Source organism: Panthera onca, chromosome D3, assembly GCF_046562875.1.
Source record: "Panthera onca isolate mPanOnc1 chromosome D3, mPanOnc1 haplotype 2, whole genome shotgun sequence".
NCBI classification, from domain to species: Eukaryota; Metazoa; Chordata; class Mammalia; order Carnivora; family Felidae; genus Panthera; species Panthera onca.
Window position 1 is genome coordinate 63,984,773 of NC_138350.1, and position 72,089 is coordinate 64,056,861.

Genomic DNA, 72,089 nt, shown 5'->3' on the forward strand with positions numbered 1-72,089 from the left:
TCCCTTCTCCCAGACCTCTGGCAACAACTGATCTTTTTACTATAGTTAACAGTTTTGCCTTTTCCGGAGTGTTATATAGTTGGAATTACACAGTTTGTAGCCCTTAGAGATTGGCTTCTTTCACTTCGTAATATGCATTTAAAGTTCCTCTGAATTTTCATGGCTTATCATCTAGGTTTATAGTCCACTTTGAGGTGTATGTATGGGTGTATATGTATGAAGGATGTAAGGTCTGTTTCTATGTATCTATATGCACTTTTTTTGCATGTGGACATTAATATTAAGGTGCTCTAGCATCATTTGCTGAAAAGACTATCCTTGTTTTTACTTTTTTCAATGATCAGTTAACTATAGTTACATAGCCTATTTCTGAGCTTTCTATTCTCTTCCATTGATCTGTTTGTCTAATCTTTTTACCAACAGCATACTGTCTTGATTATTGTAGTTTTATAATAAGTCTTAGAGTTGAAAAGTATGACTTTATTCTCCTTAACTACTACATTGGTTATTCTGGGTCTTTTGCTTCTGTGAACTTTAAAATCAGTTTATCGATAACCACAAAATAGCACACTCAGATTTTTATTGGAATTTCACTGAATCTACCAATCAAGTTGGGGCCAACTAATATCTTAACAATATTGAGTCTTTCTATCCATGAACATGGTATATTTATCCATTTATTTATTCTTCCATTTCTTTCACCAGAGTTTTATCGTTTTTCTCATATATATCTTGCACATATTTTGTTAGATTTATACCTAACAATTTAACTTTTTGAGTACTAATGTAAATGGTACTATGTTTTAATTTCAAATTCCATTTCTTTATTTTTGGTATATAGGAAAGTGACTTACTTTCCTGTATTAACCTTGTATGCTGCAACCTTGCTATAATTACTAATAAGTTACAAGAGTTTTTGGTTGATTCTTTCAGGTTTTCCAAATAGACAATCATGTACTCTACAAAGACAGTTTTTATTTCTTCCTTCCAACTCAGTATAACTTTTATTTCCCTTTCTTGTCTTATTATAGCATTAGCTAGGACTTCCAGTATCATGTTGAAAAACAGTGGTGAGAGGGAACATCTTTGCCCTATTCCTGATATCAGTGGGGAAAGTTACAGTTTGTCACCATTGACTATGATATTAGCTACAGATTTTTGTAGAGGTTCCTTGTCAAATTGAGGAAGTTCCCTCTATTCCTAGTTTGCTGAAAGTTTTTACTATGAATAGATGTTTATGTTGTCATCTGTTTTGTCTGCATCCATTGATATGATTATGTGATTTTTCTTTAGCTGTTGATATGACAGATTACATTGAACCTGCCTTGTATACCTGGAATAGATCCTACTTGGTCAAGTGTATAATTATCTTTATACACTGTTATATTGATTTGCTAATACATTCTTGAGGATTTTTTGTATCTATGTTCATGAGAGATATTGATTGGTCTGTAATTTTCTTGTAATGTCATTGTCTGGTTTTGTTATTAAGATAATACCGGCTTCATGGAATGATTTAGGAAATTTTTCTCTGGTTCTATATTATCTTTGATTTTCTGTAGTTTGAAAATTATGTGTGTCATTTGTTTGTTTGTTTTTTGAATTTATCCTGTTTGGTGTTCTCTGACCTTCCTGGATCTGTGTTTGGTGTCTGACATTAATTTGGGTGTCTGACATTAATTTGGAGAAATCCTCAGTCATTATTGCTTCAAATACTTCTACTCTTCCTTCCATTCTTTCTTCTCCTGGTTTTCCATTACACACGTTATTTATTTTGTTGTTGGTTCACAGTTCTTAGATATCCTCCTTCTCCTTCCTTCCTTCCTTCCCTGTATTTTTTCCTCTTTGTTTATCTGTTTGGGAAGTTTCTATTGACATATTCTCAAGTTCAGAGATTATTTCCTCAACCATTTCCAGTCTGTTAATGAGCCCATCAAAGTCATTCTTATTTATGCTGTAGTGTTTTTATTTCTAACATTTTTAAAATTCTTTCTTGAAATTTCCATCTCTCTGCTTATATTGTCCATCTGTTCTTGTATATGGTCTATCTATTAGAGCCCTTAGCATATTAACCATAGTTGTTTTAAATCCCAGTCTAGTGATTCCAATCTGATTCCAGATTTCATCTCTGGCATGATTGCTGATTTTTTTCAAATATCTTTGTTGCACCTGTTTAGATGATCATGTGATTACGCCCCTACACACACATTTTAATCTATAAAGGTATAGTATGCTGATTGTTTTTTCTTACATTGAACAAACTCTGAATTTCTAGAATTAAACACAACCTGCTTATGATGTATTTTTGTATATAAATTCAACTTTATCATTAATGTTTTATTTAGGATTTTAAATCTATATTCATGAGGGTACTGTTATTTTAAATTTCTTTTGGTAGAACATCCTGGTCTTATGAAAAGAATAAAAGAAGGAGAGAGAAAGAGAAAAAGAGACATTTCCTTGTTTTATATGAAAATTTTTATGTAACATAGGAATTATTTATTTCTTAAATAATCCAATAATCCACTCTGATATTAGAGATTTCTTTATGCTAAATTTTCTTTAAAATTCTGTTTCGATTTTATTCTTATGTAATATTTATTCTTTTATCTTTTTCCTCTTTAGAAATATTTTTATCTCATTTAAATTTTGGATTCATTGCCACAAAGTTGTTTATAGTATTTTTATATCAAAATCCTAAAATATGTAGGATTTAAATATTTTTAACATTTACATTAATATTGTTTGTACTCCCTCTTTCTTATTAGTCTCCCCCAAATTTATCAATTTAACCTTTTAAATGAACCAATTTTTCAGTTTTAAAAAAATCTCTAATATATTTTCTATATTAATTTTTTCATGAATTTTTATCATTTCTCTCATTCTTCATTTAGATTTAATTGTTCTTCATATGAATTCTTAGCTCATTGACTTTTATTTATTCTTTTTTTTTTTTGAAGACACATTTATTCAGCATCATGATCAGACTATTACATTTAGCAATCAACAGCATGGGTGCAAAAATCATCTACATTAAAACCCTTTGTGGAATGCTTTACAATTTCCACAGAACAGAAACTAACCTGTTATACAATTAATCACAAATACAGTCCTCAAGTTTTTGCCCATACACATGAGTATTGTTTAAAACATGTCTTCTTTGTAGCATCTAGGCTCTGCCACCACTGTGCTTGGCTGAGTTCACAAATCCGTTGTAACCTGTAGCTTCTCTGTCACTTCTCTGGCTCTCCTCTCCTGCTAAGCTTTGTTTCCTGGCAGTAATCAAAACCTTCTACCACTGCCACAGCTACTGCTGCTGCTGCTGGAACCACCATAGCCACCTTGGTTTTGTGGTTTGTCAAAGTACTGGTCTCCACCACCACAGGGGCCACAGTTTCTGTCTCCAAAATTTCCTCGTTTCATGGGTCCAAAATTCGAAGACTCATTGTTGTAATTGCCAAAATCATTATAGCTTTCCACCTCCAAAGTTGCTTCCATCATTACCAAATCCGTTATAGCCGTCCCCACTGTCACCATATCCACCACCATCTTGACTGCCACCAAAGCCACCTCACCCACTGAAGTTTCCTCCAGAACCAAAGCTGTCATTCCTACCAAAACCACTTCCACAACCACCATCAAAGTTTTCAGAACCACTTCAACTTCTTTTGCTGGATGAAGCACTAGCCATCTCCTGCTTAAATAGAGCTTTCCTTACTTCACAGTTGTGGCCATTCACAGTATGGTATTTTTGAACAACAATCTTGTCTACAAAGTCATGGTCATCAAATGTTACAAAAGCAAAGCCTCTCTTTTTGCCACTGCTTCAGTCAGTCATGATTTCAATCAGTTCAATTTTCATATACTGTTCAAAACAATCTCTTAGATGTTCTTCATGTATCTTCTTTAATGCCACCAACAAAAATCTTTTTCACAGTTAAGTAGGCACCAAGTCTTTGAGAATCTTCTCTTGAGACAGCCCTCTTTGGTCCTACAACTCTTAATCCACCTTGTGTGGCCTTGCATTCATGGCTGCATCCACCTCTTCCACACTGGCATACATGACAAACCCAAAGCCTCTGGATTGCTTGGTGTTTGGATCTCTCATTACCACATAGTCTGTAAGCATTCCCCAATGTTCAAAATGGCTCCTCAGACTCTCATCAAACCACTGATGAAAACCTCTTGCAGCTGTTCAGGCTCTTTGGAAAACTCAGACTTAGACATGATGGCAGTGGGAGGGGAGATATTTGCAATGCTTACTCGGCAGGGTCCACAGGCAGAAAGCTTTTTTTTCTTAATACATGTAAGGCTATGAATTTTCCTCCAGTCACAGCATTAGTGATAACCCATAGGATCATGTAGGTCATATTTAAAAGTATTTTCTACTTTCAAACATGATTTATTAATCGTATTGTTATTTATAAGTGTAGGTTATTTGTAAGTGTGTTGCTTGGAATAGAAGCTGTTGAGAATTTTATAAAGTGTTTTTTCCCCTGTAGCTTCAATCCACTGTCATCAAATAACATATTCTTTGTGATTTTAACCCATTATCTTTTGTTGAGATTTGCTTTGTGGACTATTTATATTGTCATGTTTTCAATTAAAATAATTGACATGTATTCTCAATTATTAAGTACAGCATTCTGTATATTTCAAACAGATCAGAGAGTGATTTACTGGGCTGAGCAAATTGAAGCCAGAATTTTCAGGAGTTTTATTAAACAATGTAAAACCAGGAGTAAGAGAAAAAGCCTGCAGCTCAGGGGAATTTGAATCATAAATCTCTGAATAAAGCTAGGACACCTGAAGAGTGATACATTCACTGGTGAGTTAGGAAAACAAAATGCTTCCCCCCCGCCAAAAAAAACACAAAAAACAAAAAACAAAAAAACAAACTGCCTCTTTTGCTTTAGTAAGGAGCAGGAAAAAAAATAAAGGGAGGAAAATGTTCCTTTCACATGAGTTTAGGAATGAACATCACAATCATAATTCACTAAGTACATGGGAAATCATTCCACTATGCTTAAGGGTCAGAAGTAACAAGAGCATTTTACCAAGATTTGCAAACATTGAAGATACCTAAACTATAATATTAATAATATAAATATGTTTAAAAATTAAATAGAGGGAACTTCATAAAAAAATAAAAAAGAGAGTGTAAAATTAACAAGCCATATTGGTAAAGAATCAAATGAATTTTGTAGAAATTTAAAACATGATAATTGAAATCCAAAATTCAGTGGAAGGTTAATATAGCAGTTTACACATAGATGAAGAGAGAATTGATAAATTGAAAGAGGTCTGAAGAAATCACCCAACTAGAGAAAAGAAAAACATAAAACAGACATTAAGAGAGGATGAATGAAATTATGGGGTCCAACATGCATCTTACTGGATTTCCAGATAAGGACAGAAATGAAGAAGTAATGATTATAGAATACTAGCTGAGAACTTTTCATAGCTATTGAAAAGCACTTAATATTTAGAAGACTCAGTGAATATCTGGCAAGAAAAATGGAAATATATTTATGTCACAGGAAAACTACAGAACGTCAAATTTATCATAATTTTATAATTATGATATTGTGGTATTGTCACAAGGATAAACATAAAAAGAATAAATATTTCAGAAATATAGCCACACATATAGGAAAATTTTATGATTAATGGGACTCCTATAAAATAAGAAAAAGGCAAACTTTCTAATAGAAAAGTGGGGAAAAATATAAATAACTATTATATAAATATTTAAGAGGAAAAATAAGTGACTAGTGCATGTAAAAACAAAAACAAAAATTCAATCTTAATAAATAGCAGAGAAATAGACTGTTTAACATCCTTGATAAAAATGGAGAGCAAAAGAACGCTTAGACATGACTGATGGGAGTTTAAATTGGTAAAACTTAGGAAAACCATTTGAAATTAGCCACCAAATTGAACCTACTATAACATGGGAAGCCATACATATGGGAGTATCCAGTTTACCCTTATTCTCTTAGAGTAATCTTTAATACTACTCCCTTTAATTTTTCAAAATGTTTCAGGTTGAACAATACACTAACTTATCATCCTACTTATGACCCAATAAATCTACTTCTAGATATATTTAACTAAGAAAAATTATTCTTCACATATGCCAGGATAATTCTATGAGGATGCTTCTAGGAGCATTATTTGTAATAACAAAACTTGATATCAAACCAAATGTCTACCAACAGCAGAATGAATAAATAAAGTTAGATAGGTTTTTAATGCTGGAGTACTATGTAGAAATAGAAATAAATAGATCTTTACATACAATATGGAGTAAAAACATTGTTTGGGTGAAAGAAGGAAGTGACTAAAGAATACATGTTTCTATTACCATGACATTTAAACATAGGCAACCTATATAGTAAGTCATATACACACATGTAGCAAAATAATTAGCAATTCAAGAAAATAATTCATATAAAATTGAAAATAGTAGTTATTTCTCACAAGAAATAGGAGATTTAAGGGAAAGTATATGCTGAGGATTTCAAATACACTGGTTTCTTCTTTAAGCTGGGGTGAGACTACTGAATAATAATAATAATAATAATAATAAGATATACCCTTTAAAAAGTATGATGTATTTCACATTTAAAATCATTATTAAACTGAAAATTTGATAAGATATTATTGATTTTTATCTTTTTCACCCAATACCTATACTTACATGTCTTTCTCAGTTGAGTGGGTAATGTTCATATTGATTTTAATGGCTCTTTTGTGTACCTTGGATAATAACTTTTAACCCATAAATGTGTAGGAAATAACTTCCTCCTGCTTGCTGTTAGCAAAAAGTAAGTTCATAAATATAATTTTGTTTCCTTTAAAACAATACAATACCCCCCCATTATTGTGTCCAATTTAGAAGTTTGAATTTTTGGTTGTTTCATCATTTAGAAAAGTGCCAGTTTTGCTTCTATACTAATGATATTACCTGAAACTAAATGGCATTCTTTCATTATATCTTCACATATTGGACTCAAGAATCATCAGTTGCTCATTTAGAAAAGCCTTTTGGGATTAGTCAGAGAAATATCTCTTCTTAGAAACAGCAAACTCAGTCCTGGGTGGGAGTTAATGTGACTACTTCCACATGCCAAGCCAATGGACCATACAGCTGAAAATAGATGCAAGACTCCTTGACTCCAAGTCAAGGCAGAGAACCATTCACATGAAGAGCTTTCAATGGGCGTGCTCATGTGCTTGTTCAGGATAAAAATAAATACATATGTAGCTTTAAACTGCCAAATAAAATAACCCTATGCACTATGCTCTTGAGATGTGAATGACTGGATGGCATATCAACGTTAGGAAATAGGGGAGCCAGGCATAACTGCTAGTTACGCATCAGTGATAAACAAAGTTGGATAAATGTATTAGGACTCAGATTACAGCTCAAAGTTAAGAATGGCCACCAAGGAGAGGAAAATAGCAGGGACTAATATGTTGTAATGAAACAAACCACATGGCCCCACCACACACATGCCACCCTGTGCTGCATTAATTGTTCCTGTAGCTTTCATTTTGAGTGGCTACCTTGGCCATCAGTGTAATGGGTAGTGGAAGAAATTACATATTACATTTAATTGTCACATTGAGCAGCACAGTGATGCAGGCTTTCTTGGAATTTTAATAGAGTGACCTGGCTGGCTTGCCAGCTAATATAAAATCAGCCTCCTAACTACTTTCTTTACTGCTGTCTTGATGACTTCAACTGATAAACTCTTATGACCTTTCTCAATTTAATTCAATTTGTTAGGCATTTCAAATGGAATTTTTCTACACAAATTAATGGTAAATGAGGGATCCCCCCCTCACCAACTACCCCTCCCTCTTTCCTCCAGGAAAGATTACAGTAGATGAATTGGAATATAACTGGCTAAAATTGCATAAATGTTCAGCATTAACTCATGCAAGGCAGCCTGCAATTTTATAGTGCAAAATACTTCCCAAAGTGTTGGTCTGGGGTGAATAACTAAAACAAAATTTGAGGTTACTCTTGTGTTTGATGGAAAATTAAATTCTGTGGTTAATAATATGGCATTTCAGTTCAGACAGACATAGGTTTGAGTCCTGGTATGACTATTTAGCAACTGTGTTCTAAGTAGACAAGTTGTTCAGCGTCTCTGAATGCCAGTTTACTTAACATGAAAATGGGAGCCATAATGCCTATATCATATAATGATTATAAGAATGTAATGAGAAAATGTACATAAAGCACCTAGCATGGTGTCTGGCACATAAAAGTGCTCAATAACTGGCTCATATTTCTGCTTTCCACTGTTACGCCCCATCAAAATCTATCTCCCATAATCTGCATCTCCTGCTGTCCCTTGGTTCTTCATTTCAGCCAGATGTTCTTAGGTAATACTACGTTTAATTAGTCAGGCTGGGATATGTTCCTGTGCAAATAAATCCTATAGCAGCCCCGAGTCTCATAGACATAAGGATTAGTATAGTTTTGTAGGTCTCTAACTCTGGATCCTGTGGACCCCTGGAAGCGGCATTAAGGCAAAGCCACCCAGTTCCAGAGCCTTCAAATGTCTTTTCTTTCTCCAGAGTTAAACTGGTGGATCAGATCTATTTTTAGCTGAGGATACCAGGGTGAACATGGACTTGTCTTACAACAACTCTAAATACTGAAGGGATGCTTCCTAATTGTCCTAAGCCTGGAGAACATGGCTGATCTCACCCAATTCCAGATTTTGAACAATCCTAAATATGAAAAAGACTACCTAGTACAGTTAGACAAGCTATTACCCATCCCATGCCAGGTGAAAGAAAGCTGGTCATGCTCAACAGTTGAAAAGGAACAATTAGCACAGTAACCATGTTTGTATACTGCCTCCTCTTGCTAGCCTTACTCTACCCTGGTCAAAAATTTGAATTATGGACTTTCCTCCTTGATATGAAATATGACTCAAAAAATCACAAAACTGTTTTTATCCATGATCATGAAAACAAAATTTTGAAGGAGGAGACTGGATAGAATTGTGAGTCTTAGTTTAATTAAGGACACTTTCATTCTTCATATCTGCCTGTTTGTCTTTAACCACAGTCCAGTGGGGAAATGGCTACGAGGTGAGATGTTCCCACATTCTTCCTAAGTATTCTCATCATCACTTTCCTCCACTGATCTCAACTACCCCCACAATGCATATCACACATTTTGCCCTCCTTTTCCAATTCCATTCTTCACTTAAACACTTCTTTCTACTAAGCCCAATGAATGCCTCAAACATGTAGTAAGCCAGTGCTATTACAATCCCTTAGTTTTCTTCACTAAAAATAGCAGACACATAAACTCCCTAATATCCCCATCGCCACTAATGGAATTCCAGCCTCAAAGATTTTAACAGTTATCTCCTTTGCAGTCCATGCTACTGAAACGCCTCCTGCTCTGCCAGCTCAGGTGTCATTATTTGGGAAATATTACTTCTCAACAATTTCGTTTTCTAGTTGTTTGCTTTTTTCATTATTTGCAGTTCAGCAGCTATTAAGATCCAGTGCTGTGGAAAACAACAATAACAACAAAAGAGCAGCTTAATAACTAAACTTAAAAACCAAACTAGTCAGCAGCGAACAATGCCTTGTCAACATTTCTAAATGGAGCAGAAAGAAGGCGAGCCAAAAGGACAGAGAGAGGGCAAAAGAGAGAAAGGGACGCTTCCTGATGGATGAGTATGCATAAGTGCTTCAGATAATAGCTAAGAGGTACAGTCTGTAGCACATTAAAGAGGAGGAGGAGACAAAGTGAACAATGGCCTTGGAAGGGGACCCCAGCAGTGTGATATGGACAGATGCAAAACTTGGTGAATTGCTGAAGTCAATACAGGTTTCCCCTACTATCCGAAAGTAGAGCGTTCTTACGAAAACTTTCATAGGCTGAAATGGTGTAAAGTGAAAAGGCAATTGCCATCAATTTATATGGAAAAAATTCTGAGCATTCTCAGGACCAAAAATACCCTCTCTTAGACTTCTCTAATATGTTAGGACACATCTTGCTAATGGATACACAAAATAAATTGAGATAAAGCACAGATACTCACACAGTTCAAAGCTTTGGCAGTTGATGCTGAGATGCTGAATATACTTACCATGGAAGAAATTTGACAGGCCACCTTTGCTGCCCAGGGTGTGCGCTGTCTCTATATACTGGCTTGCTGTAATACAAATGCTCAACACTATTTTTGCTCTTCCTCTTTTTCATAAAAGCAAAAATTTTCTTCCAATTAGCAAAAACAGGCACTAATGGAGGTCTTTCACAAAAATGGAGTGGCATAATACAAACTTTTAAAGAGTGGGGGTATCTGTAGTATCTCTCTGGGGATTCCCTATGCAAACAACCTTCATTTTAGGACTCTTTCCCCCTCTGAGCATCCCACCTCCCTTCTGTGTCCTGTTCCCACAGGACTTTGCCCTCAGATAGATAAAATAGATCTCCCAGCTGATGAGAACTTAATACCTTCTCCTTCCCAAGGGTACTTACTGGGGCAGCAGATAGTCTGGGAAATCCAAAACCTTCATGTTCCAAAGTAAAACACAACAGATTTCAAGGAGGAGGAGATATTTTGGGCCTGTAGAGTTTTTAAGTCCCTATCAAACCACTCCCCAAAGGCATCTGTCTAATAAGTAATACATTTATTCTTAAATAGACTTCTTTCGTGTTTTATATTTTAAGAGTAAAGGACACAGTAGTGACTCAGTGTGGTGTCAGGTTCAGGATTAGCACCCACCTTCCAATTTCCTCTGAATGGCAGGGTGGGAGGAATCCTTCTTCTGGCTTACTGTTAGAGTTGAGGTCAGTTTGAGTGGGCCAAATAGACCACCCACAAACTGCAACAAATAACAATCATCTATTCTTCTTAGGCCGTTATTCACTGTCTCACCCAAAGTAAGTGATTAAAAATTGTGATTTCTTTCACATTACAAGGAAGCTGTCAAACTTCAGCCTCTCATCATGGTTTTGCAAGGTTGTGTTGAAAGGACAAAATCCCACATATTGAATTTGGCTCTCCACCATTAGCCTGAAATCATCAAATCAATGCTGGAGTCAAAACCTGCAAGAACACGTTCCCTAAACGGCATTTTGTGTTTCTACTGACATTGTCTAATAGCCTTAATTCAGTCTCCTCAGCCCTTTTTTTCAGTACCCACCACCATGACTTACCCAACATTTTGCTCCCCCCAAAATTAAACTGTCTTGCCACCCTAGTGTCATTTCCCAAAAATCTAATTGAAAAGCACCACCTTTCTGAAAACTATGCTCAAAACTCACCTCCAGTTAGACTCCTCCTCTGCATTTCCCCCATATGCTTTATCTGCCACCTTTGTCAACAGAGTAACTTATTGGCCATCTTTAGTTGATCCTGACTATGTGGCATCTGCACATGGATATTTAATAAAGATAATAAACATGTCATTTCAAAACCAACTCACTTTCTCCTAAGTCAATGGAATCATATGAGTCCAGTAATACGAAGTTCTGAAACAGGTAAAAAGAGCTTAGAGTAGGGAAAAAAATTATAAGATTGGTTGTTTCTGGAGACGGGATGGGCTGGGCTGGGAGGAAGTATAAAGAAATTTTCTAGGGCAATGGTCATGGTCAATGTTTTGATAGGAATTTGGATTACACAGATGTATACAATTATCAGTTCTAATAAATGTACACTTAAGATTGCCGCATTTCACTGTAGGTAAACAAAGAAAAAAATCAACTGATTTCCAATCCTTCAGACCAGTTTTTACTTTAGTAATTCTCAGTCTTGTAAAAGTTTATCATTAATTCTTTCACTCAGAGTGAAACACTGGAGTCAACTGTGGTTTATGTTCTATCAACAATCCTGTTGGCTCAAACTTCAAAATGTTATTGAATAATATTTTAAGTTTTGTATTACTGGTATCCTTGTACAAAGCACCATCAACTCTTCCATGGACCACTATAGACCCTCTAACTGGTCTATTTATTCCCACTCTTGTTCCTGATTTCTCCCCCAGCTCCCTTGCCAAGTCTCTAGTTGTGTAACACTTACACTGTAAAGCATAAATCACATCATAGTTCTCCAATTTTCCAATTGTTTCTCATCACAATTAGAATGAAATAAAAATTAGAATATATTTCCTCCATGGATTACAAGGTAGTAAGTTATCTGACTCCTGACAAACTCTAAACTCATTTCCAACCTCTTACTCTCAACTCCACTCTTGACATACTTGCTATCCTATTATTATTCTATGAAGCACACTGCCACCTCTCTGCCTAGAGAACACTTTCCCAGGTAATAGCACACCTTACTCCCTCACTTCAATCAAGTCTTCATCATCTAGTTTTACCTCTCAAGAGAGGTCCTGTTTATGACTTCCCCTAAATTAGTACCCCCATTACTCTACCTTTACCCTATATCCTATTTTGTTCATAGCACTCATCACACACACACACACACACACACACACACACACACACGAGATAGAGATGGAGATAGATGATAGATAAAAGGTAGATAATTATAAGGAACTGGCTAATGCACTTATGGAGGCTGAGAGGTCCCCTGATCTGCTTTCTGCAAGCTGGAGATCCAGGAAAGCCTATGGTGTAATTCAGTTTGTCTGAAGGCCTGAGAACCAGAGAAGCTCATGGTATAGATTCCAGTCTTGGTCTGAAAGCCTGAGAACCAGGAGCTCCAAAGGCAGGATAAGATCAATATCCCAGCTTCAGTAATTAGGCAAGAAGAAAAATAAATTCTTTTTTTTCCTCTGCTTTTTGTTCTACTCAGGTCTGCAACAGATTGGATGATTCCCACCCACATTGATAAGCACAATCTGCTTTACTGAATCCACTGATACAAAAATGCTAATCTCATCCAGAAACAAACACAGCCAGAAATGTTTAATCTGAACACCCTGTGATAGGTCAAATTGACACGTAAAATTAACCATCAAATCTATTGAAGTAAAAACCTTATTTCATTTGCTGAAATACTGCTATTAAAATTCCTGGAGCATAATAAGTGATCAATAAATACCCCCATTTTAAGCGTTTATTTTGAGAGAGAGGCTGAGGGAAGAGAGGGAGAGAGAAAATCCCAAGTGGGCTCCACGCTTTCAGCCCACGTCTCAAGAACTGTGAGATCATGACCTGAGCCAGAATCAAGAGTCAGATGCTTAATTGACTGAGACACCCAGGCACCCAAAGAAATACATTTTAATAAATAATACATTTTTAGTAATGAATGGTTTTTAAAATTCTCTGTGACAGTCTAAGATGGCCACCATCAATTCCTTTCCTCTCTGTAAATTCATATTCCTCCTTATATAGAAAGAAGCTGAATCTCTGTTTAAATATATACAGCCTTTAGTGACTTGCCTTCACCAATAGAATGCAGAAGAAGTGATGTTTTGAGAATTCCAGTGGTAGGTCAGAAGACATATGAATATCTTAGAACACTCACTTTCTGACTCTCCTTTTAGAATCCTAGTTATTATACTGAGGGCCAAGTTGCTAAAAGAGACCACACGTAAACTACCCAGTTGACAGTCCAGTTAAGATACGGGATGACAGCTAGCATCAGCCAAATGTCTTATGAATGAGCCATTTTAGATGCTCAGCTGAGTCAAACTTTCAGATAACTTGAGACCCAGCCACCTTTTGATGACAACTGCATAAAAGATCCTACACAATAGCTTCATAGCTGAGTCCAGTCAACCCATAAAATCATGAGAGCTGTTGTTTTAAGCTACTGAGTTTTGGGAATACTTTGCTGTGCAGAAATAGAAACCAGAACACTCTTTAAAGTATACTGTTCCTTCAACTGTTTAACCTCAGTATGTTTTGTAATTGTGTACCTCGATACATAAATATACTGATTCAGTGACATTCTTTACATCTTCAAATGATGCCTATGAGTGTTAACTTCTAGATAGACCACATCATCCTCCATGCACCCTCCACAAATACCAATATTATAATAGGATGTACAATATCTGAATAAATATACTGACTGAGGGAAAAAAAGACTAGAGGGAAAAAAAAATGACAAATAGGCAAAAAGCCAAAGAGGAAACAAGCTAACTTTGGTCAAAGTCTTTTGGATAACCAGAAAACAGAATCTGAGTTAGAAGGACCAAAAACCTAAGTCCAGTCAGGGACTTATATTGGTGCTTGGAATTCCATAACAATGACTTATGAGGTCATAGCAAGAAATGAACATATTATGAACCTAGGGATAATCCACAGTGGTTTTTTTTTTTTTTTCACTTTTTGGTCTAAGAACTCTTTACTCTGGAAAGAAAGAAAGAAAGAAAGAAAGAAAGAAAGAAAGAAAGGAAGAAAAGAAGGAAGGAGCGAGCTGCGGCAAAGAGTTTTTTGTTTATAGGGGTTACAATGATTGATATTTACCTAGTTAGAAAGGAAAACCTACAGAATGCTTAAAGAAGAAAAAAGAAGATGATCAGTGCAAACCAAAATGTAGCAGTTCAGTGGGAAGGGAGACCTGTTTTGGCACAACAGTTTGAAGGGGTTTTTTGAAAGACTTGGACCTCATGACAGGTATTAGACAATAGGTGAAATTCGATGAGACAGAGCAAGTCCAAGGGGTACTTGAGGCAATGTCTTGGGAAGACATATATTGAGAATGATACATGCAAAGTTGATAAAGGAGGTTTAATTTCTTGGAGCACTAAATAGTGCTAGAGAATAATAGAAGATGGGCCGGAAAGAGGACTTGAAGTTTGACCAATTACCGAGTAGTAATGTGTTCCTCTCCCTAGAGTGTGCTTATAAATTCCATTTGGCCAACTTTAGAGTTAGTATAGGATATTGGTTGAATATACTTATCCTGCAATCAGACTGCCAAAGTTTAAATCCAGACTTCCACATTTGCTAGTTGTGTTGCTTTGGGCAGATTACTTAACCTCTCTGTGTCTCAAATCACTGTCTCTAAGAACAGGATAACAGTAAGAGTGATCTCTTAAGGTTGTTGTGAGAATTACATATCTGTAATAATGCCTGGCTACATTGTGAGTCCTTGATGAATTTTATTTAATACCATGCCAATACTATGCCAGCCAGGGAGGGAAAAATTTGCAGTGAAGTGACCATTTTGCCCTCTATATCACACTCTAAAATCTTGCTGAGTTTATTGTCACTTAAAACATTCTGTATTTTTCAAGTAACTTGCAGAAGCATCTTTGTTTATTGAGCCAATAATTTTTACTGCCCATCTTCATTATGAAAGAATGGCCTAGACAGTAACCACTTATATTTTGTCTTACAAAGGATATTTACAAATTTAAAGCTAAAATTTATAAATGTTTTCCCATGTGTCAGGTATTGTTCCATACGTGTTTCATGTGATCTTCATGACAACTTCACAAACTGCAAGAATGGATAATCAGGTCTGATCTAGTAACCAAAAGCTATGCAAGTACTGAGAAAATTCTGTGTTATCTGAAAACACCAGCAACAAAGAGAGAATTGGTGTCTGATCTCACAGATTTTATTTTCTACTATCTGGTTCTTCGACTGGAGAGTCATAAGAACTCTTTAGTCATCCAACACCTTCATTTTATGGATGAGTAACCACAAGTTCATGAACTTAATGCCATGCAATGCAAATGCTCTTTCCACTCCGTGGCTTTGCTGTGGAATGTATTTGAGGACTCATTCATAAAGATGGTTTTATCTGGCATTTGGAGATAGTAATGATTTAATGAAGTTAATGAAGTCTCCAAAAAAAGAAAAAGAAAAAAAAATTGTCTTGAAGGATTTCAGAACACTGAACAGCACCACATCTTTTCTATCTTCTTCCCACCTTCTCTGTAGCCACCCCCATTCCATTTCCCTCCATATGTTCTGCAAATTAACTTCATCACCACCTCACCAAACCTGTCACCAGATTTTCAATATTTCCTCCTGAAATCAATACTATGTACATTTGCTGGGAAATAATCCTTTTTTACTGGGAAATAATCTTTAAGAAAAATAATATAAATGTATGTATAATTTATTAAATATTTTGAAAAATTATGCTAAAGGTTGCAAACTGTTGGAAATAGGGTAATTCAGTTTAGAATCTATTCCCAACTGATTTTACAAAGTGACATTGTAGTTGTTGATGATTATTAGAAAAATCCTTTAACTATTTTGGATTCTGCCTGATTTTCCAAAAAGGTAAATCTTACTTGAAAAGTACCCAATAATCATTTTAGCAACTTTCAAAAAGTTTGATGGAAAATCTGGAAAGGCTCCCAGGAATTCAACAAGCCTGATTGTGGAAGGGGCCTCTCTTAGCCTGTGTGATCTCCAAACCAGAGCCAAGATAATGGCTTGCCTGAGGATAGTGTGTAGGGAATAAAGCAGATAAAAATGAACCTCAAACGGAGGAAAGTCAATAAAGGATGTGTTGAGTTGGCCATCACAGGGATACTCACTCACTCTCAAATGTATAGGAGATTTGAGGGAGCCTCATAAATTGCATTCAGAATCACCTTCTAAAGGACAAAAGGGGACTTCACGTTGTGTATTCTAAGTGCCAGGCAGAGCTCTGTAAACATATTCTAATGTAGGAGAAGTCCCAGGGCAGGAAGGAAGAGATACTTAGCACAGCCCCGAAGGAACTACACCTGCATGACGCTGAGCAAAGCCTTATGCCCCTGCAACAGAGGCTAGCATCAGAATTAGGACCAAGAAGATTTGTAGTAAGGAGTGTATCACACATAAGGAGTGTGATACAGGATCTTAGAAATACTCTAGTTCAACTTGATATTTTTATGGGTAAAGAAACTGCAGGGCAAAGAGCAGTGATTTACCCAACATCTCATACATAATTAATAATGACAACAGAGCTAAGACAAGCTTGGATAACTCGTAAGCCAGTGATGTCTGCTGTCCCTTTACTCCTTGCTGGCAAAACCAAAAAAAATTCACTTTGTATTAACTATGTTCTTTTTGGATGTAAATTTATTAAACTGAATTTACATTTCCTCTGGAGATGAAGCAGAATTCTGTCATGTGTCTGTGACCAGGTCCAGGTAGTGTACAGAGGCCATAATCTGCTCTAAAGTGTAAGGTGAAGTGATAAGACCTCAGGTCCTCCTGTGGAAATGATTTCTACTAGCTCCATATTCAAACTAAGGGCATGGGTTCTGGTGGAAGACTGTATGCGCTCAATTTCTAGCTCTATCCTTTACTACAGGGACCTTGGTGAAGCTAGTTCACTTTCTTTAAATTTCAGATTTCTCATTTGTAAGACCCAAAGGCCTGATGTGAAGGCTAAATAAGATATTGCATATCAGCTGTGTGAGACTGTGGATAAAGATTTCACAAATACAGTTATGAAGAACTCCAAATATCTGGAGTAGGCTAAAAGCAAAGTTTCAACAGTGTTAGCTGCCTACAAAGTTAGGCAGATTTGTCTAGAATATTACCCACAATATGATTCTTACATACATTTCATACATATGTTGTTACATACATCTTATATCACTTTCCTTGAACTGTTATGTCAAAGTGATTAAAGCATTATCACTTGACTATATTTTCTCATCTTCTGCTTTCTGATGTGTTCTTCCGCTTCTTCTAGAATGTCCTCTGACTTTTCTGTTGATTTAAATCTTACTGATCTCAATGTCAACACAATCATCTATCTCTCTCTGAATGACTATATCCTGTAGCCTGATCTAGAACAGGGACATAATAGATGCATGTGCACTAAATGAGCTGGATGGCAAATATCACCTTAAGCATTACACCATTTTGAAACTCTAGATAACCTAGTTGAACCAGAAGACAGTGAGAGCAAGTCATCTTTTCCACACTCACTGATCTCCTATAATGTACTAAGCACCAAATGAGGCTCTGGGAATATAGCAATGAATAAAAGCAAACGTACTCTATGACCTTATGGCAGATTTAGTAGACAACAGGGCAGGCAGTCAATGGTTGTAGCAAAACTAATCTGTTTACAATTGTGGTAAGTGCAAGACAGAAAAATGATAGTGTTGTAATAACAGAAAACTGGAGGGGGTAGTAGATTTGAGTTGCCAAGGAGGTTAATGGGTATGAGATCTGAAACATAACTGCAAGGTGATCAGATGTGTGTGCATTGGAAGAGATTGGAAAGAGAGTACAAGAAGGAAAGCAACAGGTGAAGGAAACAACATATTTTAAGTCCCTATGAGTGGAAAGACCTTGTTCTGAGGAATAGTTAAATACAGTGGGACCCGGTGATATCAGGGCACAGAAAGCAAAGGAAAATAAGGCATGCCTGATAAGGCCTTAAAATGATTTGAATAGCAATTCCAAAGCACATTTTAATACAACATATCCACCAATCTCACTATTACATGCAAGATATCAATATTTATTTCAGTGCACTATGATTATCCATGGAGAGACCATGAATATGCAGTGGCATCTTTTGGGTGGAACACCTCTCCAAAAGTCAGTAATCATTAACAGGTATAGTTTAAAGTATTGATCATTCCTTCTTATTAGAATTTATTATAGTATATAATCTTAAAGTTTGTAATTTCTACCTCTGGTATGAAGGTACACACACACACACACACACACACACACACACACACACACACAGGATATTCTATTCTTTATGTATATCTGTATATAGATAAAGATATCTACTCTCTCTCTTATCTCTCTCTCTCTCTCCACACACACACACACACACACACACACACACATATATATATACACACACACAGCTGATGCAGGGGTAAGGGGTGCTGATCCCCCACACAAAAATCTGCATATGATTTTGGCTCCCCAGGAGCTTAACTACTAATAGCCTACTGTTGACTTTAAACTTACTGATAACATAAACATTCAACAGATATTTTGTATATGTATCATATCCTGAATTCTAACAACAAAGTAATCTAGAGAAAAGAAAATATTAAGAAAAATATAAGGAAGATAAAATGCATTTACAGTATTGTATTTATCAAAATAAATCTGCATATAAGTGGACCCATGCGGTTAAAACTCATGTTGTTCAAGGGCCAACTATATATATATACATATATACACATATATATGTATATATATATAGTATATACATATTTAATATATATAAAGCTCTACTTTTTTTTTAAGTTTTTTTTTTTTAATGTTTGTTTTTGAGACGGAGAGAGACAGAGCATGAACGGGGGAGGGTCAGAGAGAGAGGGAGACACAGAATCCGAAGCAGGCTCCAGGCTCTGAGCTGTCAGCACAGAGCCCGACGCAGGGCTTGAACTCACAGACCGTGAGATCATGACCTGAGCCGAAGTCGGACGCTTAACTGACTGAGCCACCCAGGCGCCCCTATAAAGCTCTACTTCTTACCACTATACACACACACACACACACACACACACACACACACACACTAGAAACTTTACACTAAAAACTAAGATTTGAGGAGCATTTATGTTTTAAGACAATTTCTGATTTAAAAACTCATTTAATAAAATTTTATCAGAAATTTGGCCTCCCCATGTAATTAAGAAAACAAGGCTTGCAGATGGGTACACAGCTAGTAAATAACAAAAGTGGAGGAATAAACTAGATCTCATGGTTCCTCAGCTACTACTGTTTGTTCCATTGCCCAAGAAAGCTGTAGAAGCTCGGCTGACCCAGGACCAAGAAATGCTGCAGCCGCTTCACCGGAACCACAAGAACGAGAAACACAAGCAAAGTTTACAGCACCTAATGTCCTCTTTGTAAGTCTCCTAAGGCAACAATTATCTGTGTGTGCACACATACACACACTCAACATACCAAGGGCTAAAGTGTAGATAAACAGAGTTTCATGAAAATCCCTCCAGTAATGTGATCAAAACCATTCTTTTTCCCAAAAAAGCAAGACGGAATTCATATGAGTGAATGATGTTATAGTAAGAATAATCTTGAATCTACTCTAACATATTTTAAGCAAGTTACCTGTGACACACCTCACAAGATGTAACAGCACATCAAGCGTTCTGAGAGCTCAATTGTGAATTTCTACTTTAAAGACCACTTATCACTTTTCCTTCCCCATTAACTCTTCAATTTCCTTGTTTTCTTCACACCCATGTCCTACCTCTGCAGATGATTCTCTGTGTCCTAATTATCATGGGATAAAGAATAGCCAGGTATTCACAAAAATGCTTACTTTTCTCCTCACAATGGGCATACAAGTAACAGCTGGACACACTGAAAGAAGCAAGCCACCTGCAGGCTTGGAAAAATGTGAACCTTCACTGGTCCAACAGTGTGTGCACGTTTGTGTGCATGCATGCACACACACTTGTGCAAACACACAGAAACTACACCAGCTAAATAAACTCCCCACCTACCTACATTTCCTGTGAGGGAGCCCATTTCAGAAGCCCTTTCAAGTATGGAAAAGGTAAGGCAGGGCAGACAGGCAAGAGAAGGTTATTTTGAGCGTTGGTTTAATTTATGGGGTTTATTTGTATCCTCTATCGTTCAGCGGGAAACCTTGTAAATGATGTTTGCATGCACTAAACTGTGATAACTGAACTGATGAGTTAAAGACTTGACTGAACGTTTAATGTTGCTTATTAAATAATTATGACGAGGTTTGATGAATGGTCCTGATTCCCTGAACTTCCAACTGAGATTTTCAGCGTGAGTTTCATTAGATAGACATGGATGGAGCCTGCTGCAACCCAGCTGCAAATGAGCTTGCAAAACATTTGAACTGGAAGCCTTCAAAAGTGGATAATTCAACTGTCTTGGTCTATCTTCCTTGGTCCCCACACTAGCATTTCATTTTCATTTGATGATGGAGTGGAAGCAAATTATGCTATGTCTATGGGGCTTTCTAAAGTATCATTGCAAGATATCTCCATATGTACTTAATGAAAAATTAATCTGTACTCTTTGTGAAAGAAAAAAAACTATTCAACTTAAAAATAAATCTTATTCTGCGATGTCAATCACCTCCACGTGAATATTGCAGTCATGTGTGGCCAACACAGGTGAGAGATGAGAAACATTAGGATTTATTGAAGCCGGTGAACTTGTTCAGTGTCTGAGCCAGAGTCATTTGTTGTAATGACACATGTCATGCACTTTTGAAACCCTTCCATGCACTGATATAAGAGCTCATTAGACCATCCAAAAATTTAATTTCAAATAAAAGAGCATTGCAAATCTGGGATTTTTGTCCCATATCCTAAACCTTCCAAGTAGCTGTCTCTAATTTTGATGGCAGATTCAATTTATGTATCTACAGAGAATTCACATTTGTGCTTTATGTGATGATTTTTTTATAAAGACAAGCTGAAAGTCTACTCCACAATTGAAAAGGAAATAGTCTGCAGTGAGGTAAAAGAAGCTTGGGACTGGAGAGAGGTGGGCTGGATTCAAAGGGACAGGAGAGGTGGTAGATAAAGGCATGGGATCTGGAACCTCAATATCTGTGTCTAAATCCCAACTCTACCACCAATAGCTGCAGAATAAAGCACAGGCCTGGAAATAAAAAATCCCTGAGTTCCAGTTCTGCTTATGCAATGGGCCAAAACTGCATCTGGGAAGTCATTTAAAGTTTTTGGCCTCAGCTGCCTCATCTGAAAATAAAGATCTTAGATCCTATACATGTTCATATTTAAAATCATCTAATTAGTTATCAAATAGTTCTCTAGGATTAATTTCATGTGTAATAAGTTAAGAATATTTAATTGCTCCATAAAAGTGCAATATTTTGAAAAAATAATTTAAAATTATTTTAATGTAGTATCTCAAGTTGCAGTTTTGCTTATAATTTTCTGGGCTTCTAGTGGCTTAGAAAAGTTAGTCTGCCTTATCCTGAATTTGACTCTTAAAAAAACGAATAAGTTATCTAAATTAAATTTTTTATTTTAATCCAAAACTAAACTTGAAATAATTTAATAAATGACAGAGAAACACAAGAGGCTATAACTTATAACTGATGTCTCCCGAAATGACCATGGTTTCTTCCTGATGTTGTTCAACCATTTTTCCTTAGACCCATCTCTGAGGGGAAGATATTTTCCTTTATTAATTAATTATCTTACAGAAAAAAAGAGGACAAAATAGAGGCAAGGTTGATATTAAGGCATCAGTGAATAAGGATGCAGCATGCCCTTTGTTCACATATTTGATACAGCAAACCTAAAGACATGAAGACCAGGTGCAAGTTGTATCTTCACATTTGCTCCTTGCAATTATTATTCTGAATTTCCATTGGAATAGTCTCTCGTCTTTATTTTACCTTTTGGTGTGTATCCTAGGTAGGTCTACCTAGATAATGGACTTATATAGAGAGGAGATTCTATGAATGAGAAAATAAACTAAAAACATGAGACACATAGAGATTCCTTAGCCAGGAGGTGTAGAACCTTCAGCCCTCACTGATAGAGGGCGCTAATCCACCCCTTCCTGCACATAACTGCCAGTAGGTGCACACTTGTTTATTCGCCTGTCATCTGGTCGCCTCTAACATTTTCTTCACCCTCTTTTAGTCCCTAAAAGAGAAAATCCAGGAGCCTTAAACTAAGGATTCAAATTTAACTGTTGCCCCTATCCCATGATCAAAGCTATATTCTAGCAAGTCTGTCTAATCTTCTGCATTTGCTCTTAGCTGAAAAATTAATCTCCCTGACACTCTGCCTCTAATATTTTATTTTTCTAGACTTCTGAGTTCTCTGGCATCCAACTCTAAGATTAAATAATGGCTTCCTAGAATAACTCCTGTGTTCTTTACATTTCTGCTTCCCAGAAACTGTCTCCCCCGTTCCAAATATATGGCCATTGTGACCTGTCTTGGATTCTGTAATTGCCCTGACCACTTCACCTTGTTGGGGATGATTGATAAATAGCTGAAGCAAGTAGATACCTAAAAAGAGGGGTGGGGGAGGACTGTGGAATGTTCAATTAAAGAATATCTAAAACAGTGGATTTTACAAACCACCTAAAAACTGGCCCTTTGTGGTATTCAGAAAGCAATCAACAGATCATTTATTAGAATTATTTGAGGATAAAAGGAAGTTTGTTAGGTTTCAGGACAGGATAATCTCAGCGACAATGAAATGGTACCAGGTGAGCTGCCACAAATGATTGGGGGTCCCTGCACGCACTGGAAAGACAGACTTTTCTGCAGATATTTCAGCTCAAGTGTTTCTTGATAAGAAAGATTACCCAGACAGTCAACAGGGACTTCCAAATTTTAGAAGAAGATAGGAAAACTATATGAAGATAAAGTTGAAGGTTGGTCAACATACCAAAACTCTGGGCCACAGTTGTCTGGGGTGTGGACCAGTCTACCTTCAGGCAACAGTTTATTCTCACTACCTTCCCTGTCACATTCCAATTCCCAGGAATTTCATTTTCTCCCTGGCCATCCAGGTTCCTCCTTCCCAAAGCTACCTATTCCTAAGCTGTTCCCCAAGTGTCACAGATTTGTGTTTTCCAACAATTTTAACAAATATTGTTTTACCCTCATAAGAGAAACAAAAATCTTTGTTGAAAACTAGCATTTAAAGGTGAGATTATAGGGGTAACTTGGTGGCTCAGTTGGTTGGGCGTCCGGCTTTGGCTCAGGTCATGATCTCGTGGTTTGTGAGTTAGAGCCCCATGTCAGGCTCTGTGCTGGCAGCTCGTAGCCTGGAGCCTGCTTCTGATTCTGTCTGTCTGTCTGTCTGTCTGTCTGTCTCTCTCTCTCTCCCCCCCTCCCCCACTCATGCTCTGTCTCTGTCTCTCAAAAATGAATAAACTATAAAAAAATATTTAAAGGTGAGTTTATATTTAGGTATAGACACAGATTTAGATTTGGACAAAGAACATAAACAAATCATGAATTAGACAAGTGATCTTCTATAACAGGCATATTAAGTCCTGTGGGTTCAGTCTGGCTTGCTGCCTGTTTTGGCAAGTACTGTTAATTTTTTTTTTTTTTACAGATAAACATTTGTGAATAATTTTCATGATAGGGAACAGTAATTTTAAAATCCAACTCTTAATTGTTATCCGGCCATACTCAGTAGTATGTATCAGCTTTAGGGGCTGCTATAACAAAATATTGGAAATGGGGTGGCTGAAAATAATAGAAACTTATATTCTTAGGAACACCAGAAACAAGGTGTTTGCAGGGACACACTCTCTCCAAAATTTCTTTTCTTTTTCTTTCCTTCTTTTTTTATTCCCAAGTTAGTTAACATACAGTATAGTCTTAGCTTCAGGAGTAGAAGCCAGTGATTCATTCATCTCTTACATAGAGCACCCAGTGCTCATCCCAACAAGTACCCTCCTTAATGCCCATCACTCATTTATCCCATCCTCCATCAGCCCTCAGTTTGTTCTCTGTATTTAAGAGTCTCTTATAGTTTGCCTCCTTCTCTGTTTTCATCATATTTCTCTTTCCCTCCCCCTATGTCCATCTGTTGTGTTTCTTAAATTCCACATATGAGTTAAATAATATATTTGTCTTCCTCTGACTTATTTCACTTAACATAATACACTCCAGTTCTAGCCACGTTGTTGCAAATGGCAAGATTTCATTCTTTTTCATTTCCAAGTAGTATTCCACTGTATATGTATGTATGTAGATGTAGTTATACATATATCTACATATACATTATACATACACACATCTTCTTAATCCATTCATCAGTTTATGGACATTTGGGCTCTTTCCATAATTTTGCTATTATTGATAGTGCTGCTATAAATATTGAGAAGAATCCTTCCTTGCCTCTAGCTTCTGGTAGCTTTTGGCATTCCTTGGCTTATGGCTGCATCATACCAATCTGCGTCCATCTTCTCTGGGTCTGAATCTCTGTGTTCTTTTTCTTATAAGGAAAGTTGCATGCATCCCCACCCCTAAATCCAGATGGTGTTATCTTGAGATTCTTAATTTAATTAGATCTGTAAAAACCCCATTTCAAAAAAAGGGCACATTTACAGGTACCTGGGGTTAGAACTTGGGCATATTATTTTTGGTGAACACAGCACTATACCTATTTTACATTAAACAGTTATTACAATTTACATTGAATTACATCATAAAAGTATGTAGAAAGTTGTTTTCTCTCTCATTATATAAATATATGATAACCTTGATTTTACTTCTTGACCTATGCAGTAGACATTATTCATATCTAAATATTAGACCCGGATTTTCTATTTTGTCTTTATCATCCATCTATTATAAGTGTCACATATGAATAGTTTGCTTTTTGAAAATGGTTCTTATAAGAACTTACCCATCATACTCCTCAGGTTGTAGGTTGTTTTCATAAAAAAGACACATGACAGAACTACCACCAAAACTACAGTAGTGTCCATGTATGCAAATTGGCTTGGAAATTGGTTAACTGTAAACAAACTACCTAATTGAATGCTATCATAAATGTCATAATAAGTTATACTCAAACCCATAATAGTTTAAATTTAACAGGTTCCTCCCACCTCTTCACCCACTCTCAAAAATAGCAGTGACAACAACAAAATATAAATCAAGAATATGTTTTAGTATCATAATAAAATGTATATTTTCTGGTCCAGAAGTTTACTTTGAAAAATGTTTTAAACTTTTTAATCTAATACCAAATTAAAGTGAAAATGGAGAATGAAAATATCCAAAGAGGGGTAATATTTCACCATGAGGGAATAAATTATGGAGTTAAGCATGGGTTAAATTTACAACAGTCACAAAATTCCTGTCCCATGTTAGTGTGTGATACCCACATAAACATAATAGCAAAAAGATCAAGAAGGAGGTGGAATGAGTCATGAGGTCACTGAGATTTCTTTAAGCCTTGAGTCAGACTTCAACTGCCTTTGTGGAAAGTGGGCCAGCAATGTCTTTGAAGAACGAAAGCCATCAATCTTGCAAAAATACCAAGAGAGTGATTAGTGAAAACAAGCCAAGCTTCCATCCTCTTCTCCCACATTCCACTACTACTAAATAAACTAAACATATTATATAAGAGAAAGTCCTGTAAACCAAATAATTTCCCACAAAGTTCTTATCTGATGGATTAAGAAACTTTGTCAAGAGTAGTTGGATACAAAATGAGAAATGAAAATCATCAGTGAAAATAAAGAGACCAACTGATGCAAGAATACTGTTTCAACAAAAATGGTGACATTTCAGTTGCTACAAAAATTCTGACACACAATAGATAACAACAAAGAGGTTCCAAGTTTCATTTCTATCCAAGATTCTGGGGCAAGTGCTTAAGTCTTTTAAGCAATCAATAAGCAGATGGTTTCACTAGCATTCAAATCCCATTTTCCCCCATTTGCTATCTAAAACAAGGCAGTCAGACTAAGGGTATAGTCATTACAGTTTTGCATAGTTGTTGTGTGCATAATAATCTGACATATATTGTTCTTGAAGATTGTGGTATTTGAAAAAGGTGTGGCATGTTTCTTATTCTGAACAAAAACATCATGTTTAAAATTACATTGTCTAAATGCCTCATAAAGTGTTCTGTATCAGCAGATAGTGACCCCAGACCTAGGTCAGCAAGGTGAATTAAGGGCAGCAGGAATTCTTTGATCACTACCATGGAAACAATGGCTGCAGGACATGCCAAAATGCCTAACTCCAAGGCATGATCTCATAGTTCAATGTGATGGGCAAGCAACATAAAATTTTTTGTCACAGTTAAGAAAAGGGAAATAGAATTTCTTTCTCCTTTGGTGGCAGTGATTTATTTAATTTTGGCTTTGGATGTTTTTTGGTTCAGGCATTTTTTTTTTTTTTTGACTCCAGTCTGTGGCCAAAATCCAGACTGGCAAGAGCTGCAGAGCCTGGAGATGATGGAAGGCAGCCCAGAGATCAGAGATCAAGAACAAAGACTGAGGTCTAAACCAGAAGAAAAATAAACTTTTGTATTCCATTCTAGTCCAACTCTTTCATTTGGGGTAATCCAGCTTCCAGAGTTCCTGGGAACTGGTCAAACCTCAAGTTCCTTCCCTTGCCACAAGTTGAGCTAACTAAAGCTGAGCAGATCTGCTAATTTGAGCTATGAACTGGGTTGCTTGGTTTTGTGTGTGTGTGTGTGTGTGTGTGTGTGTGTGTGTGTGTGTGTGTGTACACGTGCGCCTTTGTATGGGGTGGGGGGGTTGTGCGGGTAGCATTTTACCTTTGAAATCCAACCCTGTGCTAATCAACATTCTGAAAATCATCTGGCCACAAAGTCATCACACTGAATTACTGTCAGACAATGAGAAGTTTTCCCTTCCACTTTTCCCAAAATGCCCTCACAATCAAGGTAACCCCACCCTAATTGGTGTGAGAGATCTATGAGTATGTATATGAGTGAATGTGCCTGCATTCTGCATGTGTACATTTCATGTGTATTTTAACTCAGAGTAATTGAACATATCAATTTAAGACAATAGTCACATAGGGAATGTGCCAGTAACTAGATCTTTTCTTATATAAAGAATCCTTTCTCTCACCATCTATATACACACTGAAATATAAAATCAATTTCCATTTGTTAACAACCATTGAAGCCATTAGAGGATAATCACAGTTTCTTGGCATAGTGATGAAGCACATATTTTTAACTGAAAAAAAAAAAAAAAACAATATGGTATGGTAAGGCAAGTTAAAATAACTGTTAGAAGAGTTTGTTTTTAGTTGAGATAATGTGCATATCATATTAGAAATTTAAGGATAAAGTATCTTGCCACTTTCCCCAAATGTTGTAGTTGTACTATTCCCTTGTTTTAAGATGACCTGATTTCTTAAGGTTCCTTTGCTTCCTTGAAATTAACTCTGTGGTAATCCTAGAACTCCAAATCCATTCAATGGAGTCTTAGAAGTCCTCTGGGTGCCCACATGTGCGTGTGTGTGTGTGTGTGTGTGTGTGTGTGTGTGTGTCCAGCCTTAGTAGGTGCCATGGTAAATGCTTTCCAGGGGAAAAACAAAGTGAGATATTTGCCACCAGCAAATGTACAATTCTTGTGAGAAAGTATACTTTATCTTACATACAAGATCTAGAGACACAATGGAAAGAAGAGCAATGGAAAAGTAAATAAATGAGGTGCCAAAATCAAAGTAAAGACAATAAATAACAACAACAACAACAACAACAACAACAACAACAGCCCCAAAATGAATAACATGTATGGGGCTGGAAATTTCATAGATTTTAGGGATCAGGGAACACAAAGGGAAAGCACAGTGGCTAATTTCCTTAACTGCCCCCCCTCCCCCCCCCCACACACAACTGAATGAGGCCACCAGGACTCCTGATTTCTCATAATATTATTAGAACACACTATCTTTTCTGGGTTAAAGAAGTGTAGGAGGGATAGTCTGCCAATGGTAATGAAAGGGTTAAGTAGACTTTGAACTGAATTTAAACCAGGAGACAGAATTGATGCATCTTCTTTGATTGTTCAAAAGCCAATAGAATCCCCTGATCCATTCCATTACATTTATTTCTGTCGTGCTGAGCTAAAGGATAGAGAAGACCTTTCTTACTCTAATAAGTGAATAGCCCTGCCTCTCTCATTGCTGCTGCATCTTTGCTGACCTATATTTCTCGCATATGGATGGATCACCGCTAGCGGGTTCGACAGACGCTATAATATCATTATGCAAATGCACGTTCACTGCCACTCGGGAATCCTATAGACTGATCGCTTCATTATCAGTCTTATCAGAAAATACAAGAGAATTGTGTCCCGTACTCAGTGAGATGAGAACATAATTTAAATTAAGTAGTTTACTGTCTGGCTACTCTATTGGCCAGAGATGGAGATGAGAAAAGCTGATTTTGAAAGCTGGGATATCAACAGGCATTGCTCTGTAAAGGTACAGCCTGAGCTGGTTTCCTATGCTCTTCCTCCTCCCCTGTGCTCTGCCCTCTTCTTTCCTCCAAATCAGAACCTATGCTAAGACACCTGGCAGCATTTAATTTGTTCACCTGCTGTCATATGTCCTTGAAGAGTATCTGCCTTAGAATAGAAGCAGTTTAGCCCTGTGCCTAGAGAGGCAGGTTGTTTAGTGAAAATCTCTCAAACCTTACGATAAGGTGACCTGGATTCTACACACTATGTTCACAGTTTAACCCTGAACATTTAACATGATTCCTGTTTCTTAAAAGTTACTTGACCTATTTAGGGCTCTTATATATTAAATCAAAGAGTTAATGAAGACTATTGTTTACAACCTCTGTTAATGGTAACATTATACTATTACCTGGAATTTTAATCTGTTATATTTTTCCAAGTCTTGTTTTGTAGAAATAAAATATGGCTATTGATACTTATCCCAATTAGCAATTATCACAACTTTCATTAAAATGGTGCATATAAAACTATAACTCATTCACATAGTGGATAATTAATGTGGAAAGTTTACATGGCATCATTACTAATGAGACTAATGGCCTACAAAGTATAAACCTGGGCGCAGGTTCCTGACATTGACCAATGTATGCTGAGGTCACCTGGCCCAGGTACTTGGCTCCTGCCTTTACACCTAATCCAGAATTCATCCTCACATATCTCCTTTCTTCAAAGCTCCTATTTATATAAAACCTAGCACTCAGTTGTCACCTTTTCTGTCAAACCTGCCCTCTACTTTGTTATAACCTTCATTATAACCCTCAAAATATGCTTTTATTACAGCAGCCCTCCTATTGTAATATAGTTGTTTACATTTTTCTTTATTTCTGGCTGTGGGCTTCTTTAAGAAATAAATTATGCCTTTCTAACTCTTTACTTCTACAACTGTCACCACAGTATGCCATACCTTGCACATAATAGGGCTCAGTAAGCATTTGATCAAGACAGATCACAATGGACCCAACTCCAAAATTGCTGACAACAAAGTCCTATGAGAAGGTAGTATGAAGGAGATTCCCTCTCAGTTCTTGAGAGAACTAGACACACTTGCTTATGACCTAAAAGGAGGAGTTCCCAGAAAGATAACTCCCACAAATCCCCAGTGCCTATTGGAGGAGAAATTGACTCCTTGACATAGGAAACCTATACCAAGAAGGTCTTGAGCTAACATCTATGTTACTGTGAGTCCCTCTCTAACTTGACAACCATGTTTTATCTGGGATGACTCCAAGCACAAAAGTTCTGCCAGCAGAAAGTGGAGCAATTTTGACTGGATTGTGGCACAGAATCTAGAGTCTAGACCCAGCCTTTCATCTTGTGAAAGCTCTACCTCTGAAACAGTTCCTCTGGTCTCTAAGTCCCTGGAACAAGTGAAGAGTAGCATACATTGCCTTCATCAGAAAGTCTAGTTTTAAACATCAGGACAATGGTTGTATCCACCCAAGTGGGAGATTAATGCCAAATTTGCAATGACAGTCCTTAAAACTCACTGTCTCTACCCAACATTATTTTTCAGGATTCTAAAACAAGCCCTACTAGACATACAACATATTGTTGTTTAATAAATACATAGAAGAATGGATATGTAAATATACAGTTCAGCTCCTTCATTATTTAGTTGAGTACCTGAGGTTGTAGGTCATTAAGTGATTCATTTAAAACCAAAGAACTAATAAAAAGGGAACAATACACTCACAAAATATTTAAGGTTGAAGAGGCACTAGGAATTATCCCATGTCACCATTCACTTGAACAAGAACAAGAAAAACTGGAAATTTTTCCCCTAGATTCCTTAATCAGTGGCCACAGTACTTCCAGCTTCTAGTCTGGCATTATTATTCCAAAAACCACCATTTCTGAGATCTGCACTTTTGCATGAACTGAACCTCTCTCTGGCTTCAACCACTAATGGCAAAATTCTAGAGTTGACTGAGATCCTCTTAAAGTCTGGACATAGTGTATTAGAAAATCACTTATAAAGGTTCAGGACATTCCTTCATTCCATAAACAATTATTGTATCCAACTGTTTCCCAGGTGTTCTGTCAAAGTAGAGCTATATTCAAAGTTGAGTATGCTGTTTCCCATCTTAGAGATGCCTAAAATTTCACATAATATACAATATTAACTAGTAACTCTTTTTCCTCATTCCCTAGTTCCCCGTTGGCCACACCCAAGGACTAAGCAGAAGATACATGGATTGCTATGATGGGACCTTATGGCTAAAAAGAAAAAAAGAAAAGAAAAAGAAAAAAGATGCTCAGTTCCAAGTGACTGGCTCCTAAGGGAATTGTTGTAGGGAAAAGGAATGCCAAACCCTCCACTTCTTCAAAGTTCCAAGGAAATCTAAATTGGTTTAGTAGCTTTTGCAACCAGGATGTCAAGTTTTAGAAAGTGTGAGGGACCTATTTCCCTGTCCCTATGGGAGTGGAAGAGTGCTGGACATATCCCTTGAGGTCAGGGGATGTAGGTAAGCAAAAGAACCAACACTTCCCCTTCTCTCGAGGTTTCTGGGAGTGTGAAGCTCCTTGTGTCAGTGGGGCATGCAGGAACTGTGTTGCAGCTGCTAGCATTCAGAGGGTAGGGTATTCATGTACTTGTTCCCCACAGATCTCAGGGAGTCTTGAAGAAGACCATCCTGGTTCTTCTAAGCCCAAGGGAAAGACCACAGAGGTTAGCCAAGCAGAGGAGGTAAAGGAATCACAGAACTGGTGTGGACAAAGAGAAATCCAACCACCTCCTCTGTGTGATTTTTGCTGGGAACCTAGAATAAAATTGAATATTGCCTGAATAAACCACAACAACCATAATTCTTTCTTTCTCTCTTTCCACACGGTCAAAAGCCACACTATGGGGGAAAAAAGGCCCTGTGATCAAAGTATGCCTAAGAGGAGAGAGAAAGAGAAAGGAATGATATATACTAGATACAGGCAGAAGTTTGAAATGACCAATTAGGCAGTCACCAAGATATTAGTAACCACCTTAGACTGCAGAATCCCTGAATTGAATTGACTTCACAAGAAGGAACAGGATAATCTACCTGATACAATTAAACTGAGGTTTCAGAGGTAAAAGAAAATCTGAAGTCATGATAACAAAACAAATGTCATGTATACCCAGGTCTGAATGGTGACTGCTTATAGCTTTTACAGGAAAAATAGAGAAAGAGTCTGAAAGGTAAGCAAAACATAACAGTTTGGAACTTCATGATAATAAAGGAAATGCTTTGGGGAGGGTGATTAACAAGTATCCACGGGAAGGGAGGCAAAGTGAGGAAAAGTTGATTAAAGAAGTCATTTGAGCAAACCCTTGAAGACAGAATAGGATTTCACCTTCCACAAGTAAGGTTTACTTTTCCAGAAAGTGGCTGGTTATATTGGAACACAAGGTCTCTATATAAGGCTAGAGTAGATGAAGCCAGAGAGCAAGGGCCACTAGATTCTGAAGGGTAGCAAAGCAGGCCAAGGAGCTGGGATGCTTACCCTAAGGAAGAGGGAGGCACCGGAATGTCTGCTGAAACCACAGGTCTGCAGGCTGTGTTGACTCACTCATGTGCATTCCTAGTCCAGGGCTCATCACACAAAAAACAGTGAATGAAATCTCCCCACATAATAATAGCAGAATTTCCTGAGTGTGGGCCTGCCATGTGCCCAGCAATTCTCCAAGTACTTTATATATAATTTCACTTCTCATCAACCTCACAGGAAGGTGCTAGTATGATCTGTTTGCGTTTCTTTGCAGTAAAGAAGATTAAATAATTTAAATTCAGAGTTTGTAAGGAACATCTGGATTGGAACCCAGGATGGAGGGTTTTTTTTTATTTTTTTTAAGTTTATTTATTTATTTTGAGAGAGAGAGAGAAAGAGAACTCGCACAGGGGAAGGGGAGAGAGGGAGAAAGAGAATCCCAAGCAGGCTTTGCGCCATCAGCACAGAGCCTAGTGTAGGGCTTGAACCCACGAACTATGAAATCATGCCCTGAGCCAAAACCAAGAGTCAGACACTTAACCAACTGAGCCACCCAGGTACCCCAGTGTCTATATTCTTAACTATTAATAACATTCAAATTGATAAATGGACTTATTATAGGTCAATTGTGAGGATGGATGGGTGAATGTTTCCTTCAGAAAGTATAGTGGAGTCTTTCCACTCTTTTTTGCCTCTGTTGTTCACATCCCACTCAGTTTCTGCTTTTATTTAGATCCTGACCTCTTGATTTTGTCCAGACCTTACACAAGACTTTGCGCCTCTTGCTTCCAACTTGGATCCTTGACTCTAATGATCTGAAGTATGGTCAGTTTTTTGGCCCACAACATGTAATGTAGGGAGAAATACCTTGTTTAGGAAAGAGTCTTCTAGTGGCTCTCAAATTACCCCTCACTGTATTTGGAAAAAGCTTTGCCAAGATCATGTCTGTGAGAGTATTTAGCGAAATACAATGTGTTAGTAGTTAACAAACAAATTTTTAAAACTAAATGCCACATGGGCATATTTCTGGTTATTTGCACTACTTGGGTCTGAGTCACAGTGAATCCTCAAGCAGGTTCCTCCCTCCAAGGATGGTCCAAGACCAGCTCATTAAAAATGTAGATTTCTGGAAATCATTGATAATTCCCGAGTCAGTAAAAGTGGACTCAGTCATAGATTTCTTAATGAGTTCCCCCCAAAATCTCACACGAAAATCTCACCATAAAATGTGTCTAACATCATGATCCAGTGTAAATATTCACACCAGTATCCTTACCTGAAGCTGAAATTTCATGAAATGTTACTTGCCTTACTATATGTAATTTTACTTTTTATATTCTATTTTATGAGGTTTCTTTTTGCATATTTTAAATCACAATTCACAGTTTGAAAAACACAGATCTAAATGATGACACTATGCAGAAAAAGTTACTTTGCCATGGTTTCCTTCCCAGTTCTGTACCATCCCCAGGTGGTGTCTTCTGGGCCTGTCTTCATCCAAATGTCCTATTCAAGACCATTCCATCACCCCTCCTCTATCAAAATTTACTTTCCCTTTTATTCCTCAGCTCTAGTTTCATAAAGTCCTTTATATGAAAGTAAGCTAGTCTGAACAAGTTATCTGAGCTACAGTGCTACCTTATTAACATTTGCAATTAAATCCAGAGAAATATCTACGTATTAATCTAGAAATCAGGTAACTATTCTTTTAGGAAGAATGTTATGCTCCAATTTTCTCCATATATACACACACAGTACAACCTACAAACAGGATCTCTGGTGTCTGGTATAGAAGTGACCTATTTGACCTTCACCATGCCCTACTTATCCCACACCCTAGCTTGGGCAAGTCGCTAATCTATCAGTCTAGGTTCTTCATCTGTACATAGGAAGATAATAAAACCCTGACATTGCTGCTTTGAAGATTAAATGAAATAAGATGCTCATGATAGTGGAAGAACAGACCACACTCTGTGTGGTAATTGACCCCTTTCCCACTGTTCCCATCCCCTCTCTTCCTGCATCCTCTCATATGCTTTTGTCTTTCTTTTGCTTCATTTCCCATCCCACCTCCAACCTTCCAGCATGCATATTTAGTTTTTCAAGACATATTTGATTTGCCTTTTGTCTTGCGTGTTACTCTCAGGGTCCCTCCCCCACTTCCTTCCTGTGTCCCCAGAAGCCACGCTGCACTCCATTCATTCTCGCCTTAATTGGAAAGGGCATAGATCCATGCTTTCTTTCTCCGAGATTACCTCTGTGCTATCCAGTTGTCATCTCGAAAAAATCTGACAATATAATTCAGAATAGGGACCTTTGGGGCTGTTGCTTTTTCTTAAGGAACTACATATCTAGAGACATAAAGGACTGTCTGATCCCTCAATGGCAGAATTTTGGGCAGCAGCAGGTCAGTGGTGGAATTTGGAGAGAAAGAGGACTATAGGGTGGCTTAACAGTTGCCTCTCAACCATCTTGCCCAGGCCTGGTTGATTCTGGCTCCTTTGTAGTTTCTTATATTAATAAGCCGCCTTTGTGAGGATCAGCTTAGAAGGAAGATGACAAATTGCTATCTTTCTCTGGTTTCACTTGTTGTCAAGAGTCCCTTGGTCCATGACTGCTTAGCAGAGACTGCAGTGCATGAAAGATAGTTAGAGCTGGATAGCCAGGCCAGCCTTGCTGAGGAGCACATCAGTCCATGCAGATACCCGCCTTTGAGGTACTAGTCATTGCTTCCCCTCCCCAAGAAATAGCTCCACCCTCTGCCAGGCCCAGGGCTTCATATCCTGAACACAGCAAAGGCTTTTTCGTAAGTACTCCTGGGAAGTAGAGGATAGAAAGGAACACAAAATAGGTGCCAGAGTTAGCTTTTGCAGCTTATTCATTCTATCCATCTTCAAATATTTACTGACCAACTGCTGTATTACTGTGGTTAACCAGAAGAGAAAAGACAAAACATTGACTGAAGTAAGGAGCAGGAACTGCAATTCTAGCATGTAAGGAGGGAAACAAAATTCATTTGTGTAGACCAGCCCTACAACCCTGGAGGAAGATGACTTATTACAGATGTGACTTTGCCAGCTTTACTACAAACATCTTGACTATGTGTATATTCTGGGAATGAGAAGTAAAGACTTGAGCTAATAATAAATCAGTTTTATCCATGTTTTTAGCCCAAGCTGACTTCTTTCCAAATAGACAGTAAATTCTCTGAGTTTCATGACTCAAGATTTGAGATCACTCGCTGGGCTGCAGTAGGCAATTCTGAAACTTTCTATCAATGTGATGGGGTCCCCACGGGTGCTGTGCTACTCCAGGGTGACTTCAGCTGCCTGTTGAGACTCCCAGACAGACTCATCCAAATAGATAGAGGCATATACTGCTTAAAGGCTAGATGAGGGAGGAGAGGAGAAGACCATGTAAAGGTGAAGACAAAGACTGGAGTGATGTAGCTTTAAGCCATAAAACACCCATAGCCACTAGAAGTCAGAGGAGGCAAGGAATGATTCTACCCTACTCCCACCCCAGAGCCATCAGAAGGAAGGCAAGCTTGCGAACACCTTTATGTTGGACTTATGGTCTCCAGAACTATGTAGGAAACGGTATGATTGTGAAGCAGCTAGCATATCTCCCTGGAACATCTGGAGATGCATCTAGTATATTTTGGAATGCCACTGCTACTGACCCCTGCCAACAGCCCTAGATATAATAGTTTTCTAGACTCAAAGAGATCAGTTGTTTCCCATATGGAATGTCCAACAAAGAATTTTGAAATGACCACTGTGGCACTTTGTATGAAAATAGAAACAAAAGTAACAGCATTGGCAAAAATCAATCTTCCTGAGGACACCTGGGTGGCTCAGTCAGCTAAACGTCTGACTTCGGCCCAGGTCATGATTTCATGGTTCATGAGTTCGAGCCCCACATTGGGCTCTGTGCTGACACCCATGGAGCCTGGAGCCCATTTTGAGTTCTGTGTCTCTCCTTCTCTCTCTGCCCCTCCCAACACCTGCTCACACTCTGTCTCTTTCCCTCTCTCTTTCTCTCAAAAAAAAAAAAAACAAAAACCCAAGCTTCCTAAAAAACCACACTTGCAACAAAGGGTCTTCTTTTAGAGGCAAAGCAGGTATTCAATAGGAGCTGAAGCTACCACTTCAGTCCAAGCCACTGAGATACCTTAAACCTTGGCCCCAAATGTCCTTAAGACAGAAGACACATCTCTCCTATTTGACAAAACAAATATATTTTTAAAGAAAATTTGGGAAGTAAGAGAGACCATACTACATGCACAAAGGAAGACTTTCTGCCTGAGTGGAAGATACACATCCCATAATACAGAGCAGAAAACAGAGCTGATGGTGATCTGTGGGACATGGAACACTTGGAACCTGATAGTGGGGCTGGATAGAAGATACAGGCTCACAGGAAGGCAAGGAAGAAGGACACCTGGAACACAGTTGCTAGGAGACAGACACTGATCCAGTTTGATTCAGGGAAACTTGCTGACTTTCCTTTTTCTCCTGAAACAAATCCACTGTAACAAACAACTCATCTTTTGTCTTAGTTCCTTTTTTTTTTATTAGTCTGTCTCTTCTGGGGGCAGAAACATGAAGGTCTTGGTCCCCCATCCTGGGAAGAGTGGCTTATCATTTCTGTAGTGAAAAGATCACCAATCCTACATATTCTTCTGGATTGGAGTTTCTCAGGGTCATTTTTTCATATTTGGAACTAAGCTCCTGTCTCCTCAATGGGATATGAACCTTAGATCTTATGCTCTGGCCACCCCTGTTGCTCCTGTCATCCAGGTAGATGTAGTGCCCCTGTGAAGCTGTCCTATCTCCTCCTCACATGTTCTGGGCCTAGGGCTCTAAGCCCTCAAAAGACAAACTCTCTGAGTCAAGAAACTCTTCAACATCACCATGAGCCTGTCTCTGTTTTTCTCCCACCAATTAGACCTTTGACTCTCTACCAAAATAGTCTTTCATATATGAACCCCCTAGATCTTGCCCTTCCAGCATTCTTGGTAATGCAGGGCATTCTTCAGTGTCTGGACCCCCTAGAATACTCAAGTCTCCATTTTGAGTTTGGGAACTTTTCAAGATCACTGGCTCTCAGAATATTTTTGTTTGTAAGCAGTAGATTCCCATTGATGGTTTAATTGTACAAATGCTCTGGTTTGTCTTCAGTACTCCAGAAGGTATGAAGTGTCCTGCTCTCTAGAAAGTAATTCTAAGCCTTTTCTAGAATCCAGTTCATAGCCCTGCTTTAGTTGTTTTAGAAATGATCCCAGATTTCTTGTTTCTTCAACCACATCTGGATGTCTACTTTCTCATGACTCATATCTTAGGTGCTCTTGGACAGTAAGTTAAAGCATAAACAAATGACTAGCCTTCACATACCTAGTTGTAAAGTATCCTCAGAGAAAGGTCTGCAAACAATGAAGGGAAAGACACTCTATGGAGAACAGTGTGAGATGGTGGAATGGACAATCTCTTGTTAGATAACTGCCTCCATTAAAAAGCTGAAGTACACAGGCATGAGTTTCTCAGGACTTGGAATGTTGGAGAAGAGGCCAACCCACAGGGACACTCTGGAGATGAGCTCTCTGCGACAGCATTCAATAAAAGGGGAAGCAATTCAGATTGAACCAACATTAAGATGATATATGTCATGGTGAAGTAGAGAGGTAGGTAGCAAAAAATGGCGGGCAAATGATTTAGTGGCGTCCATAAGTGGATCTAGTATGGTGAGAGGGCATGAGATTAGGTAAGGACATATCCTCCCCCATACCCAAATCTACCATGATCCTGAAATAATGACTTTCAACTTTGAATTCATGGAACTCTGTGTTCATTACATGTTATTCATTTAAAAAGGGTAAAAGCATTTTCTATCATTTTTTTAAAAACTCAAAAAGAAGGGCTTCCTGTTTGTGATTTTCCAAATATTTCCCAGTCAGTAACGCTCTGCTGAGGACAGGTACAAAATCTCTGACTTTAGATGAGCATATGCTTTGTCAGATAGATTCTGCTCCTTGAGACCAGAGCTCAGCTTTAGCATCTGATCAAAGGCTTTCAGAGACTCAGGCTTGCTCTAAGAATCATTTCTAAGAATGAGTATTGGCCCAGAAACATGGGATAGGGGAAGGAGAATGATGAACGCTTATTATATGACTCTGTTCCACTAGACAGATCTTATGCTGTCTTAATAATCCAGTCCAGGGGCAGAGAATCATAATATCTGAGATTTTACCCTGGAGTTCTCCACCACCCCCAGACAGATTTATTTGTGAACTTTGGATAAAACAATCTTCCCTTATCACCCTATTCTTCTAAAAGGAAAATGTTCTCATGTTTCCTGAGAGGGTCCATCTCAGATATCTCAGATACCTATATAAACATAATTGATTTGGTAAAGTGGGAAGAGGAATGGGGAAAACATGAGTCCATCCACCCTGGGTGTTGGATCTAGGGTTCTGTTACTTTAGTTCTGCCTGTTTTTTTCCACAAATTGGTTCATCTGTTGGGAGTACGGAAAAATAAGGAATTTCCTCATAGATACAAAATGTATATATTAGTTAAAATGACCCAGGAATTTGAGCTTTGGGGGCGGAGGCACTGTGGCTGTTCAGGAGATAGAAATCTGTCTCAAACTTTTACATGGCACTGCTCCCTCAAGCAGCAATAAGCATGAACTCTGGTCCGGGTCTATGTCACAGAGCCAACAGATAGTCACAAATGACTTTTTTTTTTACTTTTTTTTTCAATATATGAAGTTTATTGTCAAATTGGTTTCCATACAACACCCAATGCTCATCCCAAAAGGTGCCCTCCTCAATACCCATCACCCACTCTCCCCTCCCTCCCACCCCCCATCAACCCTCAGTTTGTTCTCAGTTTTTAAGAGTCTCTTATGCTTTGGCTCTCTTCCACTCTAACCTCTTTTTTTCCTTCCCCTCCCCCATGGGTTTCTGTTAAGTTTCTCAGGATCCACATAAGAGTGAAACCATATGGTATCTGTCTTTCTCTGTAGGACTTATTTCACTTAGCATCACACTCTCCAGTTCCATCCATGTTGCTACAAAGGGAGTACTGATGCATAGGGGCACTTATACCCCAATGTTTTTTTACTTTTTCAAATCTTTTTAATTTTTTAATATGAAATTTATTGTCAAATTGGTTTCCATACAACACCCAGTGCTCATCCCAACAGGTGCCCTCCTCAATGCCCATCACCCACTTTCCCCTCCCTCCCAACCCCCATCAATACTCAGTTTATTCCAGTTTTTAAGAGTCTTTTATGGTTTTCCTCTCTCCCTAAGTTTTTTTCCCCCTTCCCCTCCCCCATGGGTTTCTGTTAAGTTTCTCAGGATCCACATAAGAGTGAAAACATATGGTATCTGTCTTTCTCTGTATGACTTATTTCACTTAGCATAACACTCTCCAGCTCCATCCACGTTGCTACAAAAGGCCATATTTCATTCTTTCTCATTGCCAAGTAGTATTCCATTGTGTATATAAACCACAATTTCTTTATCCATTCATCAGTTGATGGACATTTAGGCTCTTCCCATAATTTGGCTATTGTTGAAAGTGCTTCTATAAACGTTGGGATACAAGTGCCCCTATGCATCAGCACTCCTGTATCCCTGTATCCTGCATACTCCTATATCGTGTATCGCTTGGGATACAAATGACTCTCAAGGATGAAAGAGGGAACAGGAAGTGGGAGGTAAACTTCCATCCTCTCCCCATTACCCAGATCCAACAGTACATCATGGACTACTAAATCCCTCCACCTTTCTCTGCATCTTGTTATTTTCCAACTCCAAATTTATAGCATGTGTGACATATATGCATACACACACACACACACACACACACACACACACACACACACACACAAATTTTCTACTTATTCCCAAATCAAGATATGAATCAAGTCAATTTTTACTCCTTTGCGTTCTTAGATTTGACACCATCAATTTCACAGCCCTGAAAATTTGAAGTTTTCCCAGGAATTCTTAGGACTTTATACTTTCAGGATTTCTTCTGTCTCTAGCTCCAGCACCCAAACATAATCTGGTTTTGCACTATCAACCCAAACAGCTACTCCACTTTCACAAAATACATGAATAAGCAATGTAACCTTTAATAAAGTTACTTTAAGAATGACAAAGCCATCTGGGTGGCTTAGTTGGTTAGATATCTGACTTTGGCTTAGTTCATGACCTCTTGGTTTGTGAGTTCAAGTCCCCCATCAGGTTCTGAGCTGACAGCTCAGAGCCGGGAGCCTGTTTCACACTCCCTCTCTGCCCCTCCCCTGCTTACACACTCTCTCTCTCTCCCTCTTAAAGATAAACATTAAAAAAATTTTAAAGAGTGACAAAGTGGGAGTGAAGTATTAACACATTGCATGGAAAATAATGTAATAGTCTAATATTGATAATTAAATAATTAAATTGATAATTAAATAATTAAATTGATAATTAAATAATATTTGTCTATTAAATCTCTTTGAGGATGTTCCATCCCCAAGGCATCTCAAAAGTCTCATGCCCATGCAATGCCCCACTTGCTGGTCCCTATCTCCCAGGCTCCCACCCTCCAACATAATTTCAGCCATAATTATAAAGCAATTTAACTTCCCCAAGTGCCTACCCCAACCTGCCCATCTAAATCCAGATGGATCTGGAGTCTTGGTGAGGTCTTTTCTTTAAGAGAAGTTGGAATTCTAAAAAGCAATACATTTGCTTTTTTTGAATTACACTTGTTACTTATCTGTAAAGAATTTTCTGATTTTTACCTTTTACTTTATAAATTTTCACCAACATTCCTATTGACCTCTCAATAACTCTTAAAAATAATTAATGTGGTTTTAACACACACACACACACACACACACACACACACACACACACACAGATTTAGATACATATATATAGGTTTTTCAGATTTATCTTCCCATGTTTAGAGGGCATACTGCAGAGTTTTAATACTGATGGCTTTACCAGTAAGAGTATAAACTATACAAATCAAGCACTGTATAATTTCTTTACTTAATTTCCTCAAGCCCCCTCATTTCTAATGAATCAGCACTGACCATGGGCACCCAAACTAGTTTTTGTAGGATGAACATTCATGCAGCCTTCTAAGGTGGAGAAGACACCTTAGAAAGAAGAATTAGAGGGGCGCCTGGGTGGCTCAGTCGGTTAAATGTCCGACTTCGGCTCAGGTCATGATCTCGCGGTCCATGAGTTCGAGCCCCGCGTCGGGCTCTGGGCTGATGGCTCAGAGCCTGGAGCCTGCTTCTGATTCTGTGTCTCTCTCTCTCTCTGCCCCTCCCCCGTTCATGCTCTGTCTCTCTCTGTCTCAAAAATAAATTTAAAAAAAAAAAAAAAAAGAAAGAAGAATTAGAAGAGAAACTAGCCCATCAGAGAGAAAAAAACATAACAAACAGCAATAATAGTTAAAGTAGTTTGGTACCAATACAGGCAAAAAAGAAAAATAAATGAAACAGAATAGAGTTCAGAAATTAACTTAAAAGCCAATGGTAATTTTGTCTGCTATAAGAGGTATTTCAAATAATTGTGGTATAATTTGTAGTCAATATTTGGTTGAGACAAATGGGTAGCTTTGGATAAATGATGGAATGATAGGAAATTGGAAATTAAGATATTTTATTTAGGAACACCAGGGCACTGGGGCACCTGGGTGGCCAGTTGGTTAAACATATGACTTCAGCTTAGGCCGTGATCTCATGGTTCATGAGTCTCAGCCCTGCATCAGGTTTTCTGCTGTCAGTGCAGAGTTGGCTTTGGATCCTCTGCCCTCCCCTGCCCCTCCCCTGCTCATGTTCTCTCTCTCAAAAATGAACATTTAGGAACACCAGGGAACTGACCTTGTTCCCCCCCACACACACACACAAAAAGATAATATAGGTCTGATGACATAGAGCTTATCCAGGAGAAATGGATGTGTTTATATATTTTCACAAATAGAAATGCCTAATTGTGTGTGTATATGTTTGTGTGTGTGCATATGTATTTTTCTGGGGGGGGGGGATCATAAAGCAGCAGGTCGTAAAGGGCTGTGACATAACAGTCTCTAAGTATTCTAGATACACCAGGCCCTGCTGATGTGAGGAGTAAATCACCCATAGCACCTTGGCATCATTCAAGACTCTGAAGGCCAAGTGAAACTCCTATATGCTGTACTATGCCTTCTGAGCTGGGTGGCCACCTCTCTTCTGAAAATATTGTGTGGGCTTTTTTGTTTATGTACTATTTCTTCCCATTAATCTCTGGTCCATCTGACAAGCTGTAGGACCCATCTAATGAAAACTATAATTCACTATATAGTTTTCTATTTTATGCCTTCCATAAGCTAAGTATTCATAAAATCAAAGATGTAAATATAAAGAAAATGATAAAAAGTATGACAGACTTTATTTCTTAATAAGGTCAGAGGTGAATTTTTTTTATAAGCATGTCTCAAAAGCTGTTGGAGAAGACAGCAGAATAGAAAAACCTGAGTTCACCTCCTCCCACAGACATATCAAGGCAACAGCTACCTATGATGCAAGTGACTCTGAAAACAATCTGAAGATCAGTGGAACAGATCTTTCATAGCCAAAGACATAAAGAAGCCACAATGAGAAGGACAGAAGGGGCAGAGATGTAGTCAGGAATCAAACCCTAGCAGAGTGACCCACAATGGGAGAGAGATCATGCACAGAGATACTCCCCGAGGAGCAAGGGGATCAAGCCCCACTCTGGGCACAACTTGCCTTGGGGACCTACATCAGGAAGATAAGCCCTCATAATGTCTAGGCTTTGAAAATCAGCAGGGCTTAACTCTGCAAGAGCCAAAGGACTATAGGAAACTGAGACTCCACTCTTAAAGGACCAGGGAGCTATATCATTCAGGGTTTGAGACACAGCAGGAATCAGCAGTTTGAAAAGCTCCTGGAAAAATAATGGCATCCTAAAGATGTCCATATTCTAATTCCCCAAACCTGTGAATACATTCATTGCTTTACATGGTAAAGAGATTTTGCAGAGATTGAGGATCTTACATAAAAAGATTATCCTGCATTATCTGGGTGGGCCCAATGTATTCACAAGGGTCCTTGTAAGTTAAAGAGTGAGGTAAAAGTTCCAGAGTCAGAGAAGCAGATGTGATGGTAGAGGCAGGGGTCAGAATGATGAGGCCCTGAACCAGGGAATGCTGGCAGTCTTTAAAAGCTAGAAAAGGCAAAGGAACAAATTCTTCCCTATGCTGTCCAAAAGACATGCAACCTGCCTGATTATTTTTAGACTTCTGACCTCCAAAACTGTAAGAAAATAAATATGAGAAGGAAGGAAGGAAGGAAGGAAGGAAGGAAGGAAGGAAGGAAGGAAAACATAGCACCTGAGTTATATGTGAAAATTTATTGACTAATTTTAGGGCATGTTCCAGAGGGGCATGAATCTGTGGGAGCTTTCTCTAAGAACAGAAGTGCCAATGGGTGCCATTTAACTTTCCCTCCTTTGACTGGCTGAACACTTGTGGGAGCCACTTGTGACACTATCTACTTTGCCAACACTGCTTGCCTTTCCCTGGCATTCCCACACACACCCACCTGCCCAACCTGCCTACCTTAGGGGGTTTCCCTACAAACCAGCTCCCTCCCTGCCACACCCAGAGGGTAGCCTTGGTCAGGACTAACATCCTCCTAAAGCAACTATCTTTCCACCACACCTGGCAGGTAACCTTTGTCAACACCAATGCCCCTTCAGGGTAGCTCTTGCCCTGGGGGTGGGGTGGGGCAGCTCTGCCCATCAGCATGCTCACAGCAGTTATGCTGGGCCTCTGAGCCAGCCAGGCTGGGAGCTAACCCCACGTACCAGCAAGCCCTTGGCAGTTATAGCCATGCTGCTCAGCCAGCCATTCCAGGGGCCACCACTGTTTACCCGTACACCCACAGCAATCATGGCTGATTATTACAGCCAACTGGTTTGGGGGCCAGACCTGCCCACAGGCACTATAGTGAGGCAACTCAGTCAAATGTGCCAGGGGCCATCCCTGCCCCAGTGTTCTTGTACTAGTCATGGTTGGTCATTGCTCACAACCAGGCTGAGAGCCACCCCACCCACTAGTGTGCCTGAAGCAGTCACAGCCTAGTCACAATAGGAGGGTGTATCCCTGGAGTGCCTGGTTCCGGTGACTAGGGGAGATTGCACAGTTGGGCCCCACAGGATTCCTTCTACATAAGGCCCTTACTTTCAAGACCAGGAGACATAGTTGACCTACCTAAAAATAGAAACAAACACAGAGGATAAGGCAAATTGATAAGAGGAATATGTTCCAAATGAAAGAATAAGACAAACCCTGAGAAAAGAACTAAACGAAACAGAGATACACAATCTATCTGGTAAAGAGTTCAAAATAATGGTCATAGGGATGCTCACCAAGACCTAGGAGAAGAGTAAATGAACAAAGTGAGAAATATATATATATATATATATATATATATATATATATATATACACATATATACACACATACATATACATATATATACAAAATACATATACATACATATACATATATATACATATACATGTGTGTGTATGTATATATATATATATATATATATATATATATAACCAATCAGAACTGAAGAATACAATAATTGAAATGAAAAATACTCTAGAGGGAATCAATAGCTGATTAGATGGTGCAGAAAAACAGATCAGCAGTCTGGAAGACAAGGTAATAGAAAGCACCCAAGATTAACTGCAAAAAAAGAAGAGAATGTAAAAAATGAGAATAGTCTAAGGGACCTCTGAGACCGTGTCAGTCATACTACATTTAAATAAGGCAGTCCCAGAAGGAGAAGTTCCCAGAAGGAGAAGAGAGAGAGAAAGGGTCAAAAAACTTACTTGAAGAAATAATAGATGAAAACTTCTGTAACATGGAGTGCCTACAAGAGACTCACTTTAGATCTAAAGACACATACAGATATGAACAGACCTATTACTAGTAACAAATTTGAATCAGCAATCAAAAAAAGAAAACCAACATACAAAAGTTCAGGACTAGATGACTTCATGGGAAAAATCTACCAAATAAATCATACCATATAAAGGCCAGTTAATAACTATTCTCCTCAAACTATTCCAAAGAATAGAAGAGGAAGCAATGCTTCCAATTATAAGAGGCCAGCTCACCCTGATACCAAAATCAGACAAAGATACTTTAAAAAAAAGGAAAATTACAGACGAATATCCTTGATAAATGTAGACACAGTATCTCCAACAAAATATTAGCAAACTAAATTCAAAAATACATTAAAATGACCATTCACCACAATCAAGTGGGATTTATTCCAGGGATGGAAGGTTGGTCAATATCTGTAAATCAATCAACCTGACATACCACATTAACAAAATGAAGAATAGAAATCAGATAATCATCTCAGTAGATGCAGAAAAACTATTTGACAAAATTCAGCACCTGTCATGATAAAACTCTCAACAGAATGGGCACAGAAGAAATATACCTCAATGTAACAAAGGCTATATATGACAAGCCTACAGCTAACATCACACTCAAGGTGAAAAACTAAAAGTTTTCATCTAAGATCAACAACAAAAGAAGGATGTCCACCTCACTACTTTTATTGTGCATAGTATGCATAGTAGTGGAAGTCCTTACCACAGCAATCAGACAAGACAAAAAATAATAAAATGCTTCAAAATTGGTAAGGAAAAAGTAAAACCATCACTATTTGCAAATAACATACCGTATATAGAAACCTTAAAGTCTCCACCAAAAAACTGGTAAAACTAAGAAATAAATTCAGTAAAGTTGCAGGATATAATATTAATACACAAAAATTTGTTGTATTTCTATAAACTAATAATAAAGTAGCAGAAAGAAATTAAGAATGTGGTCCCATTTACAATTACACACACACACACAAATTAAAACCTAGGAATAAATTTAACCAAGGAAATGAAAAACACTCACTCTGAAAACTAAGATATTGATTAAAGAAAATGCAGATGACACAAACAAATGGAAAGGTATACTGTGCTCATGAATTGGAAGAACATTGTTAAAATATCCGTACTAGCCAAAGAGATATTCAGAGTCAATGTAATCCCTATGAAAATACCAACAGCATTTTTCACAGAATCAGAAGAAATAGTCCAAAAATTTGTATGGAACCACAAAAGACCCTGAATGTCCAAAGCAATTTTAAGAAAGCAGAACAAACCTGGAAGTATCACAGTGTTTAGATTTCAAACTATACTACAAAGCTTTAGTATTTAAAACAGGATGGTACTAGCACAAAAATAGACACATAAATCAACAGAACAGGATGGAGAGCCTAGATATAAACCCATAGTTATATGGTCAATTAATCTATAACGAAAGAGAAAAGAATAACAATGGGGGAAAAGACAATCTCTTCAATAAATTTTTGGGAAAAGTGGACAGCTACATGCAAAAGAATGAAACTGGAACACTTTCTTATATCATTCACAAGTATAAACTCAAAATAGATTAGAAACCTAAATGTAAAACCTGAAACCATAAAGCTCCTAACAGAAAATAGGCAGTGATCTCTCAAGACACCAGACTTAGCAATATATTTTTGGAATGTCTCTTCAGGCAAGGAAAACAAAAGTAAAATATATAGTATTGTTATTACACTAAAATAAAAAACTTTTGTATAGGAAAGGAAACCATCAACAAAACAAAAAAGCAACCTACTGAATGTGAGAAGATATTTGCAAATGACATATCCAATAAATGGTTAATATCCAAACTAAATAAAGAACATATACAATTCAACACCATAAAAACAATCTGATTTACATAAAAAGACACATAAAAACATTCCTAACACCACTAATCATCAGGGAAATGCAAATCAAAACCACATTTAGATACCACCTCACACCAGTCAGAGTGGTTAAAATTAACAACTCAGAAAACAACAGATGCTAGCGAGGATGTGGAGAAATGGGAACCCTCTTGCACTTTGGTGGGAATGCAAACCAGTGCAGCCACTCTAGAAAACACTGTGCAGATTCCCCCCAAAATTAAAAATAGAACTACCCTATGACCCAGCAATGGCACTACTAGTAATTTATCCAAAGGATACAGAAGTGCTGATTCATAGGGGCACATGTACCCCAATGTTTATAGCAGCACTTTCAACAATAGTCGAATTATGGAAAGAGCCTAAATGTCCATCAACTGATGAATGAGTAAAGAAGATGTGGTTTATATATACAATGGAATACTACTTGGCATTGAGAAAGAATGAGATCCTGCCATTTGCAGCAATGTGAATGGAACTGGAGGATATTATGCTAAGTGAAATAAGTCAGTCAGCAAACGACAGATATCATATGTTTTCACTCATGTGGAACTTGAGAAACTTAACAGAAGACCATGGGGGAAGGGAAGGGGATAAAAATAGTTACAAACAGAGGAGGGAGGCAAACCATAAGAGACTCTTAAATACAGAGAACAAACTGAGGGTTGATGGGGGTGGGGGAGAGGGGAAGGTGGGTGATGGGCATTGAGGAGGGTACTTGTTGGGATGAGCACTAGGTGTTATATGTAAGCAATGAACCATGGGAATCTACCCCCAAAACCAAGAGCATACTGTATACACTGTATGTTAGCCAACTTGACAATAAATTATATTTTAAAAACAGATGTCACTTCACACATTATTTCTTTTTGATACTAGCCATTCTGACAAGTATTAGTGAAGATGTGGAGAAAAAGGAACCATCATGCACAGTTGGTAGAAATGTAAGTTGGTGTAACCACTATGGAAAACAATATGAAGCTTCCTCAAAAAATTAAAAATAGAAATATGAGGGGCTCCTGGGTTAGTTGGTTAAGTGTCTGACACTTGGTTTTGGCTCAGGTCATGATCTCACTGTTCATGGGATTGAGCTCCACATCAGGCTCTGCACTGACAGTACAGAACCTTCTTGGGATTCTCTCTTTCCCTCTCTCTCTCTGCCCCTCCCCTGCTCTTTCTCTTGAAAAAAAAAATAAACTCAAAAAAATAATTTAAAAAGAGAAATATGATCCAGTAATTCCACTACTGTGTACTTACTCAAAAAAAAACCACACTAACTTGAAAAGGTATATGCATCCCTATGTTCATTACAGCATTATTTACAATAGCCAAGACATGAAACCAAACTAAGTGTCCATTGATGAATGAACAAAATGTGTTATGTATACACAATGGATATTACTCAGCCATAAAAAGGAATAATATATTGTTATTTTTGACAATGTAGATGGACCCAGAGGGTAGTATGTCAAGTGATATAAGTCGGACAGAGAAAGACACATACAGTATGATTTCACTTATATGTGCAATCATACATACAGAGAACAAATTAGTGGTTACCAAAGGGAAGGGGGTGAAGAGGTCAAAACTCCCATTTATACAATAAATAAGAGGATGAAAATCACAGTATAGGAAATATAGTCAATAATACTATAATAATACATGCTGACAAATGGTAACTATGCATATTGTGGTGACCATGGCATAATGTGTATAAATATCAAGCCATTATCTTATACACTTCAAACTAAGATAACATTGTATGTCATTTATACTTCATTAAAGAAATTGATAAAACTTTAGACTCACCAAGAAAAATAGAGTACTCAAATAAATAAAAGCAAAAATTAAAGAGAAGTTACAACAGACACCACATAAATACAGGGACTATAAAAGACTACTACAAAAAAATTACCTGCCAAAAAATTGGACAACATAAAACAAATGGATAAATTCCTAAATACATATAATCTTTCAAGGATGAATCAGGAAGAAATAAAAAATCTGAAAAGACCAATTACTAGTAACAAAACCAAATCAGTAATCAACAAACACTCAACACAGAAAAGTTCAGGACTAAATGGCTTCACAGGTTAATTCAAATGAACATTTAAAAAGTTAGTACATTAAGGATGACATTTGTGATAAGAACTGAGTATTGTATGTAAGCGATAAGTCACTAAATTCAACTCCTGAAACCAATATTGCACTGTATGTTAACTAACTAGAATTTAAATGAATAAAAATTTTTTTAAATAAAAAATAAAATGTTAGTACATATACTTGTTAAAATATTCCAAAAAAATAGAAGAAGGAGTGATTCCAAATTTATTCTAAGAGACCCTGATAGAAATACCAAAAAGACACTACCAAAAAAAAAAAAAAAAGGAAAATTATACACCAATATCCCTGATGAACAGAGATGCAAAAATCCTCAACAAAATATTACCAAACCAAATTAAACAATACATTAAAATGATAACTCACCAGAATCAAGCATGATTTATTCCAGGGATGGAAGGATGGATGGTTTAATATCTGCAAATCAATCAACATGATACACCACATTAACAAATGAAGAATGAGGGGTGCCTGGGTGGCTCAGTCAGTTAAACGTCCAACTTTGGCTCAGGTCATGATCTCGCGGACTGTGAGTTCGAGCCCCGCGTCTGGCTCTGTGCTGACAGCTCAGAGCCTGGAGCCTGTTTCAGATTCTGTGTCTCCCTCTCTCTGACCCTCCTCCGTTCATGCTCTGTCTCTCTCTGTCTCAAAAATAAATAAACGTTAAAAAAATTAAAAAAACAAATGAAGAATGAAAATCATATAATAATTTCAATAGATAAAAAGCATTTAATAAAACTCGACATCTGTTTATGATAAAAATTCTCAATAGAGTGAATGTAGAAGGAGCATACTTCAACATAATGAAGGCCATATATGACAAATCCATAGCTAACCTCTTACTCAAAGTAAAAAACTGAAAGCTTTTCCTCTGAGATCAGGAACAAGACAAGGGTGTTCACTCTCACCACTTTTACCCAATATAGTACTGGAAGTTCTAGGCACAACAATCCGACAAAAAGAATAAAAAAAGAAGAAACAAAAGTTATCCAAAGTTATCCAAATTATTTGAAGTAACAAATGGATTTAGTAAAGATTCAGGATAAAAAGCAATATGTAGAAATCTGTTGTATTTTTATACACTAATAATAAAGCAGTAGAAAGAGAAATTAAGGAAACAATTGCATCAAAAAGAAAATACCTAGGAATAAATTTAACCAAGGAAATGAAAGACCTGTACTTTGAAAACTATAATACATCGATGAAAGACATTGAAGACAATACAAATAAATGGAAAGATCTACCATGCTCATGGAATGAAATCCCTATCAAAATATCAATAATACTTTTTACAGAACTAGATTAAAATATCCTAAAATTTGTATGGAACTACAAAAGACCCTGGAAAACCAACTCAATCCTGAGAAAGAAGAACAAACCTATAGGTATCACAACCCCAGATTTTAAACTACACTAGAAAATTGTAGTAACCAAAACAATAGAGTACTTGCACAAAACAGATAAATAGATCAATGGAAAAGAATAGAGAGCCCAGGAATAAGTCCATGCTTATATCGCCAATTAATCTATGACAAAGTAGGCAAAAATATACAATGGAGAAAAGACCATCTCATCAATGGTGTTGGGAAAACTAGACAGCTACATGCAAAAGAATGAAAATGGACCACTTTATTACACTACACATAAAAATAAACTCAAAATGAATTAAAGACTTAAATATGAGACATGAAGGCATAAAAATCCTAAGGAAAACATAGGGACATTGGCTTTAGCAATATTTTTCTGAATCTATCTCCTCAGGAAAGGGCAACATTAGGTAATATAAACAATTGTGACTCTATCATAGTTAAATTTTTGCATGGTGAAGAAAACCATCAACAAATGAAAAGGCATGATCTTTTTATCACTCAACTCCATATACCTAGGAATTTGTGTGTGTGTGTATGTGTGTGCATGCCCCTGTGTGTAAAATATATGATAAAATATTTATGTAAATAAGAAGAGAAAACCCTGTATAGGAAGAAGGACCAGAAACAATGGTACCAAGAAGGTGGAGGTAAATTCAGGGTGCTTCAGGACTTCTAAGACCATGTGTAAATCACAGCAGTGATTGTGGGCTGAGAGTTGTGGGCTGAGTCTTTGCGGACTTCTGTTGAAACAAGCCCTATAACTGTCATAGGTAAGGCTTGAGGGAAAAAAGAGATGCATCACAGCAAACAAAAATTAACAAACTTCTGTCTTGACCAGAAGTTCCCCTCCACTATACTTGGTACAGGCATACCTTGGAGATATTATGGGTACAGTTCCAGACTACAGCAACAAAGACAATATTGCAATAAAAGCAAGTTCAATGATTTTTTTATTTCCTATGCATATAAAAGTTATGTTTACACTATACTATAGTCTACTAAGTGTGCAATAGCACTGTGTCTAAAAACTCTACATTTGTTCATTAAAAAATAGGCTATTATTAACAAATGTTAACTGATCTGAGCTTTCAGCAAGTCTTAATCTTTTTGCTGGTGGAGGGTCTTGCCTCCATGTTGATGGCTGCTTACTGGTAGTTGCTGAAGGTTGGGGAAGCTGTGCCAATTTCTTAAAATAAAACAATGATGAAGTTTGCCACATCTATTGACTCTTCTATTTCCTCACTATTGAATCTTCATAAATGATTGCTGTAGCATGCTATGCAGTTTGATAGCATTTTACCCAGAATAAAACTTCTTTCAAAATTGGAGTCAGTCTTCTCAAACCCTGCCACTACTTTATCAACTAAGTTTATGCAATATTTTAAATCCTTTGTTGTCATTTCAATAATCTTTACAACATCTTTACCACAGTAGGTTTTATCTCAAGAATCAACTTTCTTTGCTCATCCATAAGAAGCAACTCTTTATCCATTCAAGTTTTATCATGAGATTGTGCCAATTCAGTCACATCCTCAGCTCCACTTCTAATTCTAGTTCTCTATTTTTACCACATCTGCAGTTACTTCCTCTACCAAAGTCCTGAACTCCTCCAAATCATCCATGATTGCTGGAATTAACTTCTTCCAAACTCCTGTTAGTGTTGATATTTTGACCTCTTTCCACAAATGCTCTTAATGGCATCTAGAATGGTGAATCGTTCCGAGAAGGTTTTCAATGGACTTTGCCCAGATTCATCAGAAGAATCACTATTTGTGGCATCAATAGCCTTACAAAAAGTATTTCTTAAATCATAAAATTTGAAATTTCTCCTTGATCCATGGGCTGTAGAATAGATGTTGTCAGCAGGCATGTAAACAAAACTAATCTCATACATCTCCATCAGAGCTCTCAATGGTGGGCTTATTTTTTTATATGAAATTTATTGTCAGATTGGTTTCCATACAACACCCAGTGCTCATCATCAATACCCATCACCCACCCTCCCTTCCCTCCCACCCCCCCATCTACCCTCAGTTTGTTCTCAGTTTTTAAGAGTCTCTTATGCTTTGGCTCTCTCCCTCCCTAACCATTTTTTTTCTTCCCATCCCCCATGGACTTCTGTTAAGTTTCTCAGGATCCACATAAGAGTGAAAACATATGGTATGGGTTTAAAATATTTAGTAAACCATGTTGTAAACAGATGTGCTGTTATCCAGATTTTTTTCCATTTATAGAATACAGGCAGAGCAGATTTAGCATAATTCTTAATTACCCTATGGTTTTCAGAAACTAAATGGGCACTGGCTTCAATTTAAAGTCACTATTTAGTTGTATTAGCCCATAACAAGAGAGTAAGCCTGTCCTTTGAAGCCAGGCACTGACTTCTCCTCTCTAGCTATGAAAGTCTTAGATGACATCTTCTTCCAGTATAAGACTGTTTCATTTTTATTGAAAACATGTTGCTTAGGGTTGTCACCTTCTCTATCTTAGCTAGATTTCCTCAATAACTTGCTGCTTCACCTTGTACTTTTATGTTATTGAGATGGATTCCTTCCTTAAGCCTTATAAACCAACTTTAGCTTTCAATTTTTCTTCTGCAGCTTCCTCACCTCTCTCAGCCTTCATAGAATTGAAGAGAGTTAGGGTCTTGCTCTGGATTAGGCTTTGGCTTGAGGGAATGTTGTAGCTGGTTTGATCTCTCTAGACCACTAAAATTTTCTCCAAATCAGCAATAAAGCTATTTCTTTTTCTTATTATTTGTATGTTCACTGGAGTAGCACTTTAAGTTTCATTCAAGAGCTTTTCCTTTGCATTCACAACGTGGCTGTTTGGTGCAGAAACCTAGCTTTTGGCCTATCTAGGCTTTTGACGTACCTTCTCTACTAAGCTTAATTATTTCTAATTTTTTAATTAAAGTGAAGGATGTGTCATTCTTCCTTTCACTTGAACAGTTAGAGTCTACTGTAAGGTTATTAATTGGTCTAATTTCAATATTGTTGTGTCAAAAGGATTAGGGAGACCCAAGGAGAGAGAGAAAGATGCAAGAACAGCTGGTCAGTGGGGACAGTCAAGAATATACACAACATTTAGCAATTAAATTTGCTATCTTATTTGGGCATAGTTTGTGTCACCCAAAAACAATTACAATAGTAACATCAAAGATCACTGGTCATATTACCATAACAAATATAATAATGGAAGAGTTTGAAATATTATGAGAATTATCAAAATTCAACACAGATACAAAATAAGCAAATGGAAAAATAGCACCTATAGAATTCCTTGACATAAGGTTGCCACAAACCTTCAAATTGTTACAGAAAATAAAAATAAAAAATAAAACAGTACCTGCAAAGTGCAAAAATCAAGGTATGTCTGTATTTAAATCTTTTCAAGCATATAGAAATTTTAAAGATATGATTAATTTAAAAGCCCGATAAAAATTAACATTTTACCATATTTGCTTTACTTGTGTGTGCACATTTGTTTATAGATTAAACCATTTGAAAAAATTGAAGATATTATACTTCTCTAAAATACTTCAGTGTGCATTTCCTAAAATTAAAAACATTCTTTTTACATAAACTTCAATATCAATATCACACTTAAAAAAAGCAATATTTCCCAGTGTGCTAATATCTTGTCCACATTCAAATTTTCCCAGTTGTCCCCAGAATTTGATTATTTCTTGATAAACCTGTATACATTCTTTTTTCCTTATTGAAGCAGGTCAGTTTTTCTACAAAAGTTCTACCTTCCAGAGTTATCTGATTGTCTCTTCATCTTATTGCCGAAGTTTTTATTATTTATGTTCTTAAAATTGCAGTTAGGTCTAAAGACTTGATTAAATTCAGATTAAATATTTTTGATTTTAGAGGTGATGCTGTGGACACCACATTATATCACATCAGGATACAAATATCAGATTGGTAATTATTAGTGATACTAAGTTTGATCATTTGGTTAAGGGAAAATCATCATCTGTCTGTCTTAAGATATTTTTTTAGCAACTAATAAATAATTGTTAGAGTGAAGCTTTAACATTTTTTAAATTTCTTGTTTCCCACAAACTTTCACCCAATTATTTTAGCATCCATTGATGAGTCTTGCCTGAACCAATTCTTTATTTGGAGTTTGCTGAAAGGTGATTTTTAAATTTTATTATTTATTCAACATGTCTTAACTGGAATCCTTCTGCAAAGAAAACCTTCCCTTATTAACTGTTGTGGACTGAATATGTACCCATCTCCCCAAATTCATGTGTTCCAGTCCTGCCCTCCAAAGTAATGGTATTTGGAGATAGGATCTGTGGGAAGTACTTAGGAATAGATATGGTCATGAGGGTAGGGGCCTCATGATGGGATTAATGTCTATCAGAAGAGTCAACACTTGTGTGGAGGTCAAGTAAACACACAGCAGGAGGGTAGATGTGTGCAATCCAAGGGGAGAGCTCTCACCAGAAACCAACTATGTTGGCACCCTGATGCTGGCCTTCCAGAAGTGTGAGAAAATAAATTTCTTTTGTGTATGCCTCTTAGTCTAGGCAGACCTTTTTATAGCAGCCTGAACTGATACATCAACTATGGATGAATTATCATTTCTCTTAAAGACTCAATAAATGCTTAATTCTTTTTAACTGCTGCTCTCTCCTCCACATCCTCCTCCTCCTCACCACCACCACCCTCCTCTTCTTCTTCAGCAAGAAGTTGGTATAATAATCACTGTCAATGGTAACAAAATGTGCTTTTTCCCTTTATAATCTCTCACCTTCTTTCTCGCATGTCTGTCTTCAACTTATCACTAAATAAATGAAATCATATTCAACATTGTTCAGTCAATTATAGATATTCTTTTCAGGAAATTCTTTATGCCCAAATGTGTCCATATTGGCCAATGGAAGCCCTTGCAAGCTGTCTTCTCATTCCTCTTGATCTGCTCTCACTAGATTCTGGGTGCATGGTTCTTTCTGGTACCAGAAGATATTCCAAAGTCAACTTGTATTTTTTCCTATTTTATATTTAGTATTAGCCATTTTTGCCCAAATCCCTGATTCCTTTTAGTGAAGAACCAAGATCTGATTGCTAGATGTATTGGTAATTCTTTGTTGTATTAGTTTATTCTGAATATCACTGATTGTAACCACTAGATACTAATATCACCTTTTAGTTATGACTATCAAAAATGTTTTTAAACATTACCCAATATTTCCTAGAGGAACTCCTAGAGGAACTGGTCAAAACCAGTTGAGAAACACTGGTTTACATGAATGAAAACATTGTATGAATACTCTTCAGAAACTTGGCTTGCTCTTATAATAATGTACACTGAATATCAAATCAGCATAGAGATTATACTTGTTACATTTTAAGATCTTATGGTATTCTCTTGTGCAGCAGCATCCAGAGCTCCTTTAAATACCCCCTATTGCACCCCCTACTGCTAAACAGAGAATAAATTTGTGAACATGTTCTTTTGTGCTTGTTGAGGTGTATCTTTAGGATATATTCCTAAAAATGGGATTGCTGAATAAAAGGAAAGGTACATGTATAATTTTGTTGTATTATTGTGAAATTCCTCACAATGCTATTTGTATTATTTTCCATTCCCTCCAGCAATGTGTGAGAGTGTCTGTCTTATAGCAGCTTTGTCAAAGCAGTTTATTTCCTTGTGAGAGTGGAGATGGGGGAAGCTATATAATACTGACTTAGCTCATCTAGTAGATAAGAAAGTAGTGTTACCAAGTAGTCCTCTCAATATCTCTTATTAAGGTGAAATAAAGAAAAAAAAATGTTATGCATTTAAAGGCCTTTTTGTTCTCTTTTATTTCCTGTGAAAATGAACTCCATGTTTGTGTCTTTTGTCTATTTTTTTCCTACTAGGTTTTTGGGTTTTGTCATCTCTATTTTTTTAGGACATTTTATATTTTAGGGAGATTTTAATTTTGAGATATTTTCCGATTTCTTATTTGTATTTTGACTTTTTTCATGGTGATTTTGCCATGGAATTTCTTATTTCCTTCTTGTAATTTTTATTATCTTTTTTATTGCTTCTGGGTTTGAATCATGTAAGAAAAAACTTTCCACACTGGCAGATTATTATAGAATTCACTTTTTATACTGCACTTGTTTGGTCTTATTTTGTATATTTGTATTTGAGATCTATGTGAAATTTATAAAGCGTATAACAATATTTTTATGGCTAGCCTGTATTTTTAAAACCATTTTAATAAAAGTCCATTTTTTCTATAATTATTTGAAATATCACCTTTAGCATGTACCTAATTGCCATATATACATAGGTTCATTTTTTGAGTCTTATATTCCTCACAAATGATGGCTAGTGTCTTGGTGGTGGTGGTTTAATACAATGTTTTACATAGAAATATTTTATAGTATATTTTAATATATAGTGAGAATAATTGATCACTGTACTTCTTTAAGATGTTCCTGGCTAGTCTTATTTATTTTTTTCTATGAACTTTAGAATCAACATATCTAACATAAAAAAAAATAACCAACATGGCATTTATTTTTATTAGAGTCTACTTGTGTCTCTTTTGGAAATCTTTAAACATTTCCTCATACAGATATTATACATTTCTTATTAAATATTTACCTGGTATTTTATCTTTTCATTTCAATTATAAATGGAGTCTTAAAATAATAGCTTGATAAAGTAGACTTTATCAAAATTATTAACTTTGGATTGCCAAAAGACACTTTTTAGAAACTAAAAGGACAAACCATAGATTAGGAGACAATATTTGTAAAAACTCATCGGGTAAAGGACTAATATCCAGAATAAAGAATTTTCACAACTCAATAATAAGAAATCAAACCCAATAAAAAAAATAGGCAAAGATTTGAACAGACACTTCACCAAGGAAAATTTAAGATCAAGGTTGAGAAATAAAACCATGAAAAATGTTCAATATCATTACTTATTAGGGAAACACAAATTAAAACCACACCTGTTGGAAGATCTAAAATCAAAAGAAGTCAAAGGGCCTCATCTAACTCCAAGATGCACAGGAAGGTACTATTCTATCATGTTCCCAGACGGAACACTAGAAGTATTTGGTGAATAACACTGACTACCACAGATAGCCTTCAGGGTCTCAGGGTCTATGTGGTCACTCCTCATACTACTACTCAAACCAAGTTCTAAAACATCTCCTTCTTGTTTTCTGGCCCTCAGTCTCCTCAACCACTGGAACTTTATACATGCACGTTCTTCTGCCCTAACTTTTCTTCTGTAGCTTTGCCTAGTTCCATTCTACTCATCTGAAGACACATTGGCCTCCTACTTCTCAGCCTAAATTTTCCTTTTGTTTCAGGATGTATATCACAATTGGAATTTAATATTGATTGTGAAATCATGTAATGAATATCTCTTCACCCACTATCCCATGTAACTCTGAATGAGTGGAGACCACACTTGATTTTACTCCTTGTTATATCCTTAGCATCCAGCACAGTTCTGGCACATTTTAGGCACGTATTCAACGTTGTCCAATCACCATATGAATAATAAATGAATAAACAAATTAAATTTGTGGGTCACTGTACTTATTGCTATGGTATAGCAGTAAATAATACAAATATGAATAAAGTGTGGAAAAAGCTGGATAATCCAGAAAGTTGAGGGCAGAATCTTTAAAGATCTTTTAACTAAAAAAAAACATATTAGCCTCTCCAGTGGGCTTTTAGTTCAAAACTTGATAGAATGTAAAGAAATGCCACCTTTTATAGCTAACACCAAGTGATTTTAATTATTGATAAATGCTAAAACAATTACAGATATTTCAAGTATACTGGCATCTCAAGTTAAGTTATTATTTCACTATATGCTATCTCTAAATACAATAGTCGCTAGAATCATGGAAGTATGGAATGTTAGAATTTGAAGAGACAGATTCAAAAAAAATCCAACTGACTTATTTTACAGAAAAGGAAGCAGAGCTAGTTTCCAGTTTAAAGATGACACTACACATATTTCTTCTGATTTCTAGTCTAGTGGCCTTTTTCTTCTTCCCTCTTCATTTTAACTTACAGGTCCTATTTTTTTTTCTCCTGTAATCCATTTCTGATTGTCTTTTTTCAAAGAACATTACTTGAAAGCCTAGGTTAGCCAAAACTGGTCTCATGATAGTTTACATCTTACAATCAGGAAAACAATACAAAACAATTATTCTTTTGTGTGCTCATTCTCCCCTAAATATTAAAGTGGTAATTATTTAATATATGACTTTTGTCTTTTTAGAGTATTAGAAAATTAATTAAGAGATCAATTTCCTTACACTGCTTCAGAATTATGGTTCCCAAATGCGGCAAACCTTTAGGTCACAGATTCCAGATACATCACCTCCAATATTCTGAATTCTGAATAGATTTTGGATAGCCTCTGGGAAGTCACAATACAAAAAATAAGAAGAAGAAATTATTATTTTTTTTTAAGTTCTAAGCAATCCAAAATCACAGCTGGGCTGGGAAACCACTGTTTTAGAGGATTATCAAATTTTGATAAACTCTAAAGCTAATCTTAAGAAACTCACCTACCCTATATCTGTGTGTATATATATATGTGTGTGTATATATATATATATATATATATATATATATACACATACATACACACACACACGTTTCATGATGGCTATAGAGTAATAGAATAAATGGATTACCTAAGCCTTTAAGGCCTTTCTACTGAAGCACCCAATTATTTGCACATGCAAAATTTAGTATAAGGTGGATTGGTTGAACCAATAAAATAATCTAGAATGTGAAATGTCTAAGTCCTATATTATTCAGATTTAGAAAGCACTCCTTCTGACATTTCTTTCCGCTGCTTCACAAATGCCATCATCTTTATGACTGTAGCCTTTTTACTTTTTCTTACTGCTATTGCCTTCCTGCAGACTTTATAGCAGCTTTGACAGTCCCCCTCTTGATTCATTTAATCCCCCCTCCTTCTCTCTGCTGTCTTTTTCCTCCATCTATTTTAAGTTACAGGGGAGAGACAAGAAAATCACAGCCTAAAGGCTTTCAGAATTTAACGTTTTCACTCTATGGAATATATGAATCACCCACTTGCACATCCTGAGGTTTAGTTATTTGTTTCTTTTTCCAAAAGAAATTGTTTTTACAGATTGCAAAAACATTAATTTAGATATTGACTCTTTTTTTGTGACACGTTCCTCATCTGAAATTTCCCTTGCTCTTTGGTCAAACTCAAATATATTCACAATATATGGCCAGCAAAATAAAGTGGAACAAGACTAATATGATACAAAGTATTCAGTAGATAGAATTTTTAAACTATATGAATCTGGTCTTAGTGAATAGCACCAGTACAATCCACTCACTAGCAGTTCAAGACCCCATTCCAGGCTTAGCTGCAAAAAGGATAAGTGCCAGTATAGTTGAAGGCCAAGGATATTTTTCCACCTAGGTGCCAGCCAGGCCCTGAAGCTTATGACATCACGAAGGGTATAAACCCTTGCATTATTAGGTGTTGTGCCCTCTTTGGAATCTGCCATTTGGTCATTTTTCGGAAATCTGTTTCTCAGAAATATATTGAGGGTTGACATAAAACTGGCCTAAGATGCTTCTCAGTAGTGAGGCTCCTGGCACTTTTAATATCTAACCAGACCATGAAGAGGACCAAGGTAGAAAGGACAGGCAGTCGATGGTTAAACCAGCTGCTGACACTTTGAGAAGAAACACTTACATGCCATGCCTTTCCACTGGATTTTGTTTGCTGCTTTTTTTCTTTCTTTATCAGAGCATTAAATCATAGAGTTTCAAAAAAGGGAAATCAGGATGGTTGTACTTAGTCCTTGCTACTGCAAGGTCCCAGACACAATCCAACCGAGTTCATGCAGTCTGAGACCAACACTGCATAGTAATATGCCATGAATTTGTTCCCTATTTTCCTTCAACATTATATCTCTTAAACTTGCCTGTGATCATGCAGGGTGACTAGACAAGGTTGAGTGCTTACACTGCGGATCCTTAGTCATGACTTTCTTACTATCTCTTCCCTCTTTGCAAACACAAACAAGAGTAATCTGTTCCAAAGAGAAAACAGTGGGCACCAATTGACAGTGTGCATCATAAATATAAGAAAAAACAAAATTCAGAGTTGGATGTGAGCAGAACCAACAATTGAAACAAAGAATAAACTAGAACAAAACAATTAAGAGCTTTGAAGTATCACCAGATCTAAATATACATAGAGCATCAAAAAAGAATCCAAGAATTAGCATGGTTATAACACACACACACACACACACATATAGGAATGCAGAATTATGTCAGAGCCAAGTAGAAAGTGTAAGATAATTGTCTCAATGAAGTCCTCCAATTTTGGGAATTCCTACTTTTAAAACTCTCCAGGTGGTTCTAAACTCTAGATCAGAGTACTCTAGTCTTAAAGGAGATGCAATCAGTCTATTTCAATTTGTCTATGCCTTGCATAGACACAGTAAGACCAAGACAAAGGAAAACATAGACAAATGATTAGTCATTTGAGAAAAGAAAGAATGTAGCAGTCTGGAAAACATTCCAGAGGTATGTCTATAGGTAGAGTCACATGTGATAGAGTCATACCCAGTGGAATTTGAAGCTCAAAACAGTACATCCTCTGATAATTAAGCTAGACTTAAAGCAGATGCTGAACTAGAATAAGGGCTCTGAATCTGAGGTAATGGGCTCCTTTTCATTGGTTTTTCCTATCATTGCTACTACTGCTACTATTACTATTTTGAATTTCACGGATATAGCCCAGATGCCATCAGTAGGAAACATCGTCTTGACTAAGATTCACTGCTGCTTCAGATGGAGGCTTCCGTGATGCACCCAACCCTTACTTTACAATGTTGTACATTCACGTGGCACATCTCCACATTTGTCATAACCCTGCCTTTCAGGAAACCTGGATTTGATTCTTCACTCTTACCAAGTAGCCTTCTCCAAAGATGAGAGTTTTGGAGACTCATTCACCATGAATTTAAATCGGTCTGATAGCAAGCTTCTCAATTAAAGCCTCCTGCATAGACAGACATCATAACTGCAAATAAGACTAGCTTTCAAGGGGTGCCTGGGTGGCTTAGTTGGTTAAGCATCTGACACTTGATTTTAGCTCAGGTCATGATCTCACGGTTCCGTTTCTGAGATGGAGCCCCACATTGGTCTCTGCACTGACAGCAGAGAGCCTGCTTGGTATTTTCTCTCTGCCCTACCTGTGTGCAAGCATTATTTCTCTCTCTCTCTCTCTCTCTCTCTCTCTCTCTCTCTCTAACTAAATAAATACACTTAAAAGAAAAGAGTAGCATTCAAAAACTGCTGAAACCTAATAGGGAGCTGGGATTGGGGCAGGCAGGTGGGGTGGAGGCATCCTTTAGAATTATGCCAGTCAGACACCAGACAATGATTCTCCTTCTTAAACATTGGCTTCCCACCCATCTCCCTCAAAATTCTCTTTCACGTAAGTCACTTAAATAATAAAAGATAGCCTTTTCTTATTCATACTGGTTACATTTCCCACCATTCTGGTTGCTAGTGGTAGCAATGAACTTTAAAATGACACTCTAAGAACTTGAGTCAATGCTTCAGATATGGTTTTGATCAGCATAAAGCTGAGAAAAAAACACATCTCCTTTGTTTTAAATTATAGTTCTAAGTATATGATGAATTAATTGGATGTGAGAGAAATAGTGGAATAAGATTAGAGAAGTGAGATGACAAGGATGATTTAGATAGTCTGAGTTTAGCCTTAAGACTTGCACCTATATAGTACAGATACCCAAGGTGAGTACATATGCTGTATGAGTTGACCTTCACACAAAGCCATTGTGGTCGACAAAAGATAATACACATTTGATTATTTTGTAAAACCAAGTATTTATACTAACAGTTTCTTAAAGCTCAGGCTACCCATATTGGAACACTCTTGGAGGGGTCCAAATCATTGGTGTAAGTGTATTTGCCTCAAAGAAGTAATTGTCATACAATCAACCCTTCACTCTAGTGTTAACCAACAAACTAAGATTTTGGTGTCAACAATATAGGATACATTTTTCTACTTGTACTTGTTAAAAAACAAAATTTATAATGCATTAATGCTATGTAACTTTCATTCTTCTCTTCTTTTCCCTCCCCAAACTCCACTATTCACTTTAATTTGGAACCTAATTCACTCAGCTATAAGGTCTTTTGTGTTCTTAGCATAATAGGATCAGCTTATAGTCTTAATCGTTTTTCTTTTTCCCTTTAATTGTTGGTCAATGTACATGTGTATGTGTACCTGTGTATATATGCATACCTGTGTGTACGTGCATGGACAAGCGAGGATACCTTTCTTACTTTCACCTTTAGAATTCTAGCTTTGAGATTAAGAGCCCTTGAGAGTGTGTTGAGATTAAGGGACTTTGATGCTGTTTATTTGGACACATATGCATCATGACCTAATTACTGTGGGCCCCACCAGGTGTGTTCCCAGGTTCACTTCTCTGGTGTTCTGGTTACCTTCTATCTCCCCAATGTGCCAGATGTTTCTTAAATTGTGCTCTCCTTCAGCAGATTTGAAATCGGTAGGGCTTGATGGTAAAGGGAGGGGGTTGTTGTTTCTTAATTTTGTTTCTTTCCTTTGAAGCCTCCTGCCACAGCTGTGCACTAACAAAACTATCTCAGCCCCTTCCCCCAGTGGCAAATTTCAGTTTCGGGTTCTAAAATTTCATTAGCCCAAGCAGTCTCTCCTGGAAGCTATTTCATTCCTCATAACCCTAGGCAGAAGCTAACACTCTCAAAAAAAGGGGGGGGGTGGGCAGAGAGAGAGTCTTATTGTGGTTTTATAAGTGTCTCTTTGATGCCCCATTGCAGGTGCATATACGAGGCTGCCGAACCTCAAGATAGGCCCTATGCTCAAATCCTGTCTGTGGTTTTGTGTAAGCTGCCCCTTCCTCTTCTAGAGAATTTGTGAACTTTAAGGGTTATTACTGGAAAAACTCACTGGCCCAAAGAAACCTTCAGAATGAGAAAATCTCACTGATTATTTTGTTGAAATATTCTTTGTTTTCCAATTCAGTGGAGGAAATGTGTAATAGAGTGGGAACTGCCTTTCAAGAAAACTGGATTTGATTCTAAGCTCTTCCACTAACCAGCTGGATGACATTAGGCAAATTATTTAACATCTCTGTACTCAATTTCTTAATCTTTTTTTTTTTAAGAAAAAAAGTGTTGAATTGACTGCCAATCTCTATGCTTTTGTCCAAGTTTATAACTGAATATCTGTTGCCTGCTTCTTTGTACCAGGCTGTATGCTGGAATCTAGATTTACAAAGATAAATAAAATACAATGTCCATCCCAAAGCACTATAGTATAATTGGTGTGAAGTCTATACAAGCCAATAAATACAACACAAGATGATGAGTCTATAATGAAGATTCCTGGTGAGGTGTGGTAGCAAAGGAAGAATTCCTAATTCAGACTGTGGGGAGAAAGTAAAGAGTGAACACTGGATTTTATTTACTTTTCCATTTCTCATTTGTCTATGAAAGGATAACTAATAGTCATTTCATATGCATAATATATAATTTATAATAATACATAATTATAATTGTTATACAGTTATCCAGAACTTACTCTGTGCTGATGCTAGTCAATATACTATTTATCATGTGTTACTTTGAAACTTAAAATAACTTTATGAGGTGAGTATTAGTGTTTGGCTGTTGAAACACACCAACCCCAAATTTTCATAGTATAATGTAATAAGTTTATACCTCAGTTAAGATGAGTCTCTTTATTATAATTTTCTGCCAAATAATGACTCAAGATTCAGGCTTCTTCCATCTTTTGGTGCTGCCACCTTAAGCATATGACCTCCAAGTTCTTGCAGGGAAGACAGAGAAAATCATGTTCCATCTCTCAAAATTCTGTTAGTCCCACTTTTCATTCCACAAAAATGCAATTGGTTGTAGTTCTTTGAATAACCACACTATTCCACTCATCTTTTTCTGTGTATGTGCTCTACCTTCAATCGGGATGAGATTTTCCCTTCATCCCTCTTATAAAATTTCTATTCTACTTCTGTAGGTAATGTTTTTACAAAGATTTTAAAGATAGGGGCCATGGGTGGCTTAGTTTGTTAAATCTCCAACTTCAGCTCAGGTCATGATTTCAGGTTCTTGGATTCAAGTCCCGCATCGGGCTCTGTGCTGCCAGGTCAGAGCCAGAGCCTGCTTCAGATTCTGTGTCTCCCTCGCTCTCTGCCTCTCCCTTGCTTGTCTCTCTCTGCCTCTCACCTTCTGTCTGTCTCTCTCTCTCTCTCTCTCTCTCTCTCTCTCAAAAATAAATTTTAAAAAGTAAACAGTTAAAAAACTTTAAAATATTGTATAAATTTTCAAGGACTGTAGGGAACTTTTTCCTCCTTGTATGATGCTAAATGCTAAAAGCCAGGCTCATAGCCAGGCAAACACATACCATTTTTTATGAAATGTGCATTGTTCTCATTCCAGGGAATACATCAAAAATAAAATTAATTTGGGGCGCCTGGGTGGCGCAGTCGGTTAAGCGTCCGACTTCAGCCAGGTCACGATCTCGCGGTCCGTGAGTTCGAGCCCCGCGTCAGGCTCTGGGCTGATGGCTCGGAGCCTGGAGCCTGTTTCTGATTCTGTGTCTCCCTCTCTCTCTGCCCCTCCCCCGTTCATGCTCTGTCTCTCTCTGTCCCAAAAATGAATTAAAAAAAAAAAAAAAAAATGTTAAAAATAAAATTAATTCTTTCACTACACCCTTCTTTTATGAATCTTACTATCTTTAGATGGCATGATTCTCTTTTCCCTAACACATAGGCCTGAAGCCCTCTGTCTTGAAATTGACTTCCTAATGGTTCTGACAGTGCTTTCTTTGCAGCACAGCTCATGCAGATTACTTCCTGCTTTCCCACTGATGGGGCCACTAGTGTGGTTTGGGTCTTCATCATCTCCCTATCCTGACCATTGCAGTGGCTTCACAATCTCTAGCCATTTCCTTCTTCAATATAATCCACCTGAAATATAATCCACTGAAATCCAGACAAGTATTTCATCCTTTTTATCTCCATAATATCCTACATAGTGACTTACAGGGAAAAGATACTTAATAAATCACTTTGTTAATAATTATAATGGCAAAGATCTATTAATGACTGCAAATGACTATCCACATAGAAAGCTTCCATATTATAGGGGAGTCCATGAAGATGATCGCTACAGATGAACTTGCAATATTTTTAGAAATCCAAAGATCTTGGAGGTAACATTGAGAAAATAATTACATATAAGTCGTATGTGTTTACTTGTATGTATGTTCCTATATGGGTGCATACACACACACATGAACCAAATCCATCCTATAATAATAAAATTACTCTGAGCCAAGAATATTTCTTCCAACAACGTCAATTTCTTAGGGAGATTTACTTCAAAGCCTACCTAAGCCTTATCTTAGAAGGTTAATATAAAGGAAATATATATATTTATTATAATAAAAAAAAGGGCTCTGATCAGAAAGAGTAAAAGAAAGGAGTCTATTTGTCTACTAAACTATATTTTACCAGGGACTTCTCAATCAGTAAACATAAGTCTAGAAGTACATGAAGTATTATTTCAGGGCATGTAAAGAAATACACAAATTAAATACAAATCCTGCTTTTAAAAGTTGATATTCACACTTCAGGTGAAAAGAACTTCCCAATCACAGTGTAAAAATGAGAATTATAAAAGAAAATACTGAGAAATTAAACCAAATAAAAATGTAAAACTTCTCAAAAAAAAAAAAAAAAAAAGAGACAAACCAAAAAACAGATTCTTAACTATAAAGAACAAACTGATAGTTACCAGAGGGGATGTGGTGGGGGAGTGTGTGTAATAGGTATGGGGATTAAGAGTACACTTATGATGAGCACTGAGTAATGCATAGAATTGTTAAATCACTATATTGTACATCTGCAACCAACATTATATGCTAACTATATTAGAATTAAAATTTTTTAATAGTTCTCTAGGTAAAAAATATATATAAGTAAAAGACAAATAACAAAATAGAAAATACCAGCAACATAAATAAAAATGGCTTATATCATTAATATACAAACAGTTGTCATAAATCAATAAGAATTCTCCAGGAGAAAAATGAGCAAAGGATATAAATAGGCAATTCACAGAAGAGTAATTATAAATGACTTGAAAATGCATGAAAACATATTTAATTTCACAAGTAATGAAATAACAAAACAAGATATAATTTTTCACCTGTCAAATTGGCAAGGATCAAAAAAGATAATGTTCAGCTTTGGCAAGGGTTTGGGTAAAAACAGGCTTACTCATATACAGCTACTGAGAGTAGGAATTAATTCCACTTTTCTGGAGGTTAGTATTGCCTTAAAAATATGAAGAATATACATAAAGTTGGTCTATTAGCTTTACTTATAAAAACGTATTCTAAAGAAATAATTAGACAAATTTAAGATATATATATAAAGATTTTCGCTGTACAATTATTAGTCATGAAAAACATTAAAGATAACCTTAATGTGTAATAAGATTTAGTACATGACACAACTATTAAAATCACTTAGATCTATATTTTTTTCAAATGAGAAGATTCTCAAGATGTACTGATGAGGTGGAATTGCAAGCTGGAAAATAATATGTAGAATATAAGTTCTTGCTGAGATTTATATATAAATAAAATTCTGGAAAGTAATATAAAATATAAGAATGTATGTCTGATTCATACAAGCAATTATTTTTTCTTAACAGTATTTTAATTTTTAGCATACATGCAGATTACTTTTGTAAAAATATACATAATTTATGCTTTAGGTTTAGCATAATATAGACTTAAATTTAGAAGCAATCATTAAAATAATCTAATCTAGTTCATACTAGAGACCTGTGCAAGAATCCCCTGTACAAAGCATCCATAATGGATGATAACTGTGCTTCTCTTGAGTATTTCAGATGAAGAGGAAGCCTTTATTTTATGTTCTATTTTGGGATCTTCAACTATTAATTTTATTTTTTTTCTTCTGTCAAACTGAATCTTTTCCCAGTACTATCTACTTATTAGCCTAGTTCCTAGTGCTCTGGGAAGGTAGAGGAGAAACCTATTTCTTTTTCTGCATGTCAACCTACCAACTCTTTGAAAGAAATGATTATGTTCTCTCCTGGCTGTGTCTTCACAAAGATATCAAACCCCATGGCTTCAGTGATGGTTCCTAAGTCTTTCAGCCCCTCTCTTGCCTGAGACACACCTCCATATTCTTCCACTGTGAGGCTGGATACACACCATTGGGAACTGGGGATCAGAACAGGGAAAATGATAAGTGATAAGGACTTCATAAAAGGACACTACCTCTGTGTTTGGAATAAGCTCAGATTTCATAGAGAAGATAAGACTTGGCAGAGATGTGTAGAATCAGTGACTCCTTGATGACCATAGAAGGGAAGAAAGGGAACTCAGCCCTATGAAGTTAGAGAATGTTTCCTTTTAACGGTCCAAATTTTAATTCTAGACAGGAATTAAAATTTGCCTTTCATCTCATTTACCTTATTTTTTTTACTCCTTTTCTATTTCCTGTTCCTTTGCTGTGTTGGAAAATGCCAAAAAGCAAAACAAAACACCAAAACAATGTTTGCCTTTAACATTCCTTTGTTGTTATTAAACTAAGTGTTAATTTTACTTTTTACTATCTATATACTTACTTAATAAATGTTTATTTCTGGGGGGGGGGGAATGAGTGGGGAAGGAGCAGAGAGAGGGAGACAGAGAATCTGAAGAAGGCTTTGTGCTGTCAGTGCAAAGCCCATCATGGGGCTCAAACCCATGAATTTTGAGATCGTGACCTGCGCCAAAGTCTGATGCTCAACCAGCTGAGCCATCCAGGTGTCCCAACAATCTTATTTTTTAACACTTTGCTTGTTTTTATTCCATAAGCTGTTTCCTGTGTATAGGTTTCAAATCCCCAGTTAGGCTGTAAGTCAGGGAGGCATCTTTAATTTCTTCATCATCTCTCCCCGTGCCCAGTCCCACATGAGAATGCATACTATGCCTAAAAAATTGTTTGGGTTGTTAAATAAATGTTGTCTTTATATTGTCTTGTGATCAGTCCTTCTGAGATATAATCCCATTTCTACCCCCATTCCATATGTGAAGGCCTGTATCGTATACTATTATCACATTAGGAGCAAGAATAAAGTCATACTAAGTATGGTCTTTGCTTAGGTCCACATCCCTTACAGTTGTAGATAAACTCTTATGTAGCTCCTTCTTACCATTTTGGTGAAATTCCCAGCGGGAGGTGTAGGGATTATTCTCTCCATTGCACACTTTGGGCTCTTGTAGCAGAAAGAAAATTCTGTAAGCTATTGAGCATTTAACCTAAGAGTTGCTACCAGGCTGAAAAATGTTACCTTACCTCTTCCTCCTTTTCCTGTAGAACTTTCCCTTTCTCCTGACACCATTTGAGGCTCTTCAGAATCTTAGTGACCCCTCTTCAGAATCTTAGATATCTGGTTCTCAAAGTCTAATATCTACTCCAACTGATCCAAAGGCCCAAAATATTTTCTTCCCAGCTGAAAAGACTATCAGGGAAAAAAGAGGAGGTGATCCTACTTGGATAATGTGACTCCTTTGTACAAGAGGTGGTAAAAGGAGCAGTTGGTGCCTCTGAAGAGGTTTGGAGATTAGTTCTCACTGTTCACTGCAGTCAAAAACTGACTTAATATGTATACAGTCAGTAGCTGACTCATGATTGTCCAACTGGGGTCTCAGAGCCCAGGCCCTGATTTGACTATCATGTTGCATTTATCTTGCTAAGATATTTCAATGGGACAGGCCCTTGGAAATATAAGTAGTGAGCAAAATCTATGCACCCATTACACCTCTCATCTTTACATTCAGTACCCTTTATCCTAGTTACTACCCAGTATGTATCAAGGTTTATTCCCACTTGTGTCTTGAAATAGATGCTAATTTTAAAAAAATATTTACACATTCAGTAGGAAATGCTTTATTATAAAGAAAAAAAGTTTTCAGAATAAATTAAATAATAGCTATGAGGACAAACTAGGTAGGCTTTTGCTGACATATGAAGTTATGAGACCTTCTACACTCCCACCATATAAACAAGGCTTTCTTTCTTAGGGTAGCTCTGAGTGACATCATATATCACATAACAGAAATACCCATGGCCTGAATCCATTACCTGTACATACCTTATTTCTAGTTCATTTAGTATTAATAAGTTAAAGTTAAATAGAAATCCTCTTTGATAAAATTTTTAAGAAGAAAATGGTCATAATGAATATAGCACTGAAGAAAAATTCATGTATGCAGTTGCTATTCAAACAACTATTTACACTCAATGCTACTGGCCATGGGACAGATGGCCAACATCAATCTCCTATCTTGCAACACCAGATATTAGGAAATCTCTGGAGGTAGAAAGGGGGTTCAGATTTGCTGGTAGGGGGATAAAGCTAAATTGAGATGGGAAGCTTGCTGAATGCAACAGACTGTGGGAGCAGTGATATAGAGATTTTTCGTGTAGGGTGGAGGATCAAAAATGATGAATGGTCGAAGTGTATTTGTCTAAAGCAGCCTAGATCCTAAACATACCATTTTCTCCCAAAGTCAGTTTAATCCCATGGTTAGTGTCTCACCAACCAAACCATATCACAATTCATCAGTGAGTCGCTACAGAGGTGCAGGATAGGATATGTCATGAAGTTGTGATATAATACTGGGTATTATTATTATTATCCCCCCCCCCTTATTAATGGCTGGCTTACCAATGCATAACCTGGATAAATAGCATTGTGGATATTATTAACTGCCACTGGCACCTGATTCCAGTATTGAACTAGCATGTGTGCTGAGAAGGATAATACACACAAATTCTCTTCGACCTCCTTCTCATGAATGCCACATCCTCCCCAGAACCAAGCCCATGACTGACTGACAAGCCCAATGGAGAAAGAGCAGAAAACAGGAAAGCGTGTATTACACATTGCCCTGCATTCATCAGACCGCCCTTCAGAAAGGGGAAATAACAAAGAGTGAATGGTGGGAAGTCATTTTATCTGCTAGAAAAATATGCCCTGTTCCCTACTCAAAAAACAAGTGGTTGTGAAGCAACCACATTATTTAAAGCTATAAGGCAAACAGGAAGAGGCAAACCAAACACCCAGGCCCTGAGAATTTCCCGCAAGTGCACCCCTCAGCTGGGCTGGTTTGCAGTCATGATGGGCATGCTGACAGGCTCCAGTGGTTGCTGTGAACCCAGAGCATTCTTGATGAGAAAGGAAAGAGGAAAGGAAAGTGCTAGTTCCTCTTTAGCAAGCTATTTGGGAGGCAGTTGCTCCTTCAAAGGAATAGATGATTTCTACAACCAACCACCCTCAGTTTAAGCATTGCCATCTGCTAAAGAAGCCCAACACTAAAATATAAGCTTGGACAATGTAGGAATTTTCTAAGAATAAAAGGCAAAAGAAGACGCCTACAAAACCCTAGAGAATGGTAGTACCTTAAAATCAATTGGCAGCACACATGGCTATGTTGGCAATAGAATTATCATCATTGGAACTTGTAAAGTTTACAGGTTGGGCTGAAAGAGTCTGTAGCTTTGAAATATCTAATATGAGCAAGCAGACATCTCAGGACCTATCCTAGGATGACACTCCCAGCCTCAGGTCCCATCTTAACCACACTTTGAAATACCTACAACTACATTTTATTTTTTATTTTTTTAATATGAAATTTATTGTCAAATTGGTTTCCATACAACACCCAGAGCTCATCCCAACAGATGCCCTCAATACCCATCACCCACCCTCCCACCCCCCATCAACCTTCAGATTGCTCTCAGTTTTTAAGAGTCTCTTATGGTTTGGGTCCCTCGCTCTGTAACTTTTTTTTTTCTTCCCCTCCCCCATGGTCTTCTGTTAAGTTTCTCAGGATCCACATAAGAGTGAAAACATAGGGTATCTGTCTTTCTCTGTATGACTTATTTCACTTAGCATAACTCTCTCCAGTTCCAGCCACATTGCTACAATGTGCTACAATACTCATTGCCACGTAGTATTCCATTGTGTATATAAAGCACAATTTCTTTATCCATTCATCAGTTGATGGACATTTAGGCTCTCTGTAATTTGGCTATTGTTCTAGGACCACCTCTGAGCTAAGTTGTTGCTTTGTTGCTTCACAAATCAGCAGTAGGTCTGAGAAGAGCAGGAGATTAATATTGTGACTCTGCTGAATTAAGTATCAGTGTCACTATTTTTCGAGTGAGGGTCCTTAGTTTGGAATGACTGTTCCACTGCCATAGAGTCAATCCG

General features: G+C 37.1%; 1 pseudogene; it reads right to left on the bottom strand.

Annotated features, from left to right (window-relative positions):
- Positions 1 to 3,282: 3,282 nt before the first annotated feature.
- LOC132665116 (heterogeneous nuclear ribonucleoprotein A1-like) lies at positions 3,283 to 44,312 on the bottom strand (annotated as a pseudogene).
- Between the last annotated feature and the right edge of the window lie 27,777 nt (positions 44,313 to 72,089).